The sequence below is a fragment of the Onychomys torridus genome, chromosome 10 (assembly GCF_903995425.1).
Source record: "Onychomys torridus chromosome 10, mOncTor1.1, whole genome shotgun sequence".
Lineage (NCBI taxonomy): Eukaryota > Metazoa > Chordata > Mammalia > Rodentia > Cricetidae > Onychomys > Onychomys torridus.
In genome coordinates this window covers 36,721,680-36,784,372 of record NC_050452.1, presented here as the reverse complement: position 1 = coordinate 36,784,372, position 62,693 = coordinate 36,721,680, and the positions used below count along the sequence as shown (strand labels likewise).

Genomic DNA, 62,693 nt, shown 5'->3' with positions numbered 1-62,693 from the left:
CATGGCCCGGTCTCCAGCTTTATTTAGAAATCCGTGTTTGTGTAAAGTAGAAGCGCACTAATAAAATCATTAAGAAACTGACAGCAAAGTTCACAAAATTTTATTGTAAACACATTAGAAGTTTATCTTTGTGTGGCATAGCTTGTAACCTTTGCCCCTCTTATGTCTTAAAAGATCACAGTGACCAACACTCCAGGGCTTCTCTTCATCAAGTGTAACACAGTAATTCTACCCCCTTAAAAACCACTCATCAAAAGTAGGTAGAATTCCTACCTTTAGTCATTAGAACTATCACACAAACTTTATTTTGCTTCTGTTACAATGCAAAAAGATTGCCAGTCAAGCATATTTTAAATATGCTTGTATGCTTTGCTGTGTATATTCCCCTGTCCACTGGGCAGTCTCTAAGGAATCTTATGTTTATTTCTTCTGTCTCTTTGAGCTGATATCCATGTCTAAAACATTGTCCTTACTTAAACAAATGTTTGTGTTCCTCTTAGGTCTCCTTCCCCAAGGCTGCGGCAGCCAAGTCCTCTCAGTGTGGTGTGTTCCAACAGAAGAAGTGAACAGATGAGCAGGAGCCCACCCCCTGGCGGCCAGCTTGAACAGTGTGGCTTCACTGTGCACCAGGACTTGATCTCGCTTGGTGGCTCAGCAGGGCTGGCAGGTCAGTGCCCCCAGGGGGCTACCTGCAGTGCCTTCTAGAATGCCACACCCAGTCACCAGCAGCTTTGCAAAACATCAGGTGTTCTCTTGCGTCAAAGTGCTCAATGGAGATGTATCAAAACACAAGTGTTTCTCAAGGAAATGCAAAAATACACTTTTTTTTTATGAATTATATTTAGTAAAGACTACTACTTTGTAATATAGTGTTCTGTGGTTTTAGTAAAAATATTTATTTAAAGAAATTCTCAAAACAAATTGAAAAATAACACATAACAAATGTACAATTTAAAAATACACTGAGCATGAAAATGAGAACTCCAAACATGATTTTTTGAGAATTTTTTAGTTATTAAACACTCCTTGAACATATCCAGAGGCATACATCACTCTCTTCCTTTACATCTACAACTTGCACTTAGTGTCAAGTCTCAAGTCGATTCTTACCTCAGCCTGAGTTCACAATCTCTAAGGTATTCAGTTTTTTCCACTTGACAGAACTGTGACAGTATTGAACAAACTGTTTTCTAGATTGATTTTCTTATCTACACATGACCATGACTGTATACAAGTGTCCTTCTGTGTGGCTAGGCCCATGACACCTCCCTGCTGTCTACAGCTATGCATTCTGGGTACCTGATCCCATGTATCTTAGTAATACAAGAAAATTCCTTTCAAATCAAGCATAAAATACACTAAGAATCCACTGGTTAGAATGAGACGGTGAGATGAGGAGCAGAGATCAAAGTTTTATACCTAGCTAAAGTTACCTGCATCACCTCCTGCATCAGCGCCCTTTGTCCTAGTGTGTACTAGTTCCTAGGTGCAGTATGCTTCCAAGGGGGGATGCTGGTATGGGACACTGGAGGAAATACATCGGGGCAGCAGGCCCTACCGAGGCCTAGCCTCCCCATTTTCCCTGAGCCTCCCCAGGGCTTAAGGAACAATATACTGGCCTCTCTGCAGCTCATTCAGGTACTCCCATGTGGCACGCAGGCCAGGTAGATCTGTATATTGAATGCCAACTTGGAATTGGCTCAAGATAGTTTAAAATCTGACAGTGATTGGTCATATTTTGCTAACAGATTAGTATTTTGAGTAGCACACATGTTTGATTTTTACCTATTAGGCAAATTAGAATTAGGCTTTTTCCATCTTTTGAGAGTTTTAAATAATTGAAAATTCAGTGTAGAATATAAAAGGCAGAAACACACTTGGAATCAGTTTCCCCTAGTTTAGAATTGTACTTGAATTCCAACCCAGGATCCATCCTTTACTATGTGGTTGGTATGGGGCAGGTTCCTTAGCTTCTCTGGCTCTCAGTTTCCTGATGCGTGAAGGTGGATTGAAGCACTTCCTGAGAGGTGCAGAGAGAATGAGAGATTAAATACACAGTGTCCAGGACGGTGCTGGGGAGGAGAGGTCAGCTGACCACAGCTACTGTTACCACATACAAGTGAGCACTGGGTGGGGTTGGGTTTTCATGGCTACACACTGCAGATACTTATATGTATCATTAGTTCAAGTAAACATTCCAAGACAGAGTATTTTCTTTAGTGCAAAACTAAGGAAACATAGTTTCTTACAAGCTCATAGATGAAAAGTTCTTTAATGACTTGTTTGTGAAAATGTGGCTTCGGGTTAATGCATTAAAAATCTGTGCCTTCCCCTTAAAAGCCAAAAGACAGAGCACAGACAGTGATGCTGTGCTCTCCAAACATCTCGAGTGGATCTGTCCCCACTGGAAATAACCAGAGGCTTACTTACGGAACTCTTCAGCCCTTTGTCCTTTAGACAAGAGATAGTAGAATGTTAAAAACACTTCAAGATTACTTTTCATTTTATTAATTTCTCATAATTATTTTAGAGAACTGTCATTTTAGTATCAGTGCAATGTAATAAAGCATATCAGAATTTAGGCACTCAAAAGTCTCTTTTAAGTGTGGAGAGTACATAATTGATACAGTGGTGCTCCCCAGTTAAAATACTTACAAGTTACTGCAAACTGTCAAAACATGGTTCACATGCATTCTTTTTTTGTTTGTTTGTTTTTTGTTTTTTGTTTTTCGAGACAGGGTTTCTCTGTGTAGCTTTGCGCCTTTCCTGGATCTTGCTCGTTAGACCAGGCTGGCCTCGAACTCACAAAGATCCACCTGCCTCTGCCTCCCGAGTGCTGGGATTAAAGGCGTGTGCCACCACTGCCTGGCCACATGCATTCTTAAAAAGAAAAAGTCAAGTGGAGAGTGGAACACATTGACCTCTGGGGACAGAGCTCCTAATGAGTGTTTCCACAAGGGTTGTCTGCCACCTGGCAGCCCATGTTGTGGCCTGTTACTTGTACTTTGAAGAGCGTGCCATCTGCACACATGCAGAGCTTGTATCGTACCCAGTCACCGCTCCCCGACTGGTCCCCGCTGGAGGAACTGGGCAGACGCGTTGGGCTGACCATCACAGTTCCATTGAGGATGATGCTGTTTTCCTGTGAGGACAGTAATATGGACGTAGAAGAAAGTTATTACACCAGACAAAACTTATCAAATATTAAGAGGAAAAGATGGCAACCAGAGTAAAGTCCTGATCTACTGTGGCCACAGCAAAACCAACCACACACAGGGTCAAAAGGCGACTGTTCATGTTAGTCAGCCCATACTGTGGGTCAACAAACCTGCCACAGAGCTTGTAAACACTCGTCAGAACCACATCCCTCTCACAGTAGGACCCGTGGGGACAGACTTGGACAATTTTTAGTTACTGACTAATGTTGACATTGGGGGAGGTGTATTTTTCTCATATAGGAAACTAATTTTAATTAGTAGAAATTCAATTAAAGACTAAAACTATATAGTTTATTAGACCAGGCTTTCAAAGAAACTGAAGGTTTCTTCTTTAAACTCAGAGCTACAGAGTCATCTTCATACTGCAAGCTCTTAGGACCCTTTGTGTGTGTGTTTGTGTGAGCATGGAGGTCAGAGGTTGAACATGTGTGTCTTTGTAAATGGCTCTCTACCATACTTTATGTGGTGAGGTCTCTATCTCCCTGAAACCGGAGCTCAGCCAGTGGGCTCGGCTGTCTGACCCATTTGCCTCTGCGCCCTCAATCCTAGGAGTCTAGGCACATATAGGATATATATTCCCATCTTATTTGTGTGCTAGGGGTTCTGAACTCAGGTCCACATGCTTGTTTGGAAACACTTCACCAGCTGAGCCATCTCAACCTCCCAAGACCCTTCCTTTTTAGGGACCAGTCTACTTCTCTCTGCCCCTGCTCCCCTAGGTGCTGGGGCATGACCGTAGACAAATGGGTAACTGGCTCGTTCTTGTAGAGTGCCATCCAGCTGTAGGCATGGAAGTCATCACTTTAAGGAGGGCTCAAAGTGATGGGAGCTGGTGGTCAAGGGGCAGAGATGGCTAGTGCTATGCAGAGACTGAAGAGTGGCTTTTGTCTCCAACGCTTGGAAAAGAACCACTTCACATTTCTAATTTTATTTTATTTATTTTGGAATATATGCATTGATTTTTACCGGGCAAACATCCAATTGTTCAGAATACAGTGCTCAACGTTATTCCGAAATAAAGTTTGGAGTATTAAGGGACCTACTTCAAGTTTCGTGTCCATGCTGCCATCTTGTGGTCATTTAATTTTACTTTCTTGAAACTATAACAGTGTTCAATACACTGTAACACAGGGTTACTAAAGTTAACAGTGTTTGTCTATTTAAAGATAGTCAGGAAGGTCATTTTGAATGCTCTTAATATAAGAAGTGGTAGATATCTGAGATGATGTGCATGTTAAGTACTCAAATTTGATCACGTGCACATGTATAAAAACATACAATGTACCCCATAAATATGTAGATTACATGCCAATTAAAAATAAAAGTGAAAGCTAAAATTTAAAAGGTAGTTTGATAAAATTATTGCTAATGATTAACTTATAAACTCTAAATCTAACTACTGATACCACCTGACTTACAAAGCCAAGAAACTAGCATGCATGAATACTTCAGACCATTTTAAGATTCGTCACATGGACAAGACAGAGTGGTGTGAGGATTTCCTGGTGGACATAATGAAAGATTTGGTAACTTAGGCATGTTCTGCATACAAAGGGCTCGGACCTCCCTCCTCTGACCTTGAGTGTCAACTACAGCCTGGAGCCGTGATGGCTCATCATTCCTCAGAGAGCTCCCTACCACAGCACCAGGGAAACTCCTCAGGGTGGCCATGATACCTCTGGCAGGAGTTATATATAGTCCATGGTCACCTCTATCATCCTGAGATGGGATTGGGCACTTTATGGGGAAAACCTTCCAAGTGAAGTGCCTACTTTTCTTCTTAAAGTTTATTATTTCTAAGAATTATAAACCTGGATTTCTCTTGAAAGGGAAGAATGATTTCTAAGTCCTCAGATTTAAGGCCATTTTTGTCCCATGATGCTTGGTGACACAAATTTCCCTAGCCCCATGTAAGCAGCGTGGTACCCAGAGGCACTTGGGATAGCTCCGTTCTGGGCTAAACTACGAGCTAGTGAGAAGGGTGTAGACTATGGTTCCTCTGTATGACATAGGAGGCTGGCTAAAACCCAGGTAAAACCCGTGAGGCCAAAGCAAATGTCACAGTGAGGACGGGCTCTCCTCACAGCTTCAGTGAGGACAGGCCCTCCCTCACAGCTGACAGGCGCCAGATAAAAACATGTGTTCCCATTCACTGTTCTCTTCACGGCCTTGAGCACAAAACTTGGGAATGGACAGGAATAACCTTCAATTAGACAACAACAGGCACTTTAGGGGACACAGGTTTTGATCTAGAATTCTCTATCGGAAGATCTGTTTGGGTTTTATTTTTCTGCCTTTTAAAATAATATAAAAATACAAACAAGCAGAAGTAAAAATGAAATCACCTGTTATTCTATCACTCTTAGCTAATATTGTTAACATTTTGCTCTATCTTTCCAGGTTTTATAAACATGCACATGTTCTGAGACAAATGAGACATTCTACAAATTATTTTATAACTTTCTTTCATTTCACAGTCCATTTGGAACATCTTGGCACGACGAAAATAATTTTCAGTAATTATATCTTATTCTATATGTAATTACATACGATACAAAATAATTATCTTCAATTCACACACAAAACAATACTCACAGCCTTCAGCTCCACATTGCCCCCCATGTGGAACTCGATGGTTTTGCCCATGATGAACACGCCTTCGTTGCCACGCACAATCGCACGCCCATCAACTTTGATATTTAAATCGCTGGTAGCATTGCTGGTAATCTAAAAAGGAAACACATGCTGAAGAGAGTTCATTGGTGAAGGGAGAATTCTCATGGAGAAGTCAAAGTTGCAATATGGGCTGTGAAGGGCGGTTTTATAATTGTGGGAACTACCATAAAGAGAGGACTTCCTGCAGGCTAAGGACAGGGTTAGAAGCAGCCCCTGGACGGTCTGGGGGCCATGTTTTCAGGCAGCCTAAACCCTCCCCCAGAGAGTAGCTGTGGCCAATTCCCCCTAGTGATGTTGAAAGAACAAACCACACCCTTTCAGTGGATGCTTTCTGAACATTCAGACTTTTTACTCCACTTGGCAGATGAAACTCGTGAGTCTCGTAGTCCGTGCTGAATAAGATGTTCTGTGTCCTTGGGTCAAAAAACTGCATTCCAATGTCACTGGTAATAGATGTTTTGTTCTTTTCTACACTCAGCTTGGTTGTCCCTTGCTGAAAAACAATCTTCAGAAAAAATGCTTTATTTGAGTATGTTTTCGAAGAATGCGCAAATGTTTCAATGTTCATGAAGACTATTATTTTTAAGAACACTACAAAACAGTAAGGTTTAAGAACTAAAATGGCAGAAGGAGACAGACTTCAAATTCTCTTAACTGCACCTGCCCATGAGACTGGGTAACGTACAACTTTAAAATGAAGAACAAAATGAAAAATGGTGACTCCTTGGCTGATATATGGACACCCAGGTCATAGGGAACATGGCTGGGCCAAGATGGCCAGTGTAGAGGTGAGTAACCTCCTTGAGGTTCATGCAGTTAAAAGTCTGTGTTTAAGCAGCCACTGAGCAGCATTTCTCTTCCTGATTCCACGAATCTGGACTTTCTGACCTGGGAAGGTGCTTTTACAAAGGCTTTGTCACTGAAACAGCCAACACTGACCTATAAACTTGTACACTAATTACTCCAGTAAGTGCTTCCATTGGGGAAAAAGTCTAGAACACTGAATACCTAACTCTAGTGAGTTTATAAAGCTAACTGTTACTGACCATTGGGTATTTATGAATGTGGATACATTTGTGTGTATAATACATATTTTCAACAAGAAGATAGTATTTTTCAGCATTAACTGTAGGTTTTCATGAGAACTGTGGTCCATGCCTCTCTATCATCCACACACTTCCTTTAAAGTGGGAACGTACTGGCTGGTTGTTGCCGGTGATGACCAGGTTCTCATTCCTTCTTCCTCCCACGGTGCTCTTGTAGAGTGGGTGGATGACACCCATGTCAGACACTTGCTTGAATCTCAGCAGACCACTTTCATGAAACTCCATGCTGTCACAGCCGTTTGGCCCGATGCGGATCACAGCCCAGATGACAAGTGTAATCTGAAAGAGAGACGTCTTCACTGTCACTAGTCATACACCAGACACACCTGGAAGCAAACAGAAGTGAGAATGTCCAAATGTGTGAGGCCCCCTGACGTGTTTAGTTAGTGAGATGAACACACTGGCTGATGGGCTGCTTAGAGAATGCTTTATTTTTATTGACATCCTAAACACACAGCAGCCAAGAGCCGGACATGCTAGGTCTATAATAAATGGCCTTGCTGCTTCTTCCTGTTCTCACTTCATCTTGTTCCCTAAGGACAGCTGAGCACGTTCAGCAATGTTAGCTACTCCATATGGAGTTGATCTCCCTACTTGTAAATAATGTATACTGAATTTCTTCCTCCTCCGATTCCTTTCACTTATTTCCTATTTTAGCAGGTAAGAGGTTGAGCTCTCTGTTACAGCTTTTCTCCTCCAACTCCAGACAGATTAGGTTAAGTCTGTGCTCAGTGTTTGTGACCATGTAAGCATTATTTACCATCGTACCAAACACTATCCTGTAACTCTTTTTAATATGTGTGTCTTCATAGTTCAATAGTTTTCACTTGGAAACTGAACTAAATCTCAGACACTCCTGTATTTCTGCCAATCTCTCAGTAAAATCAATATTCTGCAGTTCAAGCTGCTCCAACAATGTCGGTTCTATTTTTCGCTTCCAGTTTATTTTCCTGGACCTGGTCTTTTTGCTCTATCCGGGACTGGCCAGTCTCTAGCCACCCATGTGATGGAGCTGTGAACTTTCTGCTTAGGCTTTCTCCTATGTGAGATGCCCAGCTTCCTGTATCCCCAGATTGGAAACGCTTGCTTTATTGCTTTCTTTTGGTAGCCCAGGGGCTTCCATAGAAGTAAAAATGTTTGGCGCATGTGTATGGTAAGACATAGTCTGTAGAATCCTTCACGTTGTGGGACTATGCTTCTGAGACCTGACCTCTGATCTCTGAAGGCCATGGCCTTATCCTTGCTGTTTCCGACAGGTCCAGGGCCAGTTTGCTTTTGTATTCATCCTACACAACACATTTTTCTCCTCTCTAGAATTTTTTTAATCTTTTTATTTCCAGTTTTCTTAAATTTTACAGTGATAGTGTGATCTGTCTGTCTGTCTCTCCTTCTGCTGCCCTCTCTTTTAAAATATATCACACTGAACCCAGAATGGTTTCAATTTTCCTAGAGAATTTTCTTTTCTCTTTTCTTCCCTCCCTTATTCCTTTCTTTCTTTTTCTTCCTTCCTTAGGCTCTCCTGGAACTCACTCTGTAGACCAGGTTGGCCTCAAACTCAGAGATCCACTGCCTCTGTCTCCCGAGTGCTGGGATTCAAGGTGAGCACCATGTCACTAGGCTTTAGAGAATATGTTTAGTTCATTTGATTTGATTCCTTTCCTTTGATGCTTTCTCTGTCCTCACTTTCTGAATCTCCTTGATTAGAAAGCTCCAGATTGACCCTTCAATTCTGCAGAACTCTGTGGAAGACCTTTAATCTTTCCAATACCTGACCACCCACCATGGATGTGTACTTACTTTAAAAAAAAAAAACTTGTTTATTTTTCTTTTATGTGTGTGGGTGTTCTGCCTGCATGTACTGTCTGTGACCACATGTATACAGTGCCCTCAGAGGCTAGAGAAGGCATCACATCTTCTGGAACTGTACTGTTGTAAGCTACCATGTGGGTGCTAGAAACCAATCCCTCCCCCACACCTCTGCAGGAGCAGCCAGTGCTCTTAACCGCTGAGCCATCTCTCTGGCCCGTATGTGAGTATCTATGAGTTCATTATTTAATTGTACCATTTGAAATGCCGTGGTATTTTTGTTTCATGGATGGAATATTGTCTTTCTCAGAAGAAGCTGATTTTAATTTTCAGGGAGTTCTTTTTGTTGTTATTTCCTGAGACAGAATCTCATGCAGTCCTGGCTAGCCTGTAATGCACTATGTGGTCAAGGCTGGCCTTGAACTCTGGATCCTCCTGCCTCCACTTCCCAAGCATTGGGTTTACAGGTATGCACACCATGGCTTTGTGGGGTTTGTTTTCTGCCATTCTGTGCATTTTCTCTATCTCCCTGAGTTTCTGCTTCACCCATGCTGGGTATTTTGTCTCTATCAGTTTTCAACGATCACAGTTTCCGTCACAAGTCCACTGACCCCTGGCCCAGTGCTTAGACATCAGCACAGCTGTAAAAAGTCTCCTCAGGCCCTCCTACAGGCATTCACCAGCACCGTGAGCTCCTAAGGGGCTCTGGGGTGGACCTCGGGACCTCCAGGCTTCCCAGCGGGGAGTGCTCTTCTTTACCGGCCCTGTCAGCTGTCACTGTCATGTAGCACTCTTTCTCTGGATGCTTTAACTCTCCAGAGAGGGGTCCTCCATCTCTAGGCTGCTTCCAGGTAGCTGGAGGTAGAGGATGAAAGTAAAGGGGTGTGGGAAGTGATCCTCTGCACTCAGGGTTAGGCTGCCCTCTTTTCAGCATGGAAGTTCCCTTGTGCAGTGGTCCAGGGTGTCTGGACACACAAAGCTTAGTTGTGGTCAGACAGAATTGGTTAGCTTCTGGCTGGGAAGTGAGGCCCAGGAATTTCACTAGGCTCAGACTTCACACAATTCATCTGTTTCAATTCCTGTCTTGGTCCTGAGTAGTAAGGCCCTTGTCCTTCCAACTCTGGGTTCTGCAAGGCACTTTACCAATACAGGTTGTATTCTTCTGCGACAGACAGACAGACAGAGACATCAGACAGACAGACAGACAGACACACACACAGGCCTGTCTTTCTCTTCTGGTAAGTCACCTGCCATTTTCCCTCCTCTTTTGTCTTCATAAATTATGCCTTTAATATTTTGGCCACTTTTCACTCCCTTCCAATACATTGATGTTCCTGATACTGTTACTTTGGAGTGAGCTTTTTAGAGAAGAGGACAGAAATATCTTAATTTTGCCGTCCTTGCCAGAAGTCCCCAATAAAGCAAATGTATAAGGCACAATAAATGCAGACTGCATGCCCTCAGTGAAGCTATTTATGGTACCTTCTTTAAAGCGTGTGCCAGCTCTTCCCTGAGTGAGGGATTAGACATGAATGTTTGAGAAGTACATATATGGAGTACAAAAGGATGCTCGGGAGCATATGAAGGGAGGAAAATCAACGGCTCACTTTGAACAGATGGTTCCATTCACTGATGGTGCCACAAGCTCCAACGCTAACCACCAGAGCTACACCCTCATATTAAAAAGCCCCTTCCTCAAAACAGTAACTACCCTGGGAAGGCACAGGCCAGGGCTCAGCACCTCAGTGAGAGTGGGAAGGGCAGGGGCCATGGCTCAGCACCTCAGGGACAATGGCCAACAGAGCCTTCAGATCTTGACCCTGGAGACTAGGCTACAAGACAGAGACCTTCAGTGCCATCAAAGTGCTTATGTTTTAAAATCAACATATAGGAAACAGTGAATGAAATTGTATGTTTTTAGGAGAGAAAAAGGCAATAAAGTCACAGTGATATTCTCTTCCACTGAGTTTACACAACCACTATTAAAGACAACTCCTCTAAAGGGCTAATCCATCAATATTTTTTCTAGATGAGATTACTATATGGATACTATCTTACTAGTTTTTTTTTTTCAATTTTATTCACTTATCTTTGTGGGACTGGAGAGAGAAGACTACTAGGTTTTTTTAATGTTAAAGCACTAACTAAAGACCAACAGGAGATAAAACACCTACAGAAAAGCAGAAGACAAGAGCATCCCAAAACACAGTACACAAGCAAAATCCGTGATCTCTCTGGAAAAGGCAGAAAATTCCCCAGTAACTGAAGGGACCATACTCTGCCCCCCAGACTCACGAGCAGGTTGATGACAGCCAGGATAAACAGGAGGACAATCACACAGATGGCCAGGTTGCCCTTTCTCCCTCTTAGGCCAGTCTTATGGAGACGATCTTCATCGATAGGAATATACCCGGCTTTAAAGTTACTGTTATGCTCTTTGTTAACGTTCCTTCGCTCCACAGCCTTCTCCCGCATGGACTTCTTCACTGGCCCATTGGAACTTTGCTAAAAATGAAACAGAACACAACAGCTACACTCTCTTCTGATGCATTTTTACATTCAAATTCAGTTAAGTGTTGCTGATAAACGTCCCATGAATACACCGAAAGTCAGGTTGAACTGCAGACTTTGAGGCCACTGTCAAACAGTACATCTTCTCTCTGCCTTTAGTCATCTGTCAATGTGGGCACAGCTCATTTCTGTGCAGAGCTGGCACACACAATATTGCAGTGGGTGATCTTATTTTTACTAATGACTTATTGAATTCTTATATATTTTTCATCTGCATGAAAAGAACTTGGAATGGTTGATATAGATTGCTACTTATAACTCAACCAATTAATGCTTACATTATTCTAGATCAGCAATTTTCAAAGTGTTCAGGGGCAGTTGTGTGAGTATAAAAGTTAGGGGGTACCAACTGAACTCTCTTCAAGGTCTGAAATGCCAGACACATTTTAAAAATAGTAATATTTGTTTTTCTACTCTCACTATTTTGAATGAATAATGGTGTTTCCAGAGGACATGTGACCATTTATGATAACATGATTGCTCTAAGAATTAATGAAATGTTTGTTGGGTGTTCCTATGCTTTCACAATTTCTAAGTTTTAATTTCTAATATGGTAAATACCAACAGATATGTAAGAGTGTAAACAGAATCTAGGATCAGAAAACTTGAGACCTTCTTAGCTTGACCACACCTAAGTGACATTAAGCATTCGTGTGTAACAAACACAGAAGGACCAGCAGAAATGGGCACTGCCCAATTTCCACATTTTTAAGAGTGCTGAGACCATTCATTTATTGTAGAAGGCACTTACTAAGATCTGTATGCTGAAACACTATCATGATACATAGGAACATACGCTAGGAGGGCATGATCCTTATCTGCATGTGTTACAGACCTGCATTGTGTGTTATATGATACACACACTCTGTATGTCTGGGTGCCAAAATCAGTAGTACAGGCAATACATGCTTCAGAGTTCAAATGGGGGAGTTGGGACACTCTGGAGTTGTTAGGAAAACAGGGGGAGCGATGGCCAGATCTGGAACACTGGGAGAAGGAAGGTGGGAAGTAGAGAAGGATGTAGACTCTGGTTTCTGGGGGTCACTGGAGCTGTCTGAGCACAAACGGCACGTGCTTCAGCTAAATGTTAATGAACACTTGACAGGTAAGCAGGCTCACTCAGATGATGTAGGAGTGGAGGTTTGAGGTAAGGGGGGGAATGAACTCAGGTGGGAGAGAAAAAGGAAGGGAAAATAAAGCGAGAGGCGTGGTAAACATTAAACACCACAGTATGAAAGATGAACTTCCTCCTGGGTGTGGTGGGAACTACTGAGGCTCTGCTGCTGCTGGTGGGCTCCTTTTCCTACTTAGTCTCCTTCCTCCACCCCTCCTTCCTCTTCCTTTTCCTAATCTGCCTCCTCTTCTCCTCCTTCCTCTTCCTACTCCTAATCTCCCTTCTCCTCCAACCTTCCTTCTCTTCTGTATTTCTTTATTCTTTTGGGGTGTGTGTGTGTGTGTGTGTGTGTAAGCACATGCATCATAGTGTATGTGGTATATGTGCGGAGATCAGAGGACAGCTGTTGGGAAATGGTTCTCTCATTTCACCGAATGGGTTCTCAGGACTGAACTCAGGAGCTTAAGTCGTCAGCCTTGGTGGCTAGGACCTTTATCTACCAAGCCATCTTGCCAGCCCCTACTGAAGACATTCACATGGCAGCAAAATCAGGCCCCAGATGAGAAGGGCTGGAATAGAAGAGCTGGAGAAGACGGTGTCACCACATTTCCTTGGCTTTGGAGATGAAGCTGGGGGAGAACTGCCAGACACTGTGACCATGACACAGAGGCGTCTATGATGACTTCCAAACAGAATAGGTTACTTAAGTTGTGGGTCCCCGAGAACAAAAGCAAGTCTTTCTGTTCAAATACAAAGTTGAGGACAGCAGATTATTATTCAGGCAGTCCTGCTCTGGTTAGGGTAGCCAAGTGAACAGATGACTGTAGCCTTTGAATGGTCGGAACAGACCCTCGGGGCATCAAGATGCATGCACAGCACAGCAGACTCTCTACCTCAGAGGCTGATTTAGTTAGGGGGTAAACTAGGGAACCAAGGAACGGCTTCAGTCCCAACAGTTCACGTTGTCTCCTTTCAGCCTCACTTGTTCTTGACATTTTGTTGGGAATCTGCACTTTGCTTGTAGTTACAGCTGACGGTTGGATTTTGTTTGGCCATTTGACTTTTAGGCACTCAAAGGCAGATTTCATGTCCTCCAGGAACACATACCTAACAGGTCTCTAAAATGTTAGTCACCTAAGATAAAAACTCCCAAAGCCAGTTGAATATTGGCAACTTCACCCCCCCTCCCCAATGATGAAGAATTGTACTTTTTAAAGGTAAACTATCTTACTGGTTATTTTAAAAGGGAAACAAGAGTAAAGAAGTGACTACAAAAATTATTTTTATTATATTGTCACTCGGGCAACTACATGCACGGGCATGTATTCACACATCAAACACACATGTGCATGCTGAAAGCACAGCCTTTTAAAACTCTTCTAGGCTTACCACGAAGACCGGGAAATATTTGCTAATGCATTCCTTAAAAGTAATCTTAAACCCATTGGACACGGGTCAGTTTTTAGATTGGTGACCGGATCTCCGAGAAACCAAACTGGGAGGGGAAAAACGTCTGCACATCGGGTATGGCAGAAACAAGACCTGGCCACGATCCACACCAGGCAACAGCTGACCACGACTTGGCTGGTGTCGGGCAGCCTCCCGGCCCCAGCGGACGCTATTTTTATCCGCATGGTGGCTGGCTGCGGAGGAGAGGAACGTCCAGGCGCGGGCTGCGCAGGCCGGTGACCCGGGTCACTCCCGCCGACCGACAGCTGCCCTCACCGGCCTGGAGCGGCTGTCCAGGTTCCCGCCCGGCCTTCGCCAGCATCGCGGCTGCGGACAGCTCCCGCCGCCCCGCCCTGCCGCCCCGCCCCGCCTCGCCTCGCCGCCCCAGCCCGGCCCTCGCGCCCTCGTCCCCGCCCTCCGTGGGGACGACCCGGACATCCCGCTCCCCAAGCCCTCTCTCGGCCTCTGCAGGCTCACTGACCTGCTCAGTGGCCGCCGCCGCCGCCGCCGCTGCCGCCATCTTGGCCCGCTGCAGCCCGCGCTTGCGCTCTGGCACGGGGGTGGGTGGGGCTCACATCCTCGCCGGCCCCGCCCCCGCCACGCCCCCGCCACGCCCCTGCAAGAAATCCAGAGTGGGCAGGAGTCTGGTTGGCGCAGATCCACCGAGGCCGGTCGTTCGCCACCAGAGAGCGGCTGGCTGCGGGTTGGATGGGCGTGGCAGGGATCGTGCGCGCTCCGGGGCGTCCTCAAATTCCTAGGAAAGGACGCCCTCAAAGTCCAAAACATGCCTCTCCCTTCCACACGCTTCAAGTCGTACCCTCCCGAGCTGTGAGGGTTTGAGAGCTCTGGAGAGACATGCAATCGAGAGTACTCGCGGGCGAGGCTTGGGAGCAGACCAAGTGGACAGAAGCTAGGCAATTAAATCAAACCAGTCCTCCAGGAAGACTGTGGTCAAGTTTGGCACTCTTTCTTTGAGGCATTAGAAGCAGGTTGTCTGTCCATACAATGATGTGCGGACTCTATCAGGTTCTTAGAAACCTAACTATGGACACACACTGAGCGCCAGGAAGACATTCGGAGGTGCAGGGAACAGGTGCACATTGGTTGCTCTCTGGTTAACAATCTCTTTTGTCGAATGGAAAACTGCAGTAGAGTGAGTAGCATGCAACGAATAGCTTCTAGAAAGTACCATGGACCCTCTCTGGGGATGCTTGACTCTGCTTCCTTTCCCCAGGAGCTGGGTCATCTTGCTTTTGTAACCAGTCACTTTGCTGCCCCACCTACTTCTGATGGCTGTGAAGTTTAAATAGACACTCTCACATGACGAATGTCTTCTAACCTTTTTTCTTTCTCATGTCTGATGTGGGGTAAGAGCTGAACTTGTGTGGTCATTTACCGGCTCATGTCTTCTTCCCCACGTACTGAAACCACCTGGCTCGATCTCCATAACATACCTACATTATAGGCAGGAAGTCTATAAATACAGCCCTCTGGGATTCAGCAATGTCTGTGTTTGGCTCTTGTCCTTTTTATCAACGTTGACAACACAGCCTTTCACTGGTTCTGGGATCCTGTGCGTCTTTTCTGTGCTCACAAAGTCTTTCCCTTTTTCTCGACAGACATACTCCTTTATGTCCCCCAAGAACCCATCAAATGTCACATTCTTTTTGGAGCCTTTTGGGGCTCAAGTCAGTAGTATGAGGCACTCTGTTTTTAATCTTGTGTGGGGTTTCAGTTTGCAGTGTTGAAGGCCTATGTCTCAATCACACACAATAATGAAACTTACTAAATGTCGTCTAGAGCTGCCCGACATTCCGAGTCAGATAAGAAGCTCTATCTTAGTAGGTCGGTGGTGGCACATGCCTTTAATCCTAGCACTTAGGAGGCTGAGCCAGGCGGATCTCTGTGAGTTCGAGGCCAGCCTGGTCTACAGACCAAGATCCAGGACAGGAACCAAAATTACACAGAGAAACCCTGTCTCGCAAAACCAAAACCAAAGCCAACCAAACAAAAAAGCTCCATCTTGCTTTTCCTAACCTGTCTCCATGCAGGTGCTTTGATAATGGATTTTTCCAAAGTCAGATGCCCCTTGGCTGTCTGAAGATCTATTTCATTGGATTCCTCTTTGCTAACAGGACATCCACTTGTTTTCCTTGCCAATTTGTCTTGTTTTTTTAAGATTTGATATTTCATGTGTTTGAATGTTTTGTCTGCAGATAGGCACTACCTGCATGCCTGGTGCTGGTGGGGATCAGAAAAGGGTGTGAGACCCTGGGACTGGAGTTATAGTTATGAGCCACCCAATGGGTACAGGGACCTGAGCTCAGGCCCTCTGCAAGAGCAGCCAAAAAATGTTAACCTCTGAGCTGTCTCCAGTCCCACCCCCATTTGTCCTTTAAAAAAAGAGAACCGATTCATTTATTCAACCACAAGCATAATGTGAGCCATTTCTAATGCTATTATTTTGAAGTTTCTCCCCCCTCTGAAATATTTGGAGGGTGCTATGTGTTTGGCAATGTCTCCCAGCAGTCTTGTTTTAACTGATATTATACCAGTTCACTATGACACACACACTTTATATGTAATATTTTCTTATGTAATTTTGCTTTTAACATACTTTTCTCCTAAGCAGACTGTATGCTCCTTACAAACTGGGGTGTAGTATGTCATTACATATTACTCCACGTCCTGATCACCGTAGGAACCAAATACACAATAAATGCTTGTTAATTCAGATGACTGAATACTGGTCTTTTTCATTGAATGAAAAATGGTATCTCGGACATAGATCTGCTTTTAACACCCACCATTCAAGACCCCAGAGAAGGACCACATTCCCATCACCCGCGCTTCCCAAGTGCTCTTCCTGAGTCCCATCCCACCCCCTATAGGACTTCCCACATGGTGTATAAGAAGAGATCCAATTACAATTCTGGCTGCCTTCCCACTGCCTATGAAATAAACATTAACCTCTTGGTACAAACGACTCATCCTAGCCAAACCCAGGACTATTCCCGACTTGTCTCTGACTCCATAGTCACAGTGGACTCTACATTTCTTACCCTTGCAGCCTTTATTTCTCTGCATCCACTTTCCAGTCTCTGGTGGACTCCTGCATCCTTCCAGAGCTGTTTCTAAATGTCACTTTCTTCCAAAAAGACAGGGAAGGGAGAATCACTATGTCCATAGCTGTATCGGTGTCCTGTTAGTGCTTTGCACACCGAGCTACAGTTGTTATGTCTGTCTCTTGAAGAATGAGATCCCAGAGAGCAGGAAGCCAGTGACTTCACCTTATAGATGAGACAGATGGGTGGGTTGTCATCGAAATTCAGTAAATGCTATTCAATGTGTGATCCATTTTCATACCACCCATCCTAGGCACTGCCTTCATGTGTACGATGTCATTCTGAGAGGATGATGGGTATCAGCCAAGGCTGATCAGACCTTGCTCCTCTCTCTACGGTCTCTCCGTGTGTGCTGAGCCCTCCCCTTCCAGTGGCCACACACCATGTATTTGCTGTTTCACTGAGCAAGTGGTACTGAAAAAGTTGACGGCAGGGATTCCCTCTGTGTTGAAGTATAACAGACACCTTGGTTGGGATTGGGGGTGGGGGTATTTCGGTCAATACAATATATGTCTCATTTTTCTCTTCTATTCTGTATTTAAGTTTATTGTAAATATTTGTTTAGGTATAATAGTGATAAAATTCCAATAGATTGCAATTCTTGTAGTTTGTTTTTTGGTATCTTAGGCAGACTGGGCATGAAGGGATCGTACAGGAAAATAATTCTGGTCTGCCCAGAGAGAATGCACACTGGTATTGTATTGGCACTCCACAGGAAACCTTGACTTTACTGCTTCTTAGAAGAGGAACCTGCCTTCAGTTTCCACCTGAACCAGTTGATTCTTCTTTTGTGGGCGGTTCCCCCCCCCCCCCCCCCCCACACACAAGCATAAAGAGCAAAATTAAGTTCCTGATGTAAGAACAAAGACCACTTGGGTTAGCAGATGTTGACTAAAATGGACAAGGAGGATAAAGTGTCTTAGCATACATCAAGTAAATTCTGGTGTGTGTGTGTGTGTGTGTGTGTGTGTATGTGTGTGTGTGTGTGTAAATATTTCGATCTCTTCACCTTATTTTTTGAGACAGGGTCTCTCCTTGAATCCGAAGTTGAGTGATTATCCACACTAATTGGCCAGCAGTCTCAGGCAGGGAGTCTCCTGTCTCAGTGCCACCCCCTTGTTCCCCTTTACCGTGTGTACTGAGGATCCTCGCGCTTGCATGACAAACCCCTCACCAACCGGGAAATCTTATCACTGCGGAGACTGTTTTAAAAGCAATTTTCTATCAAGTAGAGCCAACGCTAGCTTTCCTTTGAACAGAAATACAGGTCCCAACGCCCCTGAGGGCTCCCCAACAAGACCCCGACACAGACTGCAACAGGACAAGCGCGATGTGGCACTTCGTGGGTCCCCTGAATGTCCACACAGAACGCAGGTTGCCTAAGGGCTTGCACCTGTCTGTGCTGAGGAAGACCTGGAAGTTAGGGCGAGGCTCTATCTCACCGTGTAGCTAGCTCTGTGTGTCATTCTATAAAGTACAAATCTATTGACTTAGACCCACCGAGTGGGTCGAGCTTCGACAAAGCCAAAGATGTAAAGCAGTAAGAACGGACGTTTTAGCCCCAGCTTCACACAGGCAAACGGAGAATTAAAGGCTCCAGAGGTGGAGGAATAAAGGAAGGGTCAAGGAAGCCTACTCAAAATCTACACGGAGTTAACCTGCTTTCCTAGGCACTCACTCACTGTCTGTCGCCCAGAATCGGGGGGACGGCCACAGTTTAGGTGTCCTGTGGTCACCCAGTCCCCCCTCCCCTCCCCCCGCCCCGGCAAGCCTAGCCCAGCGCAGGGTCCGGCAGCAGCTCCCCCTACCCCTGCCCGTCCCCCACCCCGACCCCCGGCCCGGGGTCTGGACCTCCTCCAGCCGCTCGCACAACCCGGAGGTCCGACCGCTTCGGTGCCCTGGCCCTGGGCCCGCAGAGCCGTGGCGAGGGGGTGAGGGGTGGGGAGGCCGCCACCCCCAAGGTCCCCAGTCTGGGCGCGAGCTGGGCTGGGGGGCGGGGCGTTGCTCCGACGCGAGCCGCGGGTCCCTGGCAGCCGGCCGCCACGTCAAGGTTTGTTTAATAATCGACGGGTTATTTATGGCCTGGCTGGCGGGCGGCGGCGGGGGAGCTAGAACAGCGCGCCGGGCGGAGGACGAGACGTGAGGCCTGCGGCTCAGGGCGCCTTCCCCCTCGGCTTCCCGAACCCTGCCAGGTCCGACCCGAGGGGGAGGATGGATACACCAGCGGCGTTCTGAGCCTGCGCAGAAGATAACACCCCTGCGGCCACCGCACCCCACCGTCCTGCCCAGGCCACCCCCTCGTCCCCTCTACTACTCAGTCTCCCGGAGTCGGACGCGTGGAAAAGCGCGCGATGGCAGACAACTTGAAGAAGCTGGCCAAAAGCGAATCTTTTCAGGGGCTCCAGGATAAAGTCACCTACTGGGTGAAGGACTACAGCGTGAGTCGGGGTGGGAGACCCCAGGGCTCGCCCTGCCTTAGTTTCCCCGCGCACAACCTCGACCGGGGCTGGCGTTCGCAAAGCCACTGCTTTTGAGACCCTAAACGGGAATCTCAGACTCCTACCCCGATCAAAGAAGGAAGCCCCCTGTCTATGGGAACCCTTCAGCCGGGGTGGGGTGACTCCGGAGGCGGCAGAGCGCTAATCGGTGTTCGGTAACCATGGACGCTGGAGGCCCTAGTAACAGCAGAGCAGAGGCGCGCTGCCAGCCACTCCCCATTCTGTCAGCCTGCTTTGGAATTATTTTTTACTGCACCCTTCCCACTCACTGCCTTTCCACAGGGTTCTCACTTTTCAGGACACCCAGGATCGTATCAGAGTGAACTTTTCTAAATCTACACCCGGGAGTTATTATTATAGGAAAGGGGGTACTTGTGAAAGTTGCACCCTTTGCGTGCTGGTCAACATGGTAGTTAGGAAGGTACCAGAGCGGCTTCCAGGAGGTGTTACCAAGAAATTACCGTGTCATTAGCATTCTGTCACACCTAGAAACACACTCCCAATTTCATTAGTCCCATTCCACCCCGACTCCAACAGCAGCATGCTGAATTTGCCTCTCGTTTGATGGAAGTACTTTGAATAGGAGGCTCTGGGTTTTACCCAGTGCACAGAGCCATCAGCAGGGAGAGATGTGAGCTGGGAATTCAGGTTGGCCTGAGTTCTAGGTCTAAATGTAGCTACAAACAGCCAAGTAATGTTTCCCAGCTACTCTGGGTCTCAGCACTTCGATCTGTTCCATGGTTGGGATTTTAATTATTAGTAAATACTAATTAAATAATAATAATAACATGTAAAGTTACTTTCTAGTCGGACGGCGGTGGCACACGCCTTTAATCTCAGCACTCGGGAGGCAGAGCCAGGTGGGTCTCTGTGAGTTCGAGGCCAGCCTCGTCTACAGAGTGAGATCCAGGACAGGCACCAAAACTACACGGAGAAACCCTGTCTCAAAAAAACAAAACAACAAACAAACAAACAAACAAACAAATCGAAACAAACAAAAAGTTACTTTCTAGATCTCAGATTTTTAAAATGTAGATGCACTGGTTTCTGGATTTACGTCTGAACACATTCCATATTTTATTATGTGTAGTTTGGATTTGTGTCTGCTGCTAAGCATATTCCTGTAACCCCCAAAGTTGTTTTATTAGTACTAGGGAATTTTGACTTCAACCTTGAGATGAATATTCACTGCGGCAAACTCTAATTGTTAAAATGTTAGTTGTAGGAAACTACATTTATCAAAAAGCTGTAAATTGTATTTGCTTTGGAAGGTTGATTTTGCTGATTGTATCCATATTGGCTTAGTTGAGATTAACTATAAAAAACAAGTCATGCATAATCCTTTACAATTAAAACTATCCCCTGGGGGGAAAAGCTATTTTAAAAGAAAATGCAGCCGGGCGGTGGTGGCCCATGCCTTTAATCCCAGCACTTGGGAGGCAGAGGCAGGCGGATCTCTGTGAGTTTGAGGCCAGCCGGGTCTACAGAGTGAGATCCAGGAAAGGCGCAAAACTACACAGAGAAACCCTGTCTCAAAAAACCAAAACCAAAACCAAAAAAAAAAATAATAATAATAAAATAAATAAATAAATAAAATGCATAAATGGCTTATATTAACCCTAAACACAGTGCATAATTTAAATTTTCTTCCAACTAATGATTTTTTGGACTAACACCCGATTTAGCGTTCCTTGATTTCCTTCCTGTGGTTTCCTTCTCTTTCATCCTCTTCTCCACCTGGTAGCTGTGTGTTAACACGGCCTCACTGTACACCATGCCTCGGCTTCCCTTTAACCATGGTTTCACCTTCTTCAATTTCAGTTAACTACAGTCAATGATGGTCTGAAAAATATCAAACAAAATTTTCAACAAAACCAATGGCTAGGTTTTAGATTGTGTGCGGGGGTAGGGTGATGAAATCTCTATTAGAGGTTGATTCATGCTGAAGCTTGTTTAGAGAATGCCTGAGCTATACACTACCCACAGAGAGCACTGCCTCAGTTTCCAAATGGACAGCCGATGGTCTTTAAAAACATCAATCTATGCCCCAAAGCCCTTAAAAATGTTGGTTTAACTGGGTGGGTGGTGACTCACCCCTTTAATCCCAACACTCAGGAGGCAGAGGCAGGTGGATGGATCTCTGTGAGTTGGGGGCCAGCCTGGTCTACAGAGTAAGTTCCAAAACAGCCAGAACTGTTACACGGAGAAAACGAAACCAAAACCAAAACCAAAACCAAAAAAAACCCCAACCAACCAAAACAAAACCAAAAACCCACCAAAAAAGAAAAAGTTTGGTTTATTTTTCATCTTAAAGCATCTAGCAGTCTTGTGGGTCATGGAAGAAATTACTACTTGTGGATTCAAACACAATGTTTTTTAGGGCTGATGAGATGGCTCATTAGGTAGTCACCTGCTGCCAAGCCTTGACCTGAGTTCCATCCCCAGAACCCACACGATAAAAGGAGAAGATTGACTTCCACAAGTTGTCTTCTGACCTCCACATGTGTGCTGCGACACAGTTGCATCTCCTATCCAGACATATATGTAATAAAGTGTTATAAAACATTTCCATGAAAAGGATGCTTGAAGAGACCAGAATAGGGCACCAGGCCCCCTGAAACCAGAGTTACAGATAATCGTGGTGGTACATACACCATGTGCATGCTGAGAATTGAACCAGGGTCCTCAGAAAAGCAGCCATTGCTCTTAAATGCTGAGCCATCACGCCATCCCTGATGGAGCTGTGCCTTAATGACGAGCCTCCATCTGCAGAAGAGAAAGAAGGTTAGAGGAAACTCCATGTGCAAGAAATAGGGAAGCCTGATGGAGCTGGTGGGGCCAGGGTTAGTTCAGTGTGGGGGATGGCAATGAGATGAAACTGAATAGGTCAAGAATTGGAGGCAGATGTCAAAGAGCTGTGAGGGGTGTGTTTGGGAGTTCAGCCTTTGCTTGAGGGCCAGAAGGAGACTCTGAAAGCACAATGCAGGAAGAGGACCACTTGGAATCAGGTTTTATACTGGTTTCTCTAGCTGTCTTTTGATGGGGAAATTGAAATCCCAGAAAGAGGGTTTGGGGCTAAGTGATGCTTGAGGCAAAAGAATGTATGAATGAATCAAACTGGCATATTTAGCAGACAAGATGAAAGACACCAAGAACACCCCTTAAGGTTTATGTGAGAGCCCACTGTTTAAATACTTGAAATTTATGGGGCAAAAGCTGTATAGTTTTATCAGCCAATTCTGTAAAAGGCAAGAATCACTTTATATGCAGAATTTAATATTGGTGACAATTACTCATTGGAGATGTCATTTGGAGACAAGAAATGCACCTTATGTTACACTACCTTCAGTATGTCAGTCCCAGACTGAATCCTTCCTGCCTCTGAGATACTTCTATTGCCCCTCCAAGTCCTATGGACTAAGAAGTTAACTTGAGTTAGATATACTTAGCCTTGATTCTAAAGGTGTGTGTTCTATAATTATAGCAGCAAATGGTAAATATGCTATCCTTTATAGTCTATCCTTAAGATATGGTAGATGACATATTTTTTTTTGAATCTGAGTCTTGTTACACTTCAGCTGGTTAGCTTCTAACTTGCAATCCCTTTGCCTCAGCCTCTGGAGTGCTGAGATTACAGGCATGCAATTGTTTTTAAAGTAAAATAAGAGATACTAGGACATTACAATTAAGAAATTTTATTTATTTGTTTGTTTGTTTATTTATTTTTAACAGACAAGGGTCTCATTTAGCCCAGGCTGGCCTCAAACTTGATTTTGTAGCTAGAGATGAACTTGAACTCCTAATCTTCCTGCCTTCACCTCCCATGTACTGGGATTACATATGCGAGCCATCATGTCACGTTTAGGTCCTGCTAGGGATAGAATTAGGGATTGGTGCATGCCAAACAAGGATTCCATCAGTGGAATCTCAGCCCCTAGAAAGATTGGTTATTTAATATGTGAGTGAGGCTGATGGCAAGAGCTGGTAATATAAGCAGAGATCTCTCTATATCACTCTTCTCTTACATTAAGGATTTCTATTCTAGTAGTTGAAAACATGGTATTAAATATCAACATATAAAAAGGAGATCTTACTGAGGTGTGTATTCTGTTTTGTTTAGAATAGTATTTGTGATTGAGGTAGAGGTCTGTCAGTGTTGCTAGGGTGTATTCAAACACTCACTGACCATGGAAACCGCTCCTCAGTCAACAGACTAACACGTTCTTCAGGGTGTAATCCTGAAGTAAAGCAGTAAACTTAGAGGGAACTTTATCCTCTCCTTCATCTCTTTACTGCCAGATCAAGCTACAGAAATGAACAAACCCTCGGATCTCAAAATCTCAGTGTGAAGGATACTTTTAAAAAGTCCCAGGGCAGACTCTCCATCTCTGGTTCAGTTCCCCTCGGGTGAGCGTAGCTGGTGACCTACCCTGCCATCTGGAAGAGCTGCAGGGGAAGGAAGCAAACTTGTACTGCTCTTAAACAACAGATCAGTCTTATCCATCATCCCTTTGCCAGAAGCTTGGTTGCGTATCACGTAATGATGGATGTATCTTTTGAGACATATATCCTTGGGAAATTCTGTGGTGGTGTGAGTATCATAGTGTATACTTACCCAAGCTGAATGATGCTATGGAACTACTGTCTTGTACATGGCCGTTAGTAACAGAAAAGTCATATAACCATAGTTCTGTGGCTCCAGTCTGATGGACAGGCAGCTAAAGAGCAGCTGAGAGTGTAAGCACACTGCAGCATCACAGAAACCTGTTCTTGACTTTGCCTTCTTGCTCTGCTCCTTCATCCTTTTCCTTTTCCTTTTCCTTTTTATTTGTTGCTATCATTTTGGTCTTTACTAACTGCCCCTTCTTCCTCAGCCCACTTTGGACACAGCAAGATGGTCCCTGAGCCCTCTGCCCATCCTATGTCATCACCGTGATCTCACCTCTATGGACTTCCACTCTTTCCCATCCAAAGCTGCCACCCTCTCAACTGGTTTCTGCCTCTCTTTATTAGCATTCTGGACTCTACCTGTTTGGGGTTGTGTTGGTAGTGTTGTGGTGTGAAGCATGTCTCACATGCTGAGGTAGTGGGAAGCTGTGTGGAGCCCAGCTCAACCATCCTTTCTTCGAATGACCTATCTTTTTTTTCCTGCATCGGTGAGTCTCCTGTAGTTAAGGTAGCCAATGCAGAGGATTGTTTTGAGGCTCATCCTGCAAGTAGTCTGTGTAAAGTGTCTTAGCACAGTGCTGGGAAGGAGTAGAGGCTCAGCTAGAGATTCTTATTTGACATTTCTATTTCCATCGGAGGGTCCTGCAGGCACCCTGAACTGCCCATGCCCAAACTCATTACCCTTAGGTAATGCTGACATCAATGGGATCTTGGCTGATGTAGGTGTGATTAATGATGGGGACCCTTGGGATAGCCACATCCTTCATCCACTCCCCTTCAGACTTACTCTTCTACCATCCCTTACCCCTGCGGTCACCCGCCTACACCTTCTACCTCTCCTCCAGAGTCACTCTCTGATGTGACCTCTACATGATCTGTCCTAAAAAGAGTTCTGTAAAGTGAGGAGCACCCGTGACCTTGTCAAGTGACCTGGCCTTGCTTGCTCTGTTGGTGTTTTCATAAGGGATCAAGCCAGAACCCTTCTTGTGGCAGGTTGAGGCTTTCGTTTGGGTCTTTGGATGAAGAAGGCACATTCTCCAGATGTGCCTGATGTTACTGCTTATTGGTCCTTCTCTTGAAATGCCCTCCCCTCTCTCCACTTCCCCTTCTCTTCTTTCCCCTTCTTCTCCCCTCCCTGGCTCTCTCCCTCACCCCTACCTGGAGCTTGTTTTGTTCAGCCTCTCGCTTACTTCCCACACCGGGCACTTGATGTAGTCTGGGATGATCATTTATAGACTGTTTGCTTCTCATTCTCCTTCTTCCCCAGCTCAGCTCATCCATAACAGTCAAAACGTTTCATTTAAAAGCAACTTCGGCACGGGGGCTGCCAATCCAAGGCCCTATATAGACTAGGAAGTCCAGGACTTATGAATGAATGAATCTGAGACTCTGTGCTCTGGATAGAGTACATTTAGTTCCGGTCTTTTCTCTGTTTATCAGATGATGGGGCTAATCAGGTAATATGATCCTATTATAACTCAAGCATCATATGCAGTGCTTTGTGTGGGGAGCTTTGTGTGGCACGCTGTGACATGTCTTGAGATAGCCTGTTTGGCTATTTGTGTTGTGTACACAAATGCTTCTTAGGATACCAGACAAGATGTAGAAGTAGGAAGTGGAAAACCACAGACACACATAATTTAGAATCTGTGCTTAAGTTAGCTCAAAAAGTCAATTGCTTCCTAAATCTGAGGACACAGAGCATCTCATTTAAATGTCTTTCATAAAAGAATTTATCTAACTAGTGGAGAATGGGATTTGAACCCAGAGCACCCTGATTCCTAAGCCTTGACTCCTACGTATCACCTCACAGCTGCCTTCTGTTTCTTGAAGGGCTGGGTAGTTGGCTTAGGTTCTTTTTCCTAACACTTTGCTTGATATTATCATTCCCCCTGCAGTATGAGATGAGAAATGGGCCTAGTCAGCAACTATGGGTAACTTACTCATAGTCCCGATATCTATGTAGTTTACACCCATGGGATTTCTTGCTTGTTCATAGTTCTGCTCCATCTTTCAGTGTTGGAATCAGTTCAAGGTTTAGATATGAATGTTAAATAATGACCAAAGCAGACTAAAAGGCAAGTGGCCCACGTGACCTTCTAATGTTTCATTCTCATCACTGAAAGGGTTCCACATCCAGTAGGGCCATCTCTTTCCCACAAACCACCTTGCTGACTGAATTTCTTCTCAGGCTTTAGAACCCTTCCCCAATATTTCAAGACAGCAACTCTTCAGTGGACTTGATGTTTCTCATACTCCCTTCCTCCCTCCCCGTCATCTATCTAGTGGACACAGGCCTCTTTTTGTCTTGCTCCCCGACCCTGTATCCTGCACCCAGCACAATCCCTTCCTGCTGTAAACTCAGCCCAGAGAATGTTCAAAACTGATCTGTATGTACAAGAGGAATGTTAAAGCGTATAAATGAGGCAGCAATGGATATTGGGGGTACAAATAGTCTCTTCAGTTCATAAGGGGATTTTTTCCCCTTTCTGGATTCTACTGAGTAGAGTCATTCCTATGAAAGCAGTTCCTTAAACCTCAATGGCTTAAACACCCACACAACAGCTTCCGCAGCCATTTATCAGTTGAGTGCCAGTGTTTATCAAGTCAACAGCTTTGGGAGTCCTGTGGCTCCATACTCCCCTTTCCTCTTAGAGATTTCACAGGATTGCCCAAGAGATTTTCTCTGCTAGGCCTGGTCATGGTGTACACCACTTCCCAGACCATGACTTAAACTCAGTCACACAGTCACCTGGGTCAAACAGCTCAATCCCAGCTATGTGTCCAGAGGAATAGATTTTGGGGGTGCCCAGCAATCCCTGTCAGAGCCTGGTAGCCCCTGGATCACACAGGCTCATGTCTATCTGCAGTGGGTTCCTGAAAGTGGGAATTGTACAGATGCCTTCTGTTTTGACATTACAGACCAACTCCTGTGATGAAAATCTAAATTATTGCATCGGACTCATTGAGGAAGTTGCCAAAGTGCAAGCACAGCTCTTTGGGATCCTCACAGTGACAGCCCAAGAAGGTGAAGAGCAGCTTCTGCCTCCCACCCTCCAACCCTCCCCTTTCCTGTTTGCTCTCTCTCTATATATATATATATTTGTGTGTGTGTGTGTGTGTGTGTGTGTGTGTGTGTGTGTGTGTGTGTGTTTCCCTTCTGGCTAAGATCTTTCCCCAGTCCTGCGGATCTACCTTGTACCTTGTATATTCTCTTAGGAGGACATAATGAGGGTGTGGAAACAATCAAGGGTCGCCTTCTGCCTTTGCTGGAGACTTCTTTCAGTTCTGTAAATGTGACAAAACTTATGGAGAACAAGGACCCCTCTGTGCAGGTAAGGATGCTCAAGGATGAAGCAGCACAATAAAATTGGAACTTTCAAGACAGGGAAATTAAGCAAAGATTAAGTCCTTACTTAACTTCCACAAGTCAGTGTCAGCATCTAGACAGTTGGAACCCACCCTGGAAAGACAGGATGTACCATATAAGGCACATATAAGGCTGTTGCTACAACTAATAAACAAATAAGTATATACACTTTACATTTTTAGGATTTGAAAGCCCAAACACCATGATGCAGACTTCAGTGGGGATCCCGCAGGAGACAGCATTGTGTTGGTGGGCATATGTAAGGGAATGATCATACATCACATGGCAGGACAGGAAGCCAGAACATGGGGAGGAGCCAAGCTTGCTCCTTCATAATAACTCTCTTGAGAACTAGCCAGGGTCTTCTGGTTTTCCATGTCCTAACCGCTTCTCCCCATCAGTCCCTCCCTGTCACTTGGACACACCAGGGCCCAAGCTTCCAATCCATGTACTACTCTTGAGTGATACAGTGTAGCCATATTATATATATATATATTACCATGACAGCCAGCAGTTTTAAGTCCAAACATTTAAATGGCTTTAGAATAGATTCCTGATAAGAATGGACATAGATAGAGTGGGCTGTTTTGAGCAGGAAACAGTAGCTGAAGGATTTCTACTTAGGTGAGAACCAAACTGGGCAGAAACCTGTACTCTCTGCAGACCCCAGGGAAGTTGTGAACTTTTGTTTTAATATATTTATTGGTCACATGGGGACAATAAGATTGCCAATTTAATGGTAGGATCCTGATTTTTAAAATGTGGTAGGTATACAAAAAAACAAAACAAAACAAAATTAAAAAAAAAAAACCCAAAACATAACAGCTTTGCAGAGAGCCTAGCACCCGGTAAGAACTCTCTAGCTAGAGATGACACTTGCTATTAATGTTCTTTGAAGATATATGATGGTTAGAGTTTTACTTCCTGTGGGTGTTATTCAGGTTAGGATTATGCTTTAAGTCTTTTTATTCTGGGAGTAGACACAATGTAGGATGATGTTTTAAAGTCTTCCCTTAAAATCAAGTTGTAATTTATATTGTAATTAATTTATATTGTAATTTACAGTGAAGCCCACAGCAGAGGAGTTTTGAACCAGGAACAAACACAAATAATTCATTCCTGCACTGACACACAAACCATCACCACCCTCCAAGCCTGCTTGTGCTACCTTCAGAGTTGCTGCTGTTCTGGTTTCTGTCGTCTGGGATTGAGGGTTCCTGGTGTAGAGTCATGCTCTTCTGTGTGTGGCTTCTTTTGCTTAGCACAATGTTTTTGTCATCTGTCCATATTATTTTCCATGTCCATATTACTTTTCTTTTCTTTCCAGGTCACGTATTTTAGAGATAGAAACAAAGACCGTAGTATACGGGAACAGGACCAACAGGACAGTGACTTCCGCTCAGACCGCCCACAAAACCAGGTTCAAGACGAGTAAGAGGAATGCAAGTTATCTCTTTTTCAAACAGAATTGCTCTACAGTTAATTACTTTTTAAGTCTGGAAAGAGAATAATGGGCCATGCAAAATGTAGGAATTTGCAAATTTCCCCCTCTCTCTCTCTCTCTGTGTGTGTGTGTGTGTGTGTGTGTGTGTGTGTGTGTGTGTGTGTAAGGGAGGAGGAGGGGGGAGAGAAAAGTAGGAGTAGAAGGTGCAGGGGACTTAATGACTGAGGTGGGGCCTGGATATCTACATTCTATGACCCTTGGTTCTTCACCTCTGGCTCTGTTGCTCCCTCAACAGCTCATATTTGAAATAAAGATCATTAGCTAACAATCCGTTAGTCATCAGAGAATGTGTAGAAGAAGGATGAAGGGGGTGGGAGATGAGCTGAAGAGAGAAACTGAGAATAAGAGGTAGAGCAGGGACACCTGTCTTAGTTACTGTTCTTGGTGCTGTGACAGAGGATCTAATAAGAGGTAGTTTAAGGGACAAAGGGTTTATTTTGAGGAAATAGATTCCATCACGGAGGAGAAGGCATGGATGCTGAATCACGGAGCAGCTGCTCACATTGCATCTAGTCAAGGGGCAGAGAGTGATGATTGCTAGATTTGGCTCTTTTCCCTTTCTGTTCAGTTTGGCAGGTTAGGCTGCTGCTTCCGGCTTCAACTACCCTAACCTAGATAATCCCTCATAGGCATGCCCAGAGGCTTATGTTCCAATGGTCTTTCTTTCTTTCTTTCTTCCTTCCTTTTTTTTTTTTTACAAGATACGGACCATGGCTGGTCTGGAACTCACAGAGATCCACCTACCTCTGCCTCCAGAGAGATAGGATTAATGGCATAAAGGCATATGCCACTACACGTGTGACTTACCTTCTAGATGCTGTCCAGACCTACAGTATCTATCTATTATCCTTTTTTAGGGAAGCATAAGATAATTGCAAACTTAGTCAAGATTTTAAAATAACTAGCTATTATATATGTCATATATAATATATTATACTAATAATATATGTTATATACGTGTTAAATTTCATATGTATATATTGAAAAGTTAGACAATGTCAGGCAACAGGAATAGCAATCAGGTTAAGCTTCTGGAATCACTGCAAAGAAATTTCAGGCTTTGGATCTGAACTTGAGGAAGGTAGGCAATTTATATGGGACACCATTCAACATGCTTAATTAAAAGCAAGCAAGCAAGCAAACAAACAACAACTCAACCCCCATCACGCATACCATTCCTGCTATGGACAGGACAGTGAGGAAGTCAGGGATGGAATAGTTTGTGACTCTGTCTAGTTCTCTGGTGGAATTTTACTTTTTTAGTGCCTACATGGAAAATCTTCTGTTTTGCTTGATAATAACAATACAATTTTCCTTCTCAAATACATAAAAGTAGAAATGTAAAGGTGGAAGTCATGTTGGCTCCCAATGTCAACATTTTGACATACTTTTCTCCAGACACACTGTGTGTGTGCTTGTACCTCTACATACACCTATGCAACAGTTACAGAGCAGCAGGAGCCAAATGTACACACACAAACACCGAGTTCCTTTAAAAGACTCTAATGTGTTTCAGTCCATGCTAGCTGATCTTTCTGTTCGCCACTTCTTGGTGAGCATACCTTGTTTTTCGTAGACTTCTTTGTGTAAAGTGTCTACTAAATTCCAAGAGCCATTTCCCTTGCCAGTTGATTTGCCTCTTGTGGGATTCTTTCCTGGCTCTATTCTTAGGCATCCCAAAGGTGAGTCACTTGAGGTCTTGCACTGCCCTGTGGTCTTTGCTGGCCTTGGTTCCCTCTGGGCACTAGTGTCTTAGGCCGGTGGGTTCTGAGTCGGGGTTTATCTGGTTCAGTTTCTTGGAACATGAGCTTTCAAGGGAGGAGGTGAGGATGCTCTGGTTCCTCTAGTTATAAGGGAAAGGTTTGAGGATTTGTTGCATTTTGATGTCTGCCAGCACAGATGGGGCCAGACTTTCCTGCTCCCCTTTGTGTGTCTCATGGGTCTGAAGGGATGATAAGGACCAGGAATCTTGGTTGTCTTAGCCAGTCTTCTCTTGCTGTGATGAGACCACGACCATTGCAACTTATACTTATCACTTATGCATTTAATTGGGTCTTGCTCACGGTTTCAGGAGGTGTAGTCCATTATCATCTGTTGTTGTTCAGCTTTCTTAGCTCTAGATGGATATTTGAGCCCCATGTTGGGTGACATTAGTTGTTGCTTGTTTTTTACTCTTTTTTTTGGAGAGCCCGCTACCCAGGTCTCAAATAAATCACACACAGAGGCTTATTATTACTTATAAATGCCCAACCTTAGCTTGGCTTAGTTTCTTGACAGCTTTCCTCAACTTATTCTATCTACCTTTTGTCTCTGGGCTTTTCCCATTCTCTAACTTCTTTTTCTTTTCTTTTATTTTGTAAGTTTTTCCTTTTTTTCATTAAGAAATTTTTTCATTGATTTTACACACCAATCAAAGATCCCCCTCTTCCCTCCTCCTGCCTCCCTCACCCCAGCCTCTCCCTCCCAAACTACCCACAAGAAGGCAAAGCCTCCCATGGGGCGTCACATTCAGTAGAGGCAAGTCCAAGCCCTTCCCCCTGCCTCAAGGATGCAGGAGGTGTCCCATCATAGGTAGTGGGCTCCACAAAAAGCTCGCTCATGCACCAGATGAATTCTGATCCTACCTCCAGGGGTCTCCCCAAGCAGATCAAGCTACACAATTGTCTTGCCATGCAGAGGGCTTAGTCCATTCCCATGTAGGCTCCAAAGCCATTGATCCAATTTTCATGAGTTCCCTCTAGTTTGGTTTGGTTGTCCCTGCATTTCCCTCCCATCATGATCCTGATGCACTTGCTCATAGAATCCCTCATAGAATCAGTCATTGGAGGAAAGTTCTGTGATGATAGTTAGGGTATTCACTGGTCTGATCTTTGGGGCAAGCCAGTTCAGTTCAGGCATCCTTTCCACTATTGCTAGTAGCCAAGGCTGGGGTCATTCTTAGGGATTCCTGGCAACTTCTCTAGCACCAGGTTTCTCTCTGTCCCCATGATGTCTCTCTTTATCATCTATAAATCTTACTCTTACTCCGTGAATCACTGTATAGCTGGGTGGCTGGCTCCTTCTAGATCTCTTCTCCCCTCCTTCTTTCCCTTCTCTCAGATTTCTCCCTCTCTTTACACTTTCTGCCTGGCAGCCCCTACTTATCCTTTCTCCTGCCTTGCTATTGACCACAGGCCATCAGGTGTTTTACACAGGTACAGTGACACAGCTTCATAGAGTTAAACAAATGCAACATAAATAAAAGTAACACACCTTAAAATATTCTACTACAGTTATCATGGTGGCATGCAGGCGGACATGTTGCTGGAGAAGTTATATCCAGGTCTGCAGGCAGCAGGAAGAGAAAGACATTGGGTCTGGCTTGGGCTTTTAAAACCTCAAAGCCCAACCCCAGTGACACACTTTCTCCGTGAAGGTCACACCTACTCTAAACTGTCACTCTTCCTAATCCTTCTAAACAGTGCCACTCCCTCATGACTAATCATTCAAATATACGAGCCTATGGGGGCTTCTTTTATTCATATCACCACATTGGTGAATGCATTTTTTTTATAAAAAGGTTTTTCTTTGGAAAATGCTTCAAGGATAGAAATTTGTAAGACTAGTGTCCACAGCACCTACCTACCCTTTCATGTCATGTGTCCCATTTACTTTATTACTTCTGAGTGACTTGTTTTCCTTCCAGAGGCCTTCATGCTCACATGGAGACACTTGCTGCCATGTCCTTATTTTGGTTAGTTTTGTTTAACACCTCTTTGGCTCTTATTCTGCTTTCATTTAAGATCTCCCAAATGATGGAGTATGTGTGTCCTGTATCAGAAATTTGCTCAGAGAATCAAACCAATCCATCACAAAACATTTAAATAAAATATATTTTAACCTGACTAAAACAGTTTCTAGTTTAGAGCTGTATCTCTTGCTCTTATCTATTCTTCATGTGTGAAATTAGTACTGTGTTGGCATGTGTGCACTTGTGCATATATGTTCATGCTGTGTGCAAGGAGGGAAAGTCCTTCCTTATCTCTGTCTGTACTTTTCCTCTTGTCTTGTACTTTTCCATTTCTTTTTGCTACTGTTGATTTTCTTCAGTTGTTTCTTGATCAAAAAAACAAACAAACTCATTTTCCACATTTACCTCTAAAAATCTGCAATAGATTCAAATTTTATCAGAACAAACTAATTTCCTTTCAACTTGCATCAGCCATATTAAATCATGTCTACTCCAGCACTCTTTTAGACTGTAGACACTTAATTTATTCTTTCATATCATGTTTCATCTTTCACAAAGATCTGTGTGTCAAGCGCTGCTTTAAGGGCTGAGGGTAAAGAGGAATGATATAGTTTGTAGCTTGGGGTATGAATAGGAGATAAATGTGAACGTCACTCAGTGGAAGGTGTGTCTGGTGGCATATAGAGTGGCGCGGTGGGAGGTGGACATGGGGTCATGGTGTAGGTAGTGACTGACCGCCTAGTTATGTGATGCTGGTAGGGATTCTTCACCCCCTTATTTCCCAGTCTGCTTCATCCTCTAGGTGAAGATCTGCGTTTGTCAGATTTCCAGTGCTGTGACAAAATACCCAAGATCTAGAACTTAAAAGAAGAAATGGCTGTTTTGGCTCAAGGTTTCAGAGATCATGGTCTCTGGGTCTCTTCACTTTGGGACAGTTGAGGCAGGGAGTGCACAGTGCAGTAAAACACCTAGCTTCATACTGGCTGGCAGTGAAGAGAGCAGGGACAGTCTCTGTGCCCCCTTGAAGGCCCTGCTCCAGTGTGTTGTATCTTCCAAGCAGGTCCCACGTGCTCCCATCAGCGTTTACAACCAGGCATCAAGCCTACCACACTTGAGTTCCGGGCACACAGTGAAGATTCAAACCATAACAGGATCTCAATGTTTTACCCTCTATTATTTTTTCACTAGAAGACTCATACTCTATAGACTCAGGACTACTGTGATGAAACAGCCTAGATATATTATGGAAGGCAAGTCACAGATGTCATGGGCTCTTTGGGAACCGACGATGTCTCCCTGTACCAGGGCAGCTCCATTGGGGCCTTCATCCAGTGCTGTCCATCTCACCTCCACTCACTAAGTTTAAGTTCTCTAGTCAGAGAAAGATGACATGGCTTGATTCAAGTTAAGAGGGCCCCAGATACTAATTTTGACTAATGTATTTGGAAAATTGTGCTTAGTAAGTAGTGGAAATCAGGGGCCCAAAGCCATGAGATAGGTGTATGAATTACTTTTCTCAATGCTGTGACCAAATATCTAATGAAAAGCAATATAAGGGAGGCAAGGTGGTTCAGGCCATGTAGTCCACTGTGGCAGGGAACCCATGGTAGCAGGACCGGCCCCTGCCTGTGGCATCGGGAGGCTGCTTGCTCACATACTGGGAGATTGAAGAGAAAGGAGAATATTGGTATTGTGCTGACTTTCTTCCTTTTCCTAGTTTCCTCAGAAGTATTTGATGTTGCTGCCCATATTAGAGAATGTCTTTCTCTCTTTGTTAATCCTCCATGGAAGCACCTTTTCAGACAGGATCCTAAAGGAGTGCCTCACGGATACCTTAGATGCTTCTCAGTCTATTAAGTTGACATCAGGATCAACTGTCATGAGGCTGGCGAGATAGTTCAGTGGTTAAAGGATGTTTTCTGTCAAGCCTGATGACCTAAGTTCCATGCCTGGAAGGAAAGAAATGACTCTCACAAGCTGTCTTTTGACCTCCACATGTGCACTGTGGCATGTATGAGTACACGCGCTATGAAAAGAAAATTTTAAAAAGCAACTGTAGTCAGCCTGACACCCAAGCACACCGCTTTAAACCATAATAATCCTGGCTCCTACAGCCTTGGGCAGACCTCAAAGTGCAGAATGCATTTAGTTCATCTCTAGGAGTTCCTGAAGTCTTAAGAGTTCTAGAACTGTTTGGAAACCCAAGTTCAAAGTCTTCTCTGAGATTGAAGGAACCCCATTAGCCCACATAAAACAAAAGAGTAAGTTCTGCACTTTTAATATACAGTGACACAGTAAACATATCAATAAACACATCAGTTCCTTAAAGCATGAACTGAAGCATAGAAAAGAGAGAGCAGAGCAGAGCAAGACTGACCTAGCAATTCAAAACCACATCCCGAGGAGGCTCCATGTGTGGCATTGGGGGTCTTTGTGGAATTATCTAGGCTCCAGTGGCTTCAGGGGTAGTCCCATTTTTCTGGTGTCTCTAAATGTTCTGGGGTCTTCACTGAAACCCAAGGAGCACTTTCACAGTTTTGTGCACAGTGCCCTTGGTAACGTCGCACAAGCTAACCAACCTCAATACTCATCACCTGCTCTCATTAGTTTCCTGGATCCTTGGTATCTTATCTCCATGCCTCCTTCATCCTTGCATCTTACAAGCCTCAAAACCAGTTCCATAGGGCTAATGCAAAGTTCTCCCACCACCTTGAGATGTAGCCCAGCACCCTTGGACCATGGTGCAGCAACCTGTGTGATTTCTCAGCTGAGGCCAGGAAAATACTTGCTCATCCAGCTGTTTTTCTGTGGGGTACCTTGAAAGCCCTATCTTGTCAAACATTCTCCTTTCAAATGAATTAGCATGAACAGACCCAGGAACTATTGTTGGTTGGGATCTTGTCCTCTATGCAACTTTTGTATCATCCCCGTGCAACCTTCAAAGTTTCTCTTTAATGGTACTAATGTGTATAATCTCTACCTGCTTGGTCTTCAACTTGAACTAGGTCCAAGTTTTTCCCCCCACTAAACCGTACACTTCCTTTTGCAGCCTTGTCCAGGTTCACGTGGTTCTTGAGCAAACTGCACATTTTTTCCGACTTTATGATCCACCACTCACTCTCACTGCAAATCTGGGAAATGCAGTGAGCAATAGCCACACCACAATCTGGACATTCTGTTGTCTTGAAATTTCCTCTGCCAAACAAAAGATGCACTGTTTTGAAATTCAACTTCAGGCCATGGGCAGAATGCAGCCAGACTCTTTGCCAGAGTGACGTGAATGGCTTCTAGTCCAATTCCCAACGAAGTTCTGTTAGTCTGAGACCTCGTGAGCTGGGACTGTCCATGCTTCTCCAGTTCACACTGTTCATATCTCCATTCTGTTCTCAGAGATCCTCCCAGAGATCCACTGAGCTCTGATTACAGCATGCTAGGGCTTTCTCCAGCCTGCAGTGGCAACCTCTTATTATTTCCACAAACTGGTTGCACCAGCCTTGTCACAGCACTGACTCCACGTTTTAGGACCAATTTTTGGTTTAGTTATGTTCCTCAAGGCCATGGTGTCTTAGGTAGGGTTTATATTGCTGCGATAAAACATCATGACCAAAATCAGCTTGGGGAGGAAAGGGTTTATTTAATGTTGCAGCTTGTTGTACATCATCCAATTAAGCCAGGGCAGGAACTCATAGCAGGTTACTTGAAGAAAGAACTGATGCAGAGGCCACGGAGTGCTGCTTACTGGCTTACTCCCTATAGCTTAGCCTACTTTCTATAGCACCTAGGGCTTCCTAACTAAGGTGGCACTTCCCACCATGAGCTGGACCCTCAGAGAGCAATCAAAAGGCATCACAGGCTTGCCCATAGGCCAGTCTGGTGGGGGTATTTTCTCAATTGAAGTTCTGTCTTCCTAAAAGACTCTGACTTGTGTCAAGCTGACATAAAACTAACCAGCATACCTGGAAAGATGAAACTTAGGAGAAAAACCTTTGTATTGGCTCATGGTTTAGGGGGTATAATCCATTACAGAGAGGAAGGCGTGATGGAGGGACAAGGCATTGGAGGCATTTGGAGGCTGCTTGCTCATATCTTCATGGATCAGGAAGTAGAGACAGGAGAATGTTGGCCTTCAGTGGCTGTCCCCCCCAACTCCAATTAGTCAGTCCATGGGATGCTTCTGACTCCATTAGAGGTCACCCTCCCTGTCACCTGTCAATCTTCTCTGAAAACATCCCCATAGACATACCTCCAAACATGTACTTTTCCATGGTGTTTCTTAGTAGAATCAAGTTGGTAACCATAATTAATCACCACCATGGACGAATAACTATTTTTATATTGAAAAAGTACTTAGAAAAAGAAAAGAAGGCCCAGAGTGAAAAGCATTGAGAATAGGAATTGGTACCCAGTGGAAAATGGAGAGCTTACACGGAGAGGCTACCTGGGGACTGGATAGAAAAGGTCGATGATGTAAGAGAAGCAGGAGGAATTGAGTTCCTTTATCATTTACCATCTGATGTCGATAGCTATCACAGTCTTTTAGGGACTAGCTCTGTAATCTCTCTGTGTTTGACTAAGCAAGGGACACTGGCATGCTTCTGTTTGAGCCCATCGTAATGTCCTACAACATGATATGTCTGAGGGCTGAGACTCTGATGTTGTTTATGGTAACTGTATAACTCAGGTCAGGAGTTCCCTAGAAAATCTACGCCTTGAGTTGGAAAGTCTGGCAATTTGGGAAAATCTGGTTTTAGTTACTGATTTCTCTTACAGTCTGGCTGACACTGGAAAGAGTCTTGATGGAGACAAGAACAGATCAACCATATCCCTCATGGCTGCAGAGGAGGAGATAAATCAGCTAAAAAAGCAGTAAGAAAATGAAACAACCCATAGAGTCCCTGCAGCTGCTGCTGAGTCACTGAGTCTAGCTTTTCAGTCATTTATTACATCGTGAGAATTCACCAGAAAGGAGGCAGCTGCATTTTTAATGAATGTTTAGTTTCTTTTTTCCCCCCACTATAGGAGTTTCTTACTGAATACAGGCAACTTCTAAAATGTAGCATAGTGTCCAGGAAGCTAAAAACCTCCCTCACTCTAGTGGTACTTACTGTTTGTTAGCATCTGTTCTTCCTTCCAGTTAATATATTGAAACCACAAAGAACACATTGACGTCCATATGGTTTGGAAGTCCACCTTTTCATTTTATAGTCCTTTTGTTTTTAATCACCAAGAAAAAAGTAATGCAGAAGTTAGTTTCAAATAGGTCCATCATCTTCAATTGTTTTCGAATTTCCTTTATGTTGAGCACTAACTTAGATATTAACGTTTAATTCTGGATGCAACACGGAGGGAATTAACTTTTGTTAAATCTTAATTTGGACTTCAGACTAGTTCCTAATGATTGTTTCTAGAGGGAAAGAGTGAACACAGGTCCTTTATCTTCTCTAAAGTTTGAAGTCCCGTCCTTCCCCCAAGTATATTTTACATGTACACACACGCACATCGCAAGACACATGTCTTTTGATACTTTTCACACACACTTTAGCTTAATTTAGTTTCCATGTATGTTCTAGTGTTAATTTCTTCTAGAACATTCCCGAGGCTTCTCAGGATGCTGTTACATTTTCTACTTCTTTCTTCTGCCTCATTTGGATCTCTTACGTCCTGGTTGGTACACTGCCTTGAATTCACGGGTGATATTACCCCGTTGTCTTCTGCCGTTTCTAGTGCGTCTTTACATCCTTCGGTGCTCCTGGCTTCACGGCATCCTAACCAGCCCTTCGTCCTTTCTTCCCCTTCAACTGGTGGTATTTTCATCACCACAGGCTCTCAGGGCTTTTGCTTCTGTTTTACGGTGGTCACACCTCTTTGGGTCTTAATGAGGGTGTCGATTTTATACCTAACACTTTTTATTTTATTATTTTATTTTAGTACTGCATTATTTTCAGAAGTTCCCACCTCCAGCTAGCCTTCTACTGTCTTCCTTCAGACTGTCTGTCCAAGAAATGAGCTAGGGAGGGTAGGGGGTCATACCGGTGTTGGACTAAGTTTTGAAGGTTCGGTGTTTTTGGAGTTTTGTACAATGAAGCTGAGTCCAGTTGCAAAGCACTCTACTTGCCCCCGGGGGACCCACATTAATAGCCTTTCTTCAGGAAGCTTCCCAGCTGTGACCTGTAGAAGTGGGCTGAATCCTTATCTCTGTGGTTTTGTTCTTTACTTATTGAATGTCTTCACATCTATTTCCTTGGGAGTTTCCCCATGCAATAATGGAATGTGAATGGTACCAGTTGTTTTCTTCCTCCTTCCCCCTTCCTCTCTCCCTTCTTCCTTCCTTCCCTCCTTCCTTCCTTCCTTCCTTCCTTCTCTCCCTCCTTCCTTCCTTCCTTCCTTCCTTCCTTCCTTCCCTTCTTCCTCCCTCTCTCCTTCCCTCTTTCCTTCCTTCCTCCCTCCCTCCCTTCCTCCCTCCTTCCTTCATTTCCATTCTCTTTTCTTCCTCCTCTATGCCCTTCCCTACCTCTTAAAAAAGTGTTTCCTTTTTTTTTTTCTGTTCTGCTTCCTGTCTTTCTCACCCCCATTTCTTGTCCTTTGTTGTTAGACTTAAATCTCTTCAAGCCCAGGAAGAAACCCGCCACAGAAACTCAGACAGTCGGCGCTCTGAGGCTTCCAAATCTGACCGGCGAGCTTCAAGCAAACGGACCTCAGATGCGCGGACCTCAGAGCCACGGAGCCAAGAGGTGATGTCAGACTATGGGAAACAGCTCCAAAATCTGAAGGATGAGATAGCTGTCTTGTCTGCTGAAAAAGCCGGTCTCCAGGGAAGGTCTGAAAAACTCTCACGGATCCCTTCATTTGCTTTTCATTTCCTTCTTCCCAATGAGTTAGCAGCGACAGCTTGGATAGTAGAGAGAGGACAATAGAGTGAAATCCAAGCCCCAAGGGCCTGGGAAGCTTCTGTTCGAAAAAGGGTTATTTTCTAGAACGGCACCCTTCTATCCAGGAAAAATGGCTGAGAGGATGAAAGTGGTGTCTTGGCCGTGAAACCAGGCTTGTGTGAGCTGGCTGTTCAATGGCTAATACAAGTTCAAAGAGTGTTCCATAAGCTGAAGATCTTTCCCTAAGAGTCCTGTGTCCAGGGACTGGAGATGGTTGTTCATTTCACCGCATTACATTCCTGCCCCCCTCCTTGAGCCACACTTGCATTTTGTAGCCAAGATTGGCCTGAGGTTCACTATATAGTCAGGGGTGGCTTGAGATTTACATCTTGAGTGATGGGACGCCAGTTGTGAGCCACCACACCTGGCTGGAGTTTCCTCTTTGCTCCCTCACTCTGCTGATGGCTGTGTGTGGGTTGTTTTCACGAAATCCCTCCCACTCCACTCGATGGGGCAGAAGAGGAGGACAGCGTTAAGTGCAGACAAAGCAGCTGTGTCTCCATCGCTGCACTTCTTTCCTCTAGTCCTCCTTCTCTCTGGCATCTCCTGACTGAGGTTACTGAAGCCCCGGCTCCTGACAATCAGTTTGCCTAGGTGTTTCCTGAGTCCTCCGTTTTGTGGAGGCTCTCCTCTGCTGGACTGATACTGGCTGATACTGAGCAGCCAGTGGGGATGGTGGAAGTATATGCACCATGGGTACTGGCAACACCAGCAGGGAAGGAGGCGGTCTCCACTCAGAGTCTGCTGACTGGATGACTGCTTTATCCTGCTCCTTGTGTAGTGCCTTCTGTAAGACTTCTCTTTGGAGCCTCATTACCTTGGGGCTGACTGGCCTGATATCTAATTGTTTACTTTGCGCTCGATAGCAGTCCAGTTTCAATTACAAGGTCCTGGGAAGCACTTGGATGCTGAGTTAGTACTCCAAGGTCAGTTTTAAGAAACTCCAGCATCCAACTTACGTGCTAGCTCCGGCCCTCACCTTGAGGGCTTCCGGTTCCCGCTTGATGAAATAGCCGGTAATCAAATACCCAGGACGACTGAAAATATAAATTGAGGTGTTCATGATGAAAGGGCTTTTGTGCATTCTAATTCACTAAGTAAATAGAGGGTATTCTTTCCCATTTCTGGGGGCCTTTGGAGACAAAATGCCTCCCCCTAGTGGAGAGATCATCCCCAAGGCCTTCCCCCTGCCTGCCCACGTGTGAGAGGTTGTATGGTGCTGGTGTGGCATTCGCTCTGTCCCCACCCAGAAGAATAAGAGTTCAGGAAGTCCAAGAAAAGGGGAAGAGTGAATCACAGTTTTGCCCAGCGGATTCTCGTTCACCCGCAGGTCAACCAGGAGCCGGTCTCCTAGCCCTAGTCACCGCAGCCGCAGCCGCAGCCGCAGCCGCAGCCGCAGCAGGTCCAACAGCCCCTGCACCACAGTGGCCAAGATCAGAAGCCCGTCCCCAAACCAATCCAAAATATCCAGCGTGGCTCGCAAAGCCGCTCTCCTGTCCCGCTTCAGCGACGCCTATTCCCAGGCCCGCCTGGACGCGCAGTGTTTGCTGCGGCGCTGCCTCGACAGAGCTGAGACGGTGCAGCGGATCATTTACATCGCCACAGTGGTAAATGCGACATCTGCAGCTTCGGGTCCTGGGGGGGTGGGGTGCAGTGGGAGATCGATCACAAAGTGAATGATGCAACCTTAAAAGGCTGGTGCATCCTGAAGTTACTCCCCATCTGTCCCGTCTCTCCCCGCTCTTCTTTCATTATAGATATTAGGGAGCTATTCATTCTTCATGACTGAACTGTCACACATTTATGTTGGCCAGACTTTTATTGCAGTGTCCATCACTCAACCCAGGACCATCTCAAACGGCACCATGTTAAATTGATAGTGTACTTTTTGTGGTATGTGACTAACATGAGCACATAGTAGGGCTTTTGCTGTACATGATTATTAATTATTGGTCTTCTGCCAGCCTTAGAAAACTAGAGGATGAGATCGTTCACTCTTCTGCCTAAGTGATTTATGAGTTACTAAAGCTGCCAATGCAGCTATTGCTGCAAATTAAAAAGATATGTAAACATAATCCTTGGTTTTCAAGGTGGATACATGTGTCCTCTGGGTGGATGCCACCTTGAGACCCCATTATCAGAATAAACATGAAGAAACAAAAACATCATGTTAAGGCAAGAGCAGACAGATCAGAAATTCTGGATCTATTCAGTTATGACAAAGGTCAGCAAACTGTGTGTATGGGCCACATCTGGCTTGTTCCTACAGCGCTGTGCAGGAGCTAAGAATGAAGAATGGTTTTATACTTTTAAAGGTGTATGATAAAAACAAAACAAAACAAAACAAAACAAAACAAAACAAAAAACAGTGACAGAAATGGTAGCCAGTGAAGCCTAAAGCATTTACCATTTGGTTCTTTATAAGGAAAGCTTATTAGGCCCCTGGCTTGTAACTAAGTGATTTGGTTAAAGGTGTTTTGTGATGTGGTTAAAGTGATTTGGGTAAAGCTTGAGAAACCAAGTCTTTCTTGTCAGTGTTACTGATACCTACATACATAACAGGTATGGGATAAAGTTTTATTGAGTTTGTAATAGAAACCTGGGACAGGTTATTTTCTCTTAACATGTTGGCCAGTATCATGGCATTGCTGTGTGCCCATAGCACTGGAACTTCCATCCCTGGGTCTGCATTGTCCTGCTTTTGGCACCCGGAGTTACCAACACAAGGCTCACTTGTCTTAAAATGAATGTGTTATCATGTACATTTCTACACGTTTTAAAATTGAGAGTTATACTATGTCGTAAGTCAAAACCGTGTTTGGCCAACCATGTTTAGTTATCTGAACACTGGTTTGATGTTGCCTTCTGAATTCTTCCTAATTCCTTTCTTTGGACCTTCTCAGCTCCTCTCCTCATCAGATAAACTTGCTGTGTTTTCCTGTGCAGGAGGCATTTCACGTAGCGAAAATGGCGTTCAGGCACTTCAAGATCCGGGTAAGGAAGATGCTGACCCCGTCGCACGTGGGCTCAAATGACTTTGAGTGCGCAGTCATGGACTATATCATCTGCCATCTTGACCTCTATGACTCCCAAAGCAGTGTTAATGTAAGTGTTGAGTCTCTTTCGGAGAGCTAGCATGTGATGACATACCGAATACGGATAAGGATAACTTAGGAATGCGTCTGTATGTTTGATGTTATGTCTATGTGGGGGAAGAGTAGAACAACATTCCATTTTCCATGCAGAACCAGTCCTTACTGGCAGCTTTTCCCTTTTGCATGCAAGAGTGGTGCGTGTGTGTGTGTGTGTGTGTGTGTGTGTGTGTGTGTGTGTGTGTGTTGCATGTGTCTGTGAGGGTGTGCACACATTTGTGGAGGCCAGAAATTGACACCGGATATGCCCCTTGATCACTCTCTAATTTCTAAGGCAAGGTCTCTTGTTGAGTTTGTCAATTTGGGTGATTTAGCCAGCCAGGTGGCCCAGGGAACCTCCAGTCTCTGCCTCTTTAGTGCTAAGACAGACCCTGGATTTATGTAGGTGCTGGGATTTGAAGACAGGTTTTCATGCGTGTGATAGATGCTTTATGCTCTAGCCATCTCCTTAGTTTCTTACTCAGACATGGGGAAATGTTCTGAGCTTTATAATCACATCTTTTAGGCGGGTCTTTGAGATTGGGAATTGAAATATTTTAGTTCTTAAGACTCTGGAAAATGAGTGTGGGTTTGACCTTGATGTTACCCACGTGACCTCTGTGTTGCCTTCCCCATTCATTTAAACTCCCAGTACTCTGAATTTTCCAGTCTCTGAAAGGGAGCATCAGAGATCATTATCCCACAGAGTTACTGGGATGGGTCAACGAAAGGAGGTGGGCCATTTGCTAGCACAAGACTTGATGCATAGTAAACACTTAATAAAAGCAACCTACTTTACTTATGTTATGGTGTAGCAGGGGACTAGCCAGAGTTTTTGGCTAGCATCTCCTACATTTACTCACAGAAAAAAAAATCAGGATGGAAGAAGGCTCATTTGGTAAAATGCCTGCCATGGAAGCATGACGACCTGAGTTCAGATCCCAGGCACACATATAAAATCTGGGTGAGGTAGCACACGTCTGTAATCCCAGCATGAGGGATCAGAGACTGGCAGATCTCTGGGACTCATTGGCTGGCCTGACAGCCTATCTAAATCAATGTGCTTCAAGTTTGTGAGAGACCCTGTCTCAAAAAATAAGATTGAGAGCAATAGAGGAAGACATCCATCATTAACCTGTGGACTCCACATGTACCTGCATTCATATGTGCACACACCCATATGGACATGTACTCCCCCCATGAACTTATAAATGCCATGAGCCTCTTCCTTTAGTTTTTAAGAGGGATTTTTCTTGCTGTAAGCTTGTTTCTGCTGTCTACTCTCTTTTTTCCCTACTAGTAAGCGGCAGCATCCTTCTCCTCGTAGCACACTTGCTCCCTCCCCTGGATTAATTTATTTTAGTTCACATGCTCTTTCCCATCTCCCATCAGTCATAACTGGTGTCGGGAATCCTCTGGAGGTCAGAGCTTCTTGTCACAAGTTGGCAGCCAATTGATGCCATCTTTTGCTTTTCAGGATGTGATCCGTGCCATGAACGTCAACCCCAAGATCTCCTTCCCTCCTGAAGTTGACTTCTGCCTCCTCCATGACTTCATCCAGGAGATATGCTGTATTGCCTTTGCGATGCAGTCCTTAGATCCACCACTTGATATCGCGTTTGGGGCTGATGGAGAAGTCTTTAATGATTGCAAGTAAGAGACACAGGAGCAGGTGCTGAACCATGTTCACTGTCCCTGCTCCCCAGGAAGATGAAGGGGAGAGAACCCTGGGTAGAGAAATCAGTAGCCACGCTCATGCTATGAGTTTCTCTGTACCGTCATCCCGACACCCCTCTTGGGCTCATTCTTCACTGACCATATTAGCTCTGGGGAGACGTAAGGAGTTGCCTGGAACAATGGTAGTTAAACAAATGTATTCTGTGAATACAAACACAGTTTTAAAGATTATTTTTTGTTATTTTTATTGTGTGTGGTATATGCATGTGTGTGCACATGTGTGCAGACGGATGCTCCCCCTGGAGGCCAAAGGTTGGTGCTCAGGGACACTGGTTCTTATTGTGTGATTTAGGCCAGGTCTCTCCAAGTGTGGTGTGTGCACCACCAACCTCAGAAGCAGTCCAGGCATTTCTTAGGGATGCACACATCTATACCACCGTGTGTGCTGTTTGCTGCAGTGCTTCTAGCATGGGGCTTGGGAGGCTGCAGTTCACAAACACCAGGCACACTCCATGCACACTGATGTGCTGGACTCCTGTTTAGAAGTATTAGATTCTGCCAAATTTCACATGGTGAATATTCCACTAATAAATTAGAAGAAGCTGAAATAACCTGAAACATTCATTGAGGTTTGGCAAGATCTTAGCTATGGCTGGAGATCACCTGAGGAGAGGCCAAGCTAGTGGCTAAGAAGGCCAACTCTGGCTTTAAGCTACTTAGATCCATTTACCATGTGATCTTGGGTATGGTCCTTTATTTTTTCTGTTTTTCAATTTTCTTCTCTTTCAAGAGGTGGGGGGTAGTAATGCTTCCTCCTCAGGACTGTAGAAGGCTAGCTGTGATAACTCAGATTTTGGATGATGCCAGGCATGTAGTGAGTGGTCAGGAGTAAGAACTCTGCTTCTTTGTTTTAGCCGTAGTTCAGGATAAGTAGCCCAGATGTTCATGCCACAAAATACACACACACACACACACACACACACACACACACACACACACACACAGAGCCACAAAATACACACACACACACACAAACAAACAAACAAACAAATAAATAAATTGGGAGAGAGCCACCAACATCTTAATTCAGATACTCATTTATCTGCTGAGTATCTTCTTTGGATGTGGTCACTGAGACACATTCCAATCTAGCTTTGTAAACATTAGCCCAGATTTGCATGAGAAATATTGTAGAAAACCTCAGAGGTCTATGCTTCTAGCATTTTCTAGACTTGCAGCTCTTTTAATTCTGAGGAGACTAGAGGTGGGATGAAGTTTGTTGTTATGATGTGTTCTTAGCAAGTCTGTGCCAGAGGCCTGTTGTTGCTGGTTTCTGTTCCTTAACCACAGAATGCTGATCTGAGTCCTGTTTAGACCCAAGCCTCATCATGAATGAACTTTTCAGTTGGGTTTCCTCTAGTTACGTTACAGAATGCTCAACTGCCGGCTGGTGGCCATCGCCCAGCCATAGAGTGCATGCCTAGGCTGCACAAGGCCCTGGGGGCGATCTTACTCTGTTCTCTTGTGCACCCCGCAGGTACCGCCGCAGCTACGACTCGGATTTCACCGCTCCCTTGGTCTTTTATCACGTGTGGCCTGCTCTCATGGAGAATGACTGTGTCATTATGAAGGGAGAAGCAGTTACCAAGAGAGGGGCTTTTGTACGGTGGCCTTGCATAGTGACAATTCATCCCCAGTGTTTGATTCACAAGTTCGAGAACATTTGTAAACCCAAAGATTCTAAGATAAAAGACTGTGATAGAGCTGTTTGATAAGATCTCATACCAAGGAGAAGGGAAAAACAGCTCTCTGTTGTGTGGAGCATCCCACAATCCTTTGTGACTCCCCGGCAATGACTTCATTGCCACTCTTCCATCCAAAGATGGAGTTAGCCGTGACTTATTTATTTCTTCCATCTTAGAGACATTTTGACATCTCTCCATTTGGGGGGAGTTATTATGCACGTATCCTGTTTTTCTTTCCTTGGTATGATGTATAGGGAAGGGAAGGATGGAATAAAATGGGGCAGAGAAAGTGGGGAGAAAGGAGCCATTTGGCTTTGGAAGGATGTTTCCTATATAGCTCTTGGTTATAGATGGTTTGACCATCTTAAAAAGTTGAAGAGCCTTCCAAATGGAGTCGTGCGTGTGTGTGTTTGTGTTTGTGTGTGTGTGTGTGTGTGTGTGTGTGTGTGTGTGTGTGTGTGAGAGAGAGAGAGAGAGAGAGAGAGAGAGAGAGAGAGAGAGAGAGAGAGAGAGAGGAGTTTGTGTGCTGGGACTCACGGTCACAGGGACTTTGGATATGCATATACCATGATGTATTACTTTCCTCATGCTTTCCTAGACAGAACCAGGTGGATTCTGAAGGGAGCCCCTTGGTCCAGAGCCGAGGTGGTGGTTTTGGTCCCTGTTTTCTGAACTGGGTGAGAGGGGAGGTGCTTTGAGGCTACACATAGGGGAATAGAGAAGTTTATTAAACAAAAACTTAGAATATTGGTGTTTGTTTTACAAGTTAAAATCCCATTGTAGTGAAAACTATCTCCATAAAAGTGTTCTGTGTTTCAAAAGCCAACCTTATCAAGATTGGCTTTTGTCCCCCTGACAACACATGAGCTCTACAGTGAACATTTTCCCTACACAGTATTCTTGCCCTTACAACTCCCTCTCAGGAGATTTTCACTAATGGAGTGTAGTTTGGAAGGAGGGAGGTGACTCAGTCACAATCTTTATGATCATGTAAAGAGTTATTGTCTATTGATCCCCTCTCTCACAAGCACACTTACATTTACTCCTTTTTTATGGACACCCAATTAAAACAGCACATCTACCATGAATTTGGTGGATACTTTTCTTCACATGGACTTAATAGCTGGCCCTGCGGAGGCCTTTTATTGTGTTCAGTGAGATTTCTTTTTTTCTGGGGTACATATGATCTCAGGGCTGCATTTACACGGTAGATACTTAAAATGAACAACCAGCCAGCCATGAATCCCAAAGCCAAACGTGAGGTCTAACAGTTTACTCATGAAAACACTTCTCCGAGCACCAGAACGGGAGCACCCTCAAGTTCGTTATAATGGGGTTTTACTGGAGAAGTTCCTGCCACATACTGTGTGGTAGGAAATAGTAGGAGTGTTGCTCACACCGGTGACAAGGGGAAGAGCTGTCCTGCCAGTCGAGCCTGTGGTAAGCCACGTCTGCTCTAACCAACTCATGACTCCTTCTCTGTCTCTCTTTCTCCTCTTAGTGGAGTTCTGTGCGACCTATAACACGCTGCCGCAGCAGGAGCTTAAGTCCTATCTGTCCCCGTAACCGCATTGGATTAAGCACGGTACATTCCTGTCTAGTCATTCATGCAGAAAACCACCTTCTGTGTGGATACTTTCCTGGGAAAGGGGCAGTTGCCTATCTGTAGGCAGTAAGAAAAGCTGTTGCTCTGATACAGACCCTGTGTGCCTTTGTTTTGTGTTGTTTTGTTTTTTTTTTTTAAATACCACGATGGCTAAGAAACTAAGCATTCTGGAAAAAGCTTGTCTTTTTAGTTTTCCTGTTGAGGTCTTTCAAGGAATGAAAGACTTTACCTCTTTAAAAGCTGTATTCTTTGCAACCTTAAGAGGCTGTTAGGGAACAGACAGTTGGACATGGGGCATTTGAGTCACAGATCTGAACACAGGTCCCTGCTTTTTTGTTTGTTTTGTTTTGTTTTTTTGGTTTTTGCTTTTTTCCAGAAATTAATACATGAGTTTGGAGGGATTACTTAAAGAGTCTAGATTGAAGTACTCTTTAAAGGGCAGTGAAAGTATTACTGTGTCCCCAAAATCAGTAAAAAAGATAAAATTAGTTTCTTTGTATATTAATCCTTGGAAATCTATTTAAATTAAGAAGTAACATAAAATATTTCTGAGGGCTGGAGAGATGGCTCAGAGGTTAGGAGCACTGACTGCTCTTCCAGAGGTCCTGAGTTCAATTCCCAGCATCTACAGGGTGGCTCACAACCATCTGTAATGAGATCTGGCGCCCTCTTCTGTATTTGTAATAAATAAATAAATCTTTAAAAAAAAATTCTGAAAACTCTCACTATTTACATCACAATGACTCATCACTGTCCTTTTACTCACCAAATAACACTTAGTCAACATCTGTTGAATGTGGGGCTGGACCAAGAAAGACAGGCTACCGATCTATTGTTCCTTCAGCTGGAGATTCTTCCTATGTGTGTTTGACCTTGTTCTCAAGGACAGAGCAGTGAAGGATTGCAGGTCGGAATACCTCACATCTCCCACCTGTCTCTGGCAATGCGGTGGCAGAGCTTCCTCTGTAGAACAGCTCTGTAATTACTCAGACCCACCATCATCTCTGAGTTTAGCAAGCACCCACTCTTCCTCCAATAGGCTCCTTCTCAAACAGAACTCAAAGGCCCGATGGGAGGGATGCAAAAATAACCAGATGTGGTTTTCTCTGCAAATGGGTCACCATAGAGGAAAAATTGTGTACTTTGAACAACTTACCTGGATGATCACGATGTAGATCAAGTTAAGAGGTCCATGGGTGATGTCGTGTGATATAGTCTATAATGTAAACACCTAGAGGTGGTGAGGAAACAGCATGGGAGCAGGGGCTTGATTGGTTTTTTAGAATGGTCAGATGTCACAGAGGAAGAAAACCATGTAAGAAATGCTAGGGAAGTGGAAAAGACCCACAATGGACACAGTCTTTTTGTTCTTGGGAATTTTATAAAACTGAATTACATTAATGAATAAGTATGTACAGTGGGTCAAAAAGAGGACCATACATTTGGTGACCTGATGGATAAAAAGGGAACCTTGGGAGCATCATGATGGGATATCCCAAGAGGAAACGGTGTATCAGAGGGGAGAGTAGTTGAGACCAGTATTAGTAGATGGTTCTCCAGCCTGGAGACTTGGACTCTGGATTCTCAGTAGAAGTTTTATCCAAGGGGAGTGTCCTCTGCACTGAGTCCTGAGACGTGTTTGAACCCTCTTCTCTTTATCCTTCTATGCTCAGGGAGAGCAACAAGTGTAGGTATCTAGTTACCTAGCCTGTTTGAGACTTCCCAACAGGAAACAGGCTTGTACCTGGTGTCAGATGTAAAGGCGCAGTATGGTAGTTTCTTCTTAGGAAGGTAATGGGAAGATCTGAAAATCATTCTTTTACAGATGCTCAGACCTTCCTTAGTATAAGGGCAGGGTTTGGACACATGAGAACTTTTATAAAGAGTCTTGGAGCTAATGTCATAATTTTAGCTCTTATTAGTTAATTATGTTTAAAAAGCTTCTCTCCCATTAAGCCATTGAATCTGTCATAATTTTAGCTCTTACTAATTTTGTTAAAATTTTTCCTCTTCTCTTAAGCCATTGAACCCAACTTCCAGTCACCAGTATGATTTAAACCAAATTAGATGTGCATTTACTTAAAAAGCTAGTCAGACTCATGTGATGTGGTGTCTCAGAGCAACTAACTGGCTAGTTTTTGGTTTATCTTATATTTTATTTTGTTATGTCTTTGTTATCTCTTAGAAACCTGTTCTTTCTTTCTTTCTTTCTTTAAGAGCAATTTGCCACTCTCTCTCTTTTTAAAAAGAGTTATTTATTTTATGCATATAGTGCTCTATCTGCTTGTATGCCTGCATGACAGAAGAGGGCATCAGAACCTACCGTAGGTCACTGTGAGCCACCATGTGGTTGCTGGGAATTGAACCTGGGTCTTCTGGAAGAGCAGCCAGTGCTCTTAACTGCTGAGCCAGCTCTCCAGCCCCCTGGCTAGTTTTAGGAATTAGCCATGTCCAAGTGATTCATTCTGTGAGTGCTGTATATTGTTCAATTCACCACACTCTTTTCTGTTTTCAGATGTCTCGGAGTCGGAGCCCTTCTCCAATAAGATGTACATTGCCAAGTAAGTGGGGCGGTCAAGATGCAGCGAGCTTTCTGCTTTTTAGATCTCCTCTGTAGCATGCCACATTTTCGAGCAAAATGATTATTCTTGAGGAATATTTGTCTTCTCCAGTTCCCACTGTTGATTTCATTTCTGGGCCCTCTCATGGATGGTGTCTGAGCTGGTCTCATGGTTTACAGAAAAGCAACCTCCATGGAGAGCAACAAGTATTTGTGGCCCTTTGTATTTAGACAACTCTGAAGAATGTGCAAGAACGCAGCCATAGTAACGAGCTGTTTTGTTTTTCTCCCTAGGGTATTAAAACCACCAGCCACGCTTGTTTGCCACAGTCCATTGGAACAGCCAGTTTCTTCAGAGCCTCCGCCCACCTGACTTGTCTGCCTCCGACCTCACTTAACATGAAATGAAAAGGCAATTCTGTGTATCACTCCGCACAGAGAGTTCAATGCTTTGGCTCAGTGCCTCTGTGACTCTGGGTAACATAGCCGCTCCTTCTATTTTGTAGGACCAAATTCCATCAATTTCATAAAAACAATTACATAGGCATGTAGGATCACATTCATTTGAACCAAGTCCACTACAAAGGTATGGACTTCCCTCCCAAAGTCCTGGGCTCGTGCAGAGCGCCCCTAGGAGTGCAAGCAGGAGCCATCATCCAGCGGAGTCCCCAAAGAAGGACAAGTGACTTCCTTTGCAGATCTTTGCAGATCCATGCTCTTATTGTCAGCATCACTGGAATTGTGGGTTCAGTGTTCTGATCCCCTCTCAAGGCTTCCAAAGCATCTGTAGCCTCAGGCTGGGAAGCTCATGCCAGCACCACTCGCTTCAGGGAAAATGTAGACCATAAGAACATATACATTTAAAAGGATAGAGCAGTTAGCTTGCTTCTCTCTTTGTGCTTTGGCTGAATGTCAAAGGTACTGGGTTTTGTTTCCCATTTTCCTTCTTTCCTCCCTTCCTCCCTTCCTCCCTTCCTCCCTTCTTTCCTTCCTTCCTTCCTTCCTTGCTCCCTTCCTTCCTTCCTTCCTTCCTCCCTTCCTCCCTTCCTCCCTCCCTTCCCCCACACTTACTCCTCTAGCTGTGCTGAATTTTCTCGGAGTCAGCCTGTGACGTCACTGGCTATGTAGCTATGACTGAACATCAGCAATGGGAGGCACCTTGCCACCCTTGGGCGTGGCTTTCTGAGGCGGCAAGCCTCTCAGAAAATTAGATTTCAACTAAAAGCCAGCCTTATCCAACTTAGACAGCGACAGCATTCCTGAACGACCAATTGTGTGTTAAAACTGCAATAGTCACTTGGGTTGTGTGACAAAATCTTAAAATCTTACTCTCAGTATTGAGGATGCCTCTGTATCTTAAGTTGTTTTTTTCTTCCCCCCCTAAAACCGTATGTGTCATCTAATTTGGAAAAAATAGTCCAGTTATTTGCTCTCAATCCTATTGAGCCACTTTCCTTTTCTCAAGTCTGTAATTTGAGCTGTAGCCATGCAGAGAAAGCCGAATAGTGAAAAGCATCTTTTGGAAGGCGTCCGCGAGCCTGGAGGAGGCTAGCCTGTCCTCATGGCATCTGAGTGTGGGAGGCTGGAAAGCTCTTGTTTCGCACTCTGGATCAATGTGAGTTTCTGTGTTGTTGCTCAGTATCTAATAAAGCCGCAGTAGAGTGCTGTACTCTGACATGTCCTCCTTCCAGAGTCTCAGGTTCCGTGGTGACCCCCACCTTCACTAAGCCATGATCGTGAACCGTGGTCACACATCAGGTAAATACTGACTGACCGTAGCCTGCCCCAGCTTAACCCTGAGATAGCTGCAGCCCACGGGGGAGCCAAAGGGCTGGAACTGTTTTGTCTTATTCACAGCCCCTCTCACCTGTTCAGGATGCCTTCCCCTCCCCCAGGATTCCACTTAACTGTTTGCCTTTACATGATTTTGGTGGCTCCTCCCAATAGCTAGGTGCATCTGTGGCTTTGTATATAAGGAACTTTCTTGTTCAGTGCACTCTACAGTCTTATTTCAATGTCTTTTGCTTTAGAGTGAGACCCTGTTTCATTTTCCTCTGTTGGTACACAGCACTGGTCCTTTATTTTTTTGAAGGGGAAATGATCTATATCTATATCTATATCTATATCTATATCTATATCTATCTATCTATCTATCTATCTATCTATCTATCTATCTATCTATCATCTTCCAGATTTGTCCTAGAGTGTTGTGGATATAAATGTGGAGAAGGGGCTGGCTTTATGGAGTTTAATGTCCCATTTAGCTGTATTCCTTTTGTGATTTCCTGGTCATAAAGAACAGATGTGAATACATAAGAACTTAGACCGGAAAAGCTAGGCTTGTAGTACACAACTGTAACCTCAGCACTTGGGAGACCAAGGCAGGAGGATTGCCAAGAGTTTAAGGCCAGTTTGTGCTATTTAGTGAGTTCTAGGGCAGCCTGAGCCACATAGGATGGCCTTGTCTCAATCAACAAACAGAAAAACACACAGAGAGAAAGGCCCAGTAAAATAGGGAAGAAAACGCTACATGTCCATTGAAGGATTCAAAGCTATTATCAGGCAAGTATCTCTACACAGAACAAAGCTGTGGGGCGGCTGGGGAGAACATCTTCAGCCAGCACCGTGTCTGCTGTGCGCAAATATAAAAATCCAAGTTTGGATCCTAGCACCAAGGAGCCAAAGGCTGAGCCAGAGACAGGCTTGCTGCTGGAGCTCCTGGTCTACCAGGCTAGACAAATAGGTGAGCCCAGGGCGGGGGGGGGGGGGGGGGGGGGGGTGGGAGAGACTCATCTCAAAAAGAGGATGGAAGCAAATTGAGGTAGACGCTTGACATCGATTTCTAGCTCCCACAATCAACATGTGCGCACGTGTGCGGTGGCGGGCAGAAGGGGTGTTAGGGAAGGGAAGGGTAGAATAGTGGGGTAAAACACACTGGAGACTGGACCTCAACTTTAGAATCTATACTCCTGGCATTGTTAAGCTCAGAAGCAGTTCAGAGGACATGGCTTTGAATGTCCCCCCCAATGCAGCTGTTTGCTCCTCCCGTTGTATCTTTAAGCTACAGGGCATGATCACTCCGATTTGCTTTTTTAGGCACACCATACATCCTGAAGTGGGCACAGTGCGGCCAGCATCATTCTGTAAGGCTGGTGTTGGTGGGAGATTTCTTAGTGGTATTGCCTTGAAAATTCCAGTCATTATAACTAAGGGTAAAATGTTCTGGAACTTTAAACTAGAATGTATAAACTGCATTAGACCACGGAACTGTGAGCCCAGGAACCATATGGATAAGTGGAATTTAGAATGGCATGTTAGCCTTAATGCTGGAAGGAACAGAGGGCTTGAGAAGAGGAACAGCTTTCTCATTGCAATGAGATGTAACCAGTTTCACACTTGAAAAACAGCCCAGCAGGGGTCAGCATGAACACACTTTCCAGAGTATCACCAACAATTAGCCATGAAAACTGGACATCTATTTGTCCTTCTTCTACTGGGTGGGTGACAGAAGAGAGTGGCAAGTGTGTATATTGCAGATTTAATTACAAATTGGGTTATAGTACTTTTAGAATTGTAATGAAATGTTGTACTAAAACACGTTGTAAAATGTGCTAGAAAAGCTACTTAGTAATTTGGGCAATGGCTAGAAGATCTTGGGTGTCACACTGTCAGCAACTCATTTCTTATGTTGGGACACTGGGGCTCCAGGGCATTACATTTCCAACGATACTTCTGTCTGTTTAGTTCAGGGAACAAGTTCCAGAGCCCTGCCATAAAATAGCATTGGCCCAGCCATGTGGGTCATGAGTGTGTGGTGGGATGGGCCAGGGTTTCTTTGTTATCATTTGAGAAGTTTTTGCTGGTGTGTTACAGGCTATTCCAAGACTTTCAGTGGTTGGAGAGAGCTTTTAATGGAGTTCTTACATGGTGGCAATTTAGAAACCCTGTTCCAGGACATGCTTGTCTTCAGGATGTATTTTTGTTTTTCTTTTTTAGAGTTAAATGTGCTGCTGACTATTGAAAACCATTGTATTAACTTTTACAAGTGAATGACCTATCAGAGTGATGCCATCTACTAAACACACTGGCCTAGTCACTGAGCAGTGAGCGCTATGGTGACAAGTGGTTGAGCAAGATAGTGCACATTGAAATTTAACTCCCACCGTGAGGCATTGTGGGGGTAAAATCTTAATTCTATGAGGCTTAGAAGTTGGGCTTTGGGGAGGTGTTTAGTATTAGATGATAGAGTCATGGTGGGGGGGGGGCGTGATTCAGTCCTGGTGTCTGTAGAAGAGACATACATACACACATGTACTCACTATTTTCTGCTGCCTGGTGCTCTGTGCCATCTGTGGACTCTGTTAGCAAGAAGGCCATCACTCCATGTGTCCCTTAGACCTTGTACCTCCAGGACCTTGAGTCACTATAATAAAGTCTTAAAAAAATAAAGTCACCTGCCTCTAGTATTTTATTATAGTAGTGAAAGATGTACTAATACAACCAGTCATTGAATAAAAGACCCAAATCTGCAACCTCTTATTTGTATTCTTTATACATGCTTATTTTTGCTTTCTACTATATATGTGTATATATAATACTATATGTTACATAATATATGATGTTCTATAATATAGTATATATTAACTATTATAAATGCTGTATTATACAAATTGTATTATAAAATAAAGTTCCCTCTACTTCCAATGCTGATGCCAGAGTTTATCCAGCAGGTATGAGTTCCTTTAAATTCCCTATCTGTACATCTTCATTTCTAACTTCTCTCTGGTTTGCTCCAAATATCTCCCTTTCCCCGGGTTTCAGTTGTTCTTATCTCTGTGATACAAATCCATTTCCCTAAATGTCAGTACCTAACCTTTAGTGTACGTACAAGTGAACTGAAGACAGCAAATGGCATTTCACATGAAGATTCATGTGTGTCTTGATTCATATAATGTGTTGACTTTATTGAACTTGCAAATAATTTCCAACTTTAAATATTTAGGGCATTAAAACCAACAAATTTAAAAAGTAAGTTGTCCGTATAATAAATCTGAACTATGGTTATTCTTAGCTCATTAAGTTAAATGAATGTATTAGCTAGTATTTCCCACCTTTTTGACAAAAATACCTGTTAGGTACATCAGAGATGCATTCTTGGGTTTCCCACCAAGCCTACTAAGTGTCTCTGGGGTATCTGTATTAGCAGGTTTTAGGGTGATCATTGCTGGGATGAAACACCATGACCAAAGCAACTTGGGGAGGAAAGGGTTTATCTGGCTCACATTTCCACATCACTGTTCATCATGGAAGGAAGTCAGGGCAGGAACCCAAACAGGGCAGGAACCTGGAGCAGGAGCTGATGCAGAGGCCATGGAAGGGTGCTGCTTACTGGCTTGCTGCCATGGCCTGCTTTCTTTTTTTTTTATTATTATTAAATATGTTTATTTAATTTTTTTCCATTTTACATACCAACCCCAGTTCCCCCTCCCTCCCTTTCTCCCACCTCCTCACCTCCCTCCCACTCTGCCCCCATCTACTCCTCAGAGTGGGTAAGGCCTCCCATGGTAGTCAACAAAGTCTGGCATACCAAGTTGAAGGAGAGCCTAGCCCCTCTCCCTTGTATCGAGGCTGAGCAAGGTATCCCACCATAGGGAATGGGCTCCAAAAAGCCAGTTCATGCATCTGGGATAAGTCCTGGTCCTGCTGCCAGGATCCCCACAAACAGATCAAGCCACATAGCTGTCACCCTCATTCAGCGGGCCTAGTTTGGTCCCATGTAGGTTCCTGAGCTGTCAGTCCAGAGTCAGTGAGCTCCAACTAGCACTGGTCAGCTGTTTCTGTGGGTTTCCCCATCAAGTTCTTGACCCCCTCTTCTTCTTCTTCTTCTTCTTCTTCTTCTTCTTCTTCTTCTTCTTCTTCTTCTTCTTCTTCTTTTGGAATGTCAAATCATGGCCTGCTTTCTTATAGAACACAGGGCTACCAACCCAGGGCTAGCACCACCCACCATGGGCTGGGCCCTCCTCCATACCTAAACAGGCAGGTTTGAAAATATTGGCCTAAGACCAGGTGTTAGTAACCCTGCAAACAGAATGGCACAGACCCAATGTATCATATAGAACTTTCTAAATGGAAAATGCTGTGCTAACCTACTGACCTCTGAGTGTATTCAACTATTTGTCTTAACCTGGAAATATGAAAGTCACTGCAAGTTGAGTATATATAATCTTTATCTGTATGTATACCTAAAACACATGGCAAATTATAAGCTATACATTTAGATGGTCAATAAAAGAGGAGGATGTGAAAGAATGTCAATTTTATTTCTCTTCCGTAGAGGTCAACATTTTCTTGTTTTAGTGCCTGAACAATTTTGTGGTTGAGGTTGAGATATACATTTCTTCATTCTCTTACACTGTGGAGGTCTGTGTTCAGCATGTGTAGTTGAAAGTTGGAGTCATAACCAGGGTTATGAGTCCCTATGGGTGTGTCTGAACAGTCACGGTCACCTGCCAAAGAGAGCTAGAAGTTACCTGGGTGACCGAGGCTTGGGATTCTTCTGTTTGTCTCTAGAGGAAAATTCTAGATGAGGGAAAGTGACATTTGAATATCAGACCTCACAGGCGGCCTTCCTTGACTGGAATTCCCTCAGACACCCAATAGAAAAGTTTGGCCTTTTACTTCGAAAAATATCAGTGATCCCCAAGCTGTCAGAAATGAACTTGGCCCATTCTCTAATAAGCAATGAAGTTTTCCCCTCCTTTTTTCAAAGCCCAGTTTAATTTCCCACTATCTAACGCATCTCAGCGGCGAAATGTAGAGTCTAAGGAAAGAGCCACATGTAATCCTAATTTGAGTGAGACAACATTTGAGAGGCTTGGCTGGGTTAATAATTCTATAAGTTAAAATGTTGATGGGAATGACAGTTCTTTTTAAAGTTTCTTGGTTGAAATCCAACCTTTCTCCATTGAACAGTCGATGGTGATCATGTAATATAAAATGACATTAAAGTTTGGAAACCAAAGATGTAATAGATCACAGCCATGACCTCCCCCTCCCTAACTAGCTGAGGCCAAAACTGGAAGAAATTCAAAGGGCTAGATTTCCTAGAGAAACTCTAGGCCAGTGTCCCAGAATTTCCCTGGGAAATACATGAGAGAGAAGCCACCAGATGGCAATGTTGCTTAGGAAATAAGAGGCACACCTCAGAAAGAAATAGAAAGCCCTTAGATAATATTTACAACTTCATGACTGATTTAACTGCTTACTATAAATTTGGACAATATATCACATTGATAGTGAATGGTCAATATAAAACAACAGTGTCAGAAAATTAATTTAGTAAACAACTATGCCATTATACCTGATAAAGGATTTATGCATTTGATCCCCTTGAGGCTCAAGAACCAAATTCTTAAGCTCGATGGGCAAGGGTGGGGGTTTGTGTGTGTGTGTGTGTGTGTGTGTGTGTGTGTGTGTGTGTGTGTGTTGTGTGCGTGTTTTAAAATTTCAGTCTAACACCATCATTGTGTCAACCTGGGTTCTTACTGAGATGCAGTGCACTGGGATATTTGGGACATCCGTTTCTGCTCTTACTGTTGTTGCAGATGACCTGGGCAACCCCAGCACCCACACAGTGACTCACAATTGCCTCAACAGCAGCTCCAGAGGACCTGATGCCCTCTTTGGTCCTCCAAAGGCACCTGCACATACATGGGGCACATGAACTCAGGAAGGCACATATACACATAGACAGACAAGTACACACATATAGTCACTTGACTTTAGTGTTTTTTTTTCTTGCCTTCCTATATGAGCAAAAATGGGTGACACTTGTCTTTCTGGATCCAGGTTACCCATTCAGTTGTTTGGTTCCATTCATTTACCTACAAATTTTATTTTTCTTTATAGCTGAGTAAAATCCTACTGGGTATAAGGATGGCTTCATTATCCGCTCATCAGTTGATGGACATCTAGTCTGTTTCCATGTCACAGCTACTGTGAATAGAGTGGACGTGAACATGGATGAGTATGCCTCTTTGTAGTAGGATGTGGAGTCCTTTGGGTATATGCCATTGGTCAAGCTGGGTCACATGAGGGACCTATTTCTGGTTTTCTGAGGAACTGTCACTCTGATTTCCATAGTGGCTGTACCAGTTTGCACTCCCACCAAGAGTGACGGAGTGACACACACACACACACACACACACACACACACACACACCCTCCCCCCAGCCTCCACAACACTTGTCTTTTGCTAATCTTAGCCATTCTGACTGAGGTCAGACGAAATCTAAAAGTAGTTTTCACGAACATTTACAGACATATCTCTTAGCCACTTATCTTTGTTCTGATGGCCTCTGTTCAGTTCCGTGGCCTTTACTGTGATTGGGTTGTTTTCTTAACATTTCATGTTTTTAGTTCTTTGTGTATTCTAGACATGAACTTTCTGTCAGGTGTAGAGCTTGGCTTATAGCAGCTGTAGTTTCCTGCAAAAATATCCTTACAAGATCAAGCCAGCCAACTTCTAGCATGGATAGGGGAGGGGAGGGCTCATGAGACCCAATCCCTGAAGAGCTATGGACAGTTGACAGTTTTCTTTAGGGGTGTGGCTCCGGGAGGTTGATCACACTCTAGTGGATAGCCCCACACCCATGAGTATATGAGCAAATGAACAACACAACTAGACCCCATAGATTGTTAAAAACACACACACACACACACTTGGGATGGAGTGGGGAGCAAATGGAGACTAGATCTGGGAGGAGTTAGGGTAAGGAGTTGGGGTAAATGTAATCAAAATATGTTGTTTGCTTGTATAAATTCTCAAAGTATTAATAAAAGTATTATATTAAAAAGGTCTTACTGCAACTGGACAAAACAAAACCAAACCAAAAATTAAAACCAAAACAAATCCCTGCAAAGCAAAGTTGCCCTAACCAAGCTGGGTGGTTAGGGACACAGCTGATCCACACCGGGAATCAAGTTTCTTATTAAGACAGTCTACAGCCAAAGAGAGTTGTAGTAGCGTGATTGCAACACCACTCTGAGAACAGTGCCCCCTCGAATTGCACAACACCCAAGGCCTGCAGTGAACCTGGGGGAGAGGAGGAGCCTTCAGGACTGGTTTAAATGAAATCTTCAAAGTACTAAGAAAGCCTTATCTAAGGAGAAAACCCACCTCCCACCCCATCCCTCCCACCTCCCATTAAGCCTAATCCTTTAAACTGGTCTTCTTTCTGCCTTCCTTCCTTCCTTCCTTCCTTCCTTCCTTCCTTCCTTCCTTCCTTCCTTCCTCTCTTCTTCCTTTTTTGGGGGGAGCAGGGGGAAGGGGGAGCACTTCTGTAGGAAAAAAGTAACAGACCAGTATTTGAATTCAAGTGAGGTAATTTAAACAGTTGCTTTAGATGCCAATAACTCAGTAATACTGTTGAAATGCAGTTAAGAAAAAAGGGAAGAAATCTATAATGAGCGATGTCAACATCTTAAGGGAGGAATGGGAATACATTCTCCAAGCTCTGACTGTACCGAGTTGTCTGCAAACCAGCTCAGCTTGTCTGGGGGAGTCCCACTGTGATTTGTGTCTGTTCATTAAGTCCCGATGGAAACAGAATCAAACCAAGAAAGGACTTTCTCATCCCAGATGAAATAACATGTTATCAGGAACTTATCTCTATTGTCTCAAGATTGAAGAGTGACCTGCGTGAGAAACAGTGACTCTCCCAGTTTCCATATCTGGTGACTCGGCTGTGAGCATGGATTCCACCAGTCAGTCCTCTTCCACCTTATTCCTGGGGGTGGGTCAGCTCCCGCCCTGACCATTGAGCAGAACTGTCAGTCTGCTATACAGATGCCATCACTGACTGCTCTAAAAATAGCATGCTTGACCTTTCAAGGGAGCAATGAATAAAACTGAACGAATCCAGCAGCCAGAGGCTGTCTTAATTGAATAAAACATCTTCACCATTCGTATTGAAAGAGGACATCTTGTGTTGGAAAGAGATACTGACAGATAGCCGAGGTCTGCTGACTGCAGCTCTGCCGTACACTCTTTGGCTGAGTTCTGAAATATGTATGAATCATTGCATGATGCCAACCACTGGACCACCAGCAGGATCCATGCACGATGCCAACCATTGGACCACCAGCAGAATCTGTGCACAATGCCAACTGCTGGACCACCAGCAGGATCCATGTATGATGCCAACCACTGGGCCACTAGCAGGATCTACACATGATGCCAACCCCTGGACCACCAGCAGAATCCGTGCATGATGCCAATCACTGGAACACCAGCAGAATCTGTGTACAATGCCAGCCCCTGGATCACCAGCAGGATCCATGTATGATGCCAACCACTGAACCACCAGCAGGATCCACACATGATGCCAACCCCTGGACCACCAACAGGATCCACAAATAATGCCAGCCACTGGACCACCAGCAGAATCTGTGCATGATGCCAATCACTGGAACACCAGCAGAATCTGTGCACAATGCCAATCCCTGAACCACTAGCAGGATCCACAGATGATGCCAACTGTTGCACTACCAACAGGATCCACAGATGATGCCAGCCACTGTACCACCAGAAGGTCTGTTTTGATTTTTAATGCTAGAAAAAAGAGAAGGCTCAGCAGTTAGGAGCACTGGCTGCTCTTGCAGAGAGTCTGGGTTCCATTCTCAGCACCCAAATGGTGGCTTACAACAGCCTGAAACTCCAGTTCCAGGGGATCAGATGATTTCTTCTGGCTTCTATGGAACCAGGCATCCAGTTTGTACATTTACATACATGCAGGGAAAACACCCACACACATTAAAAAAAATTAGAATAAAGACTAGGAGCAATGTCGAGCTGCCTGGTCAGACTTTAAATGACCAAGGGTAGCTGTTACTCAGACAAAGCAGGTCCATTAACTGTTGTTTTTGGAAAGTGTAGAAGTAGCTTAGGAGGAAAAAAAATCAGAATTTTGTTGCACTTTCTTAAGCTTTTAGACAGAAAAACAAACCCAGCCTGACTTATATGAACCAATTTATTTCTTTTCTTTTTTTCTTTTCCTTTCTTTTCTTTTCTTTTCTTTTCTTATTCCTTTCTTTCTTCCCCCATCTGTTTCTCCTTCCTTCCTTCCTTCCTTCCTTCCTTCCTTCCTTCCTTCCTTCCTTCCTTCCTTCCTTCCTTCCTTCCTTCCTTCCTTCCTTCCAATAGAGTCTAAATATCCCTGGCTGACCTGGAACTCACTATGTAGACTAGGCTAGCCTCAAACTCACAGAGATCTACCTATCTCTGCCTCCCAAGTGCTCAGATAAAAGACACGTGCCTGACTTGTCAATGGGTGTGTAAGGCTGCACATTAGTGTTTTTTCCCCCAAAGCATGTAAAATAACATATATGGGAGTAGGGCATGAAACCAGTCTGTTGGCTGAGTCCTTTCTGGCAAGCTGTCCATTTGAGCTCTCCTCATACCCTCTGTGACCTTTCTCCAAGATTTCCCACATGCGAGAGGCCTGCTTTTTATTTCAGAAACTTCAGACAACTGCCTTGGTGTAGTGTGTTTCATGTGTTCCTCTTAAATGTGCACATGCAGTCACAAACCAGCAGACACCGGGGGCCTGCTCCATGCTGTCCCCAGTGTCTCACAGTCCTGTCTGTAGTCTCAGCCCCAGTCCCAGGGCTCTGCCTGACTAAAGACCTCTGAGCTCTGAAGTCCCAGAGCCCTGAGGGAGGCATAGCAAACATGGAGGAACAGGGACAGTGTGATGTTAAACAGAACACTCTCTGAGCTTTGTTGAGAGGAGACAGCTGGGCATGACTTCATCACTTCCTCTCTTTCAGGGCTTTAAGGACAGCAGACCTCTGGGCTCCTTGGGGAACATGGGGTTCCAAGTAACTCGGAAGAGTAGGGTGCGCTGAGATGAAGATATTGCCTGTTCCCAGGGATGGTTCCCTCTGGACTTAGACCAGCATTTTCCAGCACCAGCCCAAGCAGGATGGGATTTGATCCATTCTTGGAAAGCACAAAAACACAGTCCACCCCAGACTCGTGGCTGGAGACTGCTCTGGGTGGTTTTGCCTGGAGTATCCCGGAAGAGAAGCTTGTGTCAAAAAGGGAGGGTTCAGAGTCTGGTCTACCCATGCCTCTCAGAAGAGCTTCTGAGGGGTGTGGATGCTGGCTGTAAACCATTGGGTCAGAGGCTTCAAATGTGAGAGTGCCAT

At 44.4% G+C, this 62,693-nt stretch overlaps 2 protein-coding genes across 3 annotated transcripts; one reads left to right on the top strand and one right to left on the bottom strand.

Annotated features, from left to right (window-relative positions):
- Window positions 1-2,849: 2,849 nt before the first annotated feature.
- On the bottom strand, window positions 2,850-14,501 carry Sgcb (sarcoglycan beta). The gene is made up of 6 exons (XM_036200964.1): window positions 14,422-14,501; window positions 11,102-11,311; window positions 7,094-7,279; window positions 6,208-6,399; window positions 5,814-5,945; window positions 2,850-3,142 (listed from the first exon to the last, which is right to left on the bottom strand). Exons 1-6 carry the CDS (start codon window positions 14,458-14,460, stop codon window positions 2,939-2,941), a joined length of 963 nt encoding a protein of 320 aa, XP_036056857.1. The 5' UTR covers window positions 14,461-14,501; the 3' UTR covers window positions 2,850-2,938.
- A 4,681-nt stretch (window positions 14,502-19,182) lies between these two features.
- Spata18 (spermatogenesis associated 18) lies at window positions 19,183-51,459 on the top strand. 2 transcript variants are annotated; one of them, XM_036201152.1, is made up of 13 exons: window positions 19,183-19,503; window positions 27,154-27,259; window positions 27,451-27,566; window positions 28,929-29,032; window positions 37,606-37,701; window positions 39,428-39,652; window positions 41,095-41,371; window positions 42,711-42,869; window positions 44,373-44,548; window positions 46,110-46,233; window positions 47,819-47,902; window positions 50,439-50,484; window positions 50,778-51,459. In XM_036201152.1, exons 1-13 carry the CDS (start codon window positions 19,417-19,419, stop codon window positions 50,783-50,785), a joined length of 1,608 nt encoding a protein of 535 aa, XP_036057045.1. In that variant the 5' UTR covers window positions 19,183-19,416; the 3' UTR covers window positions 50,786-51,459. The 2 variants fall into 2 exon arrangements, with proteins under 2 accessions (XP_036057045.1, XP_036057044.1); XM_036201151.1 differs by lacking the exon at window positions 37,606-37,701.
- The last annotated feature ends 11,234 nt before the right edge of the window (window positions 51,460-62,693 follow it).

Coding starts and splice junctions, on each gene's coding strand:
- Sgcb (XM_036200964.1), bottom strand. CDS start 14,460: ATGGCGGCAGCGGCGGCGGCGGCGGCGGCCACTGAGCAG. Junction 11,312..14,421: donor CGGCGGCGGCCACTGAGCAG/GTCAGTGAGCCT, acceptor TTTCATTTTTAG/CAAAGTTCCAATGGGCCAGT. Junction 6,400..7,093: donor TCACCGGCAACAACCAGCCA/GTACGTTCCCAC, acceptor TTTTTTCTGAAG/ATTGTTTTTCAGCAAGGGAC.
- Spata18 (XM_036201152.1), top strand. CDS start 19,417: ATGGCAGACAACTTGAAGAAGCTGGCCAAAAGCGAATCTTTTCAGGGG. Junction 19,504..27,153: donor ACTGGGTGAAGGACTACAGC/GTGAGTCGGGGT, acceptor TTGACATTACAG/ACCAACTCCTGTGATGAAAA. Junction 46,234..47,818: donor TTACCAAGAGAGGGGCTTTT/GTACGGTGGCCT, acceptor TTCTCCTCTTAG/TGGAGTTCTGTGCGACCTAT.